At 38.7% G+C, this 72,089-nt stretch overlaps 1 protein-coding gene across 1 annotated transcript; it reads left to right on the top strand.

The window, feature by feature from the left end:
* Positions 1-26,431: 26,431 nt before the first annotated feature.
* LOC119815359 lies at positions 26,432-46,504 on the top strand. The gene is made up of 5 exons (XM_038331479.2): positions 26,432-26,927; positions 27,485-27,903; positions 28,874-29,319; positions 32,323-32,383; positions 46,442-46,504. The coding sequence occupies exons 1-5, from the start codon at positions 26,759-26,761 to the stop codon at positions 46,502-46,504; spliced, it is 1,158 nt and encodes a 385-aa protein (XP_038187407.2). The 5' UTR covers positions 26,432-26,758.
* The last annotated feature ends 25,585 nt before the right edge of the window (positions 46,505-72,089 follow it).

The following is a 72,089-nucleotide window of genomic DNA, read 5'->3' as shown; positions in this document are numbered from 1 at the left end:
CTGAATCAGATCCCAAGTATCATAACTCCAAGTATACACCACCATTCTTGGCTTGTGCCTGGGGTCTCTCTGTCTCTCTGTCTATCTGTCTCTGTCTCTCTCTCTCTCTCTCTCTCTCTCTCTATATATATATATATATATATATACACACACATATATATGTGTATATATATGATAGATAGATAGGTAGATAGATAGATAGATAGATAGATAGATAGATAGATAGATAGATAGATAGATAGATTGCTTTTATTAGACACATATTGCTTTTACAAGACAAGGTTTCTCTGTGTAGTCCTGGCTGGTCTGGATTTCACTCTGTAGACCAGATTGGCTTCAAACTCACCGAGATCTGCTTGCCTCTGCTCCTGCCCGGCCCCAGTGCTGGGATTAAATATGTGCTCCACTACTACCAAGCTTGATATATTTTTCAAACTGTGCTTTTAATTTTAATCTTACGTGACACATAATCATATAGATTTAGAAAGAACCATGTGACATTTAATACCTATATGGATTGTATAACCATCAAATCAGAATTAACTAACTTACATACACTTCACTTTAAACACTTACCGTGTTTATTGGGGAAACAGTCAATACATTTCTTTTGGGTACATTGAGTTAGCCATATATAGGCTCATGTGCAGAAGAACATGTAACCTTATGCCTTGGACAAGTCTCCCACTCTTATTATCCCTTCCCCCTTTTTTCTTTACTGCCTGCTTTATGAGCCACTTCTTTGAGATCAACTCATTTAGATTTGTTTCACATTTTAGTGGACTCATATGCCCTTTGTCTTTCATGTCTGGGTAATTTTTTGGATCATAATGTTCCCAAGGGTTCTAAATATTGACATTAAAAATATTGTTTTGTTTATATTAGCCAAAGTTCAGTTTTAAGAAGTATATTTTACTGTCTAATTTCAATAATTTTCTAAACTAAGACTTAATTTGCTGTTTGCTTTATGCTCTTTCAAGGTTGAGCAATATTTTAAGCATTACTTTGAGAAATTTTGGGGTAAATATTCCAATTCATGTCATCAACTCATTGACAAGAAAGAAATTAAACAGACTGAAGATGAACAAACTAATTTTCTAAGAGCGAGCGAGAGAGAGAGAGAGAGAGAGAGAGAGAGAGAGAGAGAGAGAGAGAAAGTGATAATACGATGATACTGGGTGAATGGGAAGTAGGGAGGATCTGGGAGATGTTGGGAAAGGGAAAGAATAAGATCAAAAGATAAAAACGTACGTGAAAATGCACTACTAAGATAGAATTCATTTTTCTTTAAATCAGAGTCCTTGTGTGTCTTCTAAGAGACAGATATAAGGTACTAAGTACTAAGTATAGATGGTTTCGACTATCCATGGTATTGAGAAGTATATTTACCTTTGCTGAATAAGCAGACAGAACACTCAAATGTAAATGCCACATACATCAATGATAGTTCATTTGGCCACTGAGTATGATGCAACTCGCGCTGATGGAAAACTCTGGGTTTTTTCTTTTTCCTGGGCCCTAACTCTCAGAATCATTTATCACCTTAATTACTGCTCTTAATTTGTTAAGCAAAATACATTTCAGTACCCAAGTAAGCAACACATGCTCTTCACTGCTGCTAATGTTTCTTGGCCACGTGGCTACAACTGTGATACCTGCTGGTCAATAACGATTATTACACCTACTCCAATTCATTGTAATAGCCATACAACAGGTAAAATCTGAAAAACTATTCTATAAGGCTTACATGATTGTCCTTATACATTCTTTCATTTGATTATAGAAATTAGCTTTATTTTCAATATTATCTCGTTAAAAATGGTTCAATACGACAGAGCGGGATAACATTAATTTGACAAAATTATCTGAAAGGATTTGTGCTGTTGAATCTAACTATTGAAATCTGTTGAAAAATTATTATTTGTCTAAGAATGAGATAGTATCTTTACTGGACAAGTTTTATACCTTGGAATTCCAGTGAGGACATTAGAACAGAACATTGGACAGGAGATTCAGACTTTTAAAAGGCAGTAGTAAGAGGAATTTACTGAAACTGATGAGCAGGGACAGAAGGTACAAGGACAGGATTAAGCCTCAGCAGTACGTGCCAGACCCTGGGATGACTTAAACAGAATTTCCCGGCATATCCGGTTATCTTCTCAAAAAGACCATAGGGCACAAAGTACCCTAAGGTAGTCAAAGGATATGTATGACAACCAATATGTATGAGCAATCTAAAAGAAATAAAAAAGAAGCAATAATTTCTTTTGGCCTACATTCACCATTTATCAGGGAAATGGTAAAAACATGGGTTTCACACACTAAGGTAATGCCATATGATTGGCTTCAATTAATCTCAGGACTCCTAGAAAATATATCTCAGCTGCTTTGGAAGTGTTATTGGAGAGAAAAAAATTTAGGGCAACAGGGGAAAGCAAAAGGATTTGAGACTTCCCAAGATCAAATTCTTGGCAAGGGTCATTACTCTGATCCTCAGGAACAGGCTTGCTACAACAAACCCACCCTGTTTCTATGTAGCAGAGCAGTTTTAAATGCTTGGGACAGAATTCAAGAACTATAAAAGGGGACTGAGTCATGTATTAGGGTTAAACGGGGCTGGAGAGAAACCTTTACTGAGTTCTTACCAAGAACGACTAAGACTGTACAATTAAGAGTGACAGACCCTGAAGTTAGGCATGTACTAATTGATTCCTTGGCTTTTGAAATGTCAAATGTCAAACAAGGCCTAGTCATTCCCAGTCACTGTGGAGAACATGTCTCACCAGGAAAAAATTAAACAATCCAGCGCCTACGATAAAAAAAAACATACTATTCTGGATGATGGAGTAGACTTGGAGGATGAGTTAAAAGCTGCAGTAGAAAAAAAGAAACATATGTTGGCAGACTTCTATAAATGACCAAAGACCAAAGCTAAGAGTACTTACAATGACATTGTAATTAAAGGATTACTAGACACTGATGCAGATGTGACTATCATTACTACACAATCTTGGCATCTAGATTGGCCTCTTCAAGAGGCAAATATTCAATTCTTAGGAATTGGTACCCTATCTCAAGTAAAACAAAACACAAGGTGGGTTGAATACATAGGACTACAATGACAGAAAGGAAGACTGAGGCCACATATACCTAATACTGCAGTAAATTTATGGGGCCATGACCTATTACAGCAATGGAATACCAAGGTTAACATTCCTGCAGTCCCCAAAACTCATGTTTCTGGGGAAGATATTATAAGATGTTATAAACAAAGGTCACCAGCTATTCAGGCAGTACAAGAACACAAAGCAACTAGCAAATATACAGAGTTACTAACAACTTTGCCTTTAAAATGATCAACTGAAAAACCCAAGTGGGTTAAACAATGGCCTTTAACAGAAGACTACCTGCAGGCTTTAGAACAGCTGGTAAGGAGCAACCAAATGATCACAATATTGAAGAATCAACCAGCCCTTTGAAGCTAGATTTCAAGGAGAAGGTTTCTTGTTCAGATTCAGGATAATTCCTGGAAAACTGTAGTGTTTTCTGCAATATGAGCTTATCTTCAAATCCTGGGAGGCAACCAGGGTGATTGTTTTACCCTACATTTTTTGGGGAGGATTCCTTAGATTACCCTGATCTATTACTCAAACTCATTCTTGATACTATGTTTTTTTATTAGACTATAATGTAGCTTTATTGGGCATTATACTTCATTCTTTATCTCTCTGTGTCTCTCTCTGTCTCTGTCTCTGTCTCTCTCTGTCTCTGTCTCTGTGTGTGTGTTTGCATGTGATTTTAGGTAGAAAAAAGTTATGATCTCCTATGGTTTTTTCTACACTCTTTGTATATAGGCTGAAGTGGGAGAGATGGCACAATAGTCTAGAGTTCAATTCTCAGGACCCACATAGTATGGCTCACAATGCGTGCAGCTCTACCACTAAACCAAGGAATCTGAAGCCAGCCCCTTTTTGTGATCTTTGAGTACAATACTCATAGACAGAATATACGCGCATAAATAAAAAATTAATGAGCAAATTTATACTTTAAGTATTACAACTGTTACCTTCCAAAATTTATTATCAAAGTGAATGTGTCACAGTTCTCTTGATGCTTGTCCTACCAGCATGTTATAATGTGAACAGTAGGCACAAAATAGGTAGATGCTTGTATATAATTTCCAGGAAAAACTAATTTTAATTACACAACAAGATAGACACACACACACACACACACACACACACTCAAACACACCCCAGATCCCAGAGGCTGAATTATGTGATCACAGCATTACTTTCAAAGTATTTTTTAAAGTGAAGTTTCAAGATTGTAAATATTTGTGCTTTGCAATAAGGTAGCACCAGTGTGTACAGTTTGCTATTTTGTAGTATAAAATTTGAATATGGATGCTATATACACATCCTTACAATGCAGAAATCCCATTTTTTTGTCCCAAGCATGCCATTTCCTTTAATATGTTACAACTTTCAAAGTCCGAAAAGAAGACTTTCTGAATTTATAATCCCAAGTTTATTCTGATAACTAGTAATAGTATGTCACATATATGAGATTAGTTATCCTGCCAAATATCTCCTTAGATGGTCACTTGTATTAAAAGCTTCTAACTTCCTTTTGGCAACTGCAAATATGCTTAAGTGAGGAAGAATCAAACTTTAACAGTTCTGAGGAGTCCATCTTTGTGTTCTGCCTTGAATTTGCTGTTAGAGGTGGGACCAAAGAACATGGAAGATTCTGTACCTTGTACAAAACATAAGTGTACACGTGAGTGAATCTCTCCACTCATGGTAAGTCTAGTAAGTCTAGAGGGCTTACTTAATGCTTGGTTCAGAAGTAACCAATGAAGTAGAATAGCATTGCTCTGTTTCAACAGGTCATGCAGTAAATAAACCAAGACTTGAACAGTTCTTGATTACTTTTTCATATACTTAGATGCCATGAATATTTATACATTCCTGTTTTATTTGGATTTTTTTTGCCTAGCATAAAATTTTGTTTTGATAGTTACAAGCTAATTTTCTGAAAAACTAATTAAGAGTGTCTAGTTGATTAAAAATATTTTAATTTTCACGAAATTTCAAATACAGGATCCAAGTTCAAATGTATTCCCTTTGTGATTGAAGTCTGAACCTCAGCATCTGAGTTGTGGGATATTTTGATCATTTGTACTCTGACACTCCCTGAGTAGAATCAGGGGCAGAGTCAGTGACCAGCTGACCAAAATTGGCCATAGGGAAGCCAGCAGTTTGTATAGAGAACACACACATGAAGGAAAAGGCAGGGACTAGAGTTTGAACTTCCTTTTGTTTCTGGGGCGAAGGGAGAGTTGCGTTTATCGAGGTGTCTCCAGCCAAAAAGCAAGGTCAGCTAGCCGCTACTCAACCTATCTTAGTATCAAGTTTTCAACCCAGCCTTTGGCTCCCAAGTCTGATTGATAAATAGAATAATAGAGACTTAATTTAAACCTTTATATTGGGACCAGAAGCCCTGCCAGGCCATGGCCTGAGTGGCTAACGAGCACTGAGTGTGGAACCATTGGACTGTAGACGATAAATAAAATATCAGCAGATTCATATGCAACTGTTAAGCAGAAAGAAAAACGTCACCTCTGAGATAATGTGTTACATTATCATAAACCCTCTGAAGTTAGCTTCCTGTAACATACCTTACAATTGGTTACATAACAGTAAATTAGAGGCTTTGTTTGTATGCATGTAACTTGTAGTTCCAAATTCTTCGCCACTGTGTTGTGACCTGGTTTAGCCTTTAAACAAACGCATTCTTGTCTTGGCAAAGTGGTGTGCTCACACAAAACCACACAAGGGACACAGATTGTTTTAACAATTATTTTCCACCAAAAGTCACACCAGCTACCCAATGTTTGCTGAGCTGGGGTATCTGTGACTCACAACAAATACACCACTATGGACGAAAAAATTTCTTTTCAAAGATTTAGAATCGTGTTGATTGACTGGTTTGAAAGTGTGGTTCTGTGTGGGTGGCTAGACAAATTGCTAAGTATTTCTGTATTTGGTAAAAATAGCCAAAGACTTACTTCTTTTTCTAGGACTTGTTCCACACCAGGCAGCGTAATTCCACTATCAAGGCTGATCAAATGTACAGAGATGGTCATTAAACTCACAGACCAAATCTGAAAACATTTGTAAGTGTTTAACTGTTCTTGAATAGCTTTCCCAGCTAGCTAAATCATTTTCCCCAAGTAGTAATTGTCTCAATGTCCCCAGACATTAAAACCTATTAAAGTCTAATGACCCTAGTCTTGTTTTCCCTACATAGGTGGAATTTTTTGATGCTCTAGTTTTTTTTCTTTATTTGAATACACCAGGTTACCAGTATACAAATGTGAAGCTATGTATGTATAGATGACACAAACCAAATAAATTCTGCATAACTGTAGACTGGGAAGGTTATATTTTTGTCATTATTGAGTTTACTAAAAATTTATTTATCAAAATACTATTTTAATATTTAAAATAATCCCTAAGTATATAGGCACTACCATTCTCCTCCCCACACTCATATCTCCTTTTTAAGGTTCAGGCTTTATATTATATTGCAGAAATGAAGATTTTAAGCATATGTTTCTTAGGCTTGTTATTTTAAATGCAGTAGAAACAAATTATAACAAATTCTATCCTTTAAAATTATTCTTTGAGAATATCTTACATGTATACAATGTATTGCTAAATATTTACCAACTATTTTCCTCATTTAATTGTTCCTGGACTTCTCAAATAACTCCCTCCCAATTTCATATGTTTTTTTTCTTTAATTACTTGCCTTAATTAGTGGTGTATGCATGTACATGGGTATGAACTCATCCCTTAGGGAATGGATAACCTAGCAGTGGCTATCTTGCCCCCCCAGAAAGCACTGTCCCTACTCCGGTCTACATCAGTTGCCACCAACTCCATAGCTACAGGTGGGCTTCATGAGTTTCTCTCCCATGCATACGTGAATTGCTGTTGGGTTGATCCTCTGTAGGTCACCACAGCTGCTATGAGCTGATGGCTGTCAGAGCCATGTCTTGTCATGTAACAAGGCATTTCATAGAATTCTACCCCATCCGTGGGCTCTTACAATCATTCTTACTTCTCTTCTGAGTTCTCTAAGCACTTGACTTTTAGGGAAAAGGAGTTGAAGATGTCCCATTTAAAACTACACATTCAGGGCTGGAGAGATGGCTCAGAGGTTAAGAGCACTGACTGTTCTTCCAGAGGTCCTGAGTTCAATTCCCAGCAACCACATGGTGGCTCACAGCCATCTTTAATGAGATCTGGTGCCCTCTTCTGGCATGCAAGCATACATGGAAGGAATGTTGTATACATAATAAATAAATAAAATATTTTAAAACTACACATTCACCATCTGTTATTCTCAACAATTTAACAGGCAATAGACTTGTTCTCTATATCATTGCTCACATTGAAAATAATCTTTTGTGATTGAGATTTAAAGCAATTGATGTCTGTAGGTAACATAGCATTTACACAGCAGTATGATAAAACAACCCTTTTCAAATTAAAATTGTAGATCCCACCTTATGGTCAATGATATTTTCATCAATATACTTCTAATCAAACTCACAGTACCAGACATGAATTCTTTCCTGTGAAAAGGACCATAAATCCAAACAGAAATGAATTATTTATTCCAATAATCTACATACCATTATTATATCAATAGGTGCATCTTGCATGGAAGTTTTGAACTGTAGCATGGTGTGCCCAGTACTGGGTAAGATCATTGATATCTTTTTGTCTTGCAAGAGCAATCACAGCAACTTCTGACAGTAATAAAGCTAAGCATCAAGAAGAAGTTTTCAGACTGATATAAGATTGATTTCTTTATGTTCTGCAGGGGAAATGTGTGACGTCTTCTGCAATAAGGTAATCCACCACTTGACTATGGTAGATAACCAAGAACAAGGACAATAGTCTGTATTGGTTTGGAGACTTCTGGGCCTATCTGACTCATAGAGATATATCACATGCTGCTCTCAATCTTAACAAAGAATCCACATGTAGATTGAAAACTGTTAAGAGTGATGATAATAAGTGATTGTTGAGTGTTCAGCCCTCATTGAGAAGTCTACATCTATCTCTCTACTCCAAGGAATACTGTAAAAGATAGAGCAATAAGAATGCAAAGGCCACATGATATGAACAAGTGTAGTGAAACTGTTATCTGGGCATATAAGCCAGTCGTATTCATGAACTCATAGAAACTAAGGTTGCCTGCCCAAGAACTAACACAAGTTTTTGTTCATCAACAACTCAGCACTGATGGAGAGACATGAAGCCTCATTATAACTGAGAATCTATTGACAGTAAATGCTTCTGGGAAATGGAGAATCATTTCTCTTCAGTGGTATAGCCACTGTTAAGTTGTCCATGAGTCAATGAGTTTTTCCATATCAATGTATGTGCAAGCAACCTGAGTTCAACTCAATGAATTATACAAGAAAAATGAGCATGAGAGAAAGAGAGAAGGATGATGAGGAGGGGCAGAGTTGGAGAAGGATGAGGAGGAAAATGATGACATGAAAATAGGAGGGCAACTGGTTGGAGAAAAGAAGAGTTACAGGGGAAGTGGGAGGAAATAAGGTGATTAATATGAGGTAAGGGGTGAATATAATTAAAATATATTATATTAATGTAAGAATTAAAGACAATGGAATCAGCTGGAGAAACAAGAGTGATAATAAAATAAGGATAATTACACAATTATTTTCTAGAAAGAGGATGAAAAGAAACAGATTTAAAATATCTTTCAAAAGATACATTTTGAATATTACCGTAGGATTTATTCATTTGATGATTAAAGTAAATTTTGAAAGATGTATTACCCTATCCCCTTCAATGAAAAAGTGAGAAACTGAACATATTAAGTTATGGAATAATGTCACTAAAGATTAGAGTAACAAAGAAAATAATCTAAGATTAAGAGCATCATCATTTCAGATAATCAATAAAATCAGCAGAAAAAGATCAGACTTCAAAAACAGGCTCAGTGATGTTTTCAATGTGAGATGCCTTGCTGCAGAAAAAAATACGTGCCGTGTGTCCCCATGTTTTTATGTGTGTATGTGATGGGTAGCAAATACGTGTAGAAATTATGTTACAGTTAAATACAATGACTAGAGAACTATTTTTATAATGTAGACTTCAAGTAGTTTCAACAACATTTCCTCTCTTTGGTGCTCTTTTTTTTTTTGTGCTCTCTTTTGGTGCTCTCTTTGGTGATTGGCAGCTTATGGAGTTGTTTCTGGGTCCTCCACCATTTTACTCTTCTGATGTGCTGTTTTGTTACCGATAGCACACAGTTTCTGCCTGTGTGTTCTGTAAGTTTGATGTCAAAGGGTACCAGTCTTCTGCCTCTGTCCTTCACTGTCAGTAATTACTCTAGGAAGAACAAAACAAAGGGAAAATACTGGTATTCTGACTATATATGCCTTCCTTTCCATGACCATGGGGCATGTATTCAATTTTGTATTTTCTCCATGAAGATATTATATAGCTTTATACACCTCCTATATTAGTCATGGTTTTCTGAAGGAATAGAGCTGATAGAATGAATATATATATATATATATATATATATATATATATATATATGCATAAATACATACACGGTCCACAGATATTAGTTCTAGTGTGTGTGAAGGAAGGATTTTCCCAGGAAAGGATAGATAAACTTGCCAGCAAGAATGAGAGCAATCAGGAAAAAGAGGGGGGAAAAGCAAGTTTCCTTTTTCCATGTTTTGTTGGCTAACCAGAAGGTTTATGCACAGTCCATGTGTGCCATTAGGCTTCAGATGATCATCATGAAACTCTCTCATAGAAATGCCCAGAAACTTGAGTTTCAGTAGATTCTACATGGAGTCAAGTTGACAACCAACTCATAAGTATTAACTTTCTGGGAACTGCAGATATAAATAATATTGTTTATAATTTGAAAATTTTCTGTTCATTACTAATAAATTGGAAATTAATAGGTTGGCATGTGAAACTTGCATCCTACAAGTCTGTTGTAGTCACTTAGCTGTAAGTTTTCTTTAATTGATTCTTTTGGATTTTTTATAGAGAGGATTATACTGGCTGAAGAAAGGTGACAATGTTTTATTTCTTCTTATTCTATTATCTCTTTTATTCTCATTTTTATGATATTGTCAATCCATGTCTTTTGATTACAAAAATACTTTAAAAGATATTGGCAGACTTGTATTATAAAAACAGGAAGGAAGATTTTAAAGTCATGTAACATCTATTTGTGTTATTAGATGTACCATATATGCAAAATTTAAAAAAAATCATAAAACCAAGTTACCAGATCAAGCAGGTATTCACCACACACCCTTTCTGTCTTTATTCTCGTTTTCTGTTGGTCTCCACACTTTTTGTCCATGAACAAATGTGTGTTTTCAGATAGAGAATGGGGGAAAACCATTGGGGTGTATCTTTCTTTAGCTTTAATTTTGCAGAGGCAACTAGTTGCCAGTGAAACGCTGTCAAATCAAAGATCACAAATACTATACAGATAGCAGACATTTCTCCCTGACAACCCCATTAGGCCTGTGGAGAAAACAGAAGTGTCCTTGAAGTTAACCCTTGACTAGTCTACCCCACCTATCTGAGCTGCAATTAAAAACTATGTTGTCACTACAGTCTTAAAAACTGTCCCTTTTGAATGCACTGCTTTCTGTTGGGAAACAGCAATTTAACAGGTAAGACTTGTAAATCCCAAAAAGAAAAAATAATGGGAATAGGGATGGAGAAGAATGTAGGTAGGGGAGGCTATGGTAGGAATGTATTGTATGAGAAAAGAATAAATAAAAAGAAATTAGAAAGAAAGGTAAAAGTGGAAAGTTTAATTCATCTTGGGGTAGGTAACTATTTCCCTATGGTCTTGTAAAAGTTGTAACAAATACTATATTTTATACTATATTAAAATTAAAATTAAATGTGTCCAGGATATGATAAAAGCAGAAGTATTCTTCCTTGTTCCACTTCATTCAATGCTAAGCAAATCCAGACCAAATAAACTGTATCACCAGTAACAAAAAGAAGATAGAAAGAAAGAAAGAAAGAAAGAAAGAAAGAAAGAAAGAAAGAAAGATAGAAAGAAGAAAGAGGGAGGGAGGAGGGAAGGAGGGAGAGAGGGAGAGAAGGAAGGAGGTAGGGAGGGAGGGAAGAAGGGAGGGAGGGAGGAAGGAAGGGAAGAAAAGAGGGAGTAATACTATCTAGAAAATGCTGTAAGCATTCATTAGTCTTCACTTCAGTCAAAAGAGTGAGTGACAGTCATTTTACATTGCTTTATTATTTGTACCCAAACAGCTGCCACAGAACTTTGGGGACTTCAATAACAAGACACAAGTAGTGGGAAAGTCAGTGGGACCAAGTCCTTCCACGTTTATTCTGTGCAGATCTATCTGGAGTTCCAGAAGCACAGATGACACTTCTGTACATCCCGAAATCAAAACCTTTCTCGCGCTATAATGGCTGAGAAGTAGAAATATCATAGAGAGGAATTGAAGAATGAAAAGCACAGGCCACTTGTTCAATGTAAATGTTCAGGTTTGGTTTCTTTCATTAGATCACATTACAGATAAAACAAGATTAACATAAACATCCCTCCACACATTCTCACTAAAATGTGAGGGTGTGGGAAGTTGTGATATAGACACACTATTAATGAAACCAAAGTGCCCAGAAGGAGCTTTTCTATAATCTTCAAAATCTATCAACAACACACTGGATGCCTTAATTTACCCACATCCCTGCTTCAAGTCAAACTCTGAGCATTTTTGTAGCAACCACATTAGATCTTAACTAAAATATTACCCCAAAATTTTTAACAGCAGTGTATTTCTAAATAATTGCCACTCCATCACTCTGGCCATTTCTTTCATAGTAGCAAGTTGTGCTTAATTCATTTATTTCTGTGAAAACAAAAATTGCACGAACACTAAACTCACCATTGATATAAGCTAATCACTGTCTTGACAAAGCACCATCTAAAATCCGAGTATATTTTACTTTGCTAATATGAACTTAATGAGGCCGACTATTTTTGTCCCTGGTTTTCATGTTTCTGTAGAAGGCTGTTTGTACCTCTCTGATCCTTTCTGTAATAGAAAGAGATGTTACAACAGCACTCTGGCCTTGTGAGGAAAGAAGCAATAGTTAACTTAAATGGAGGGAAATGTGATATTTAGAGAAAAATAGGCTGCCAAAACATTGAGGAAAGTTGGGTATTCTCATTTTGTTTCCATAAATATAGAATGGACTATCAAATGTCTATTTTGCAAGTCACAGTTTAAAAACAAAGGTCCAGTGTGATTTAATATATACCAGATGTGAGCAAGAGGCAGGGAGAAGAAAAGGGTTGTGGTGTTATGCATATCTATGAGGAAAATGAAATGGAAGCATTTTATTTTATTCTGGCAGAAACCAAAGGTAATTGTGCACTTGAAAGCCAGTCTAAGAACAAGCTAACTTTAATATCAAGCTTACAATATGATAATCATTTTCCAATGAAAGAGAAAGCACTTAGATGAATACTATTTCCAGTTCTGATTCCAGATAAATTTTTATGTTTGATATTTTCACACAGTTCCAATATCACCATTATATTGCTCTCAATGTTGAAGTATCTCGATGAACTTTACAGTTTTATTGCTTCTTTGTTTTTCTTTGTTTTTTATTATAATTCATGGGAGAAAACTAGAAACTTGAGAAATTGCTTTGCTGAATTATTATTAATTATTATATTGTTGATTATTATATTATTACTGAGGTTATCAATTATCACTTCCAGTGTTTATTGTTTACTTTAGTGTCTATGCACTGATATCTTGGCATTCTTCAACAGACAGCCAAATGACTGTAGTAGTAAAATTTCTTTGTGGTTCTCTCCTTGACATGCTTCATTAGCATTTTGTGGGACACAAATTTATTTTGAGCTGATTCCTCTTAGAATATGAAATTTATTCCTGAGAGAAACAACTCTTAAGGAAAATAATAGAGGAATTTCTCTGTTATTTTCCTTAAGATAATAAAGTAGTAATATGTTTTGAGGAAATCATATATACAATTACTTATTTATACTTTACATATCACCAGACAGTAAGAAAAGAAACTAAACATTAGGATCTCAGTTAACTATTGACAGAGGTTTCTGTCCCACCAGGTTCTACATTTGTTTTCAGAGGTTTCTGTCCCACGTGATCGCTCAGCTCTTTAATCCCAAATAAGGACACAGAGGTCTACATTAGTAATAAACTAGTTGGTCTAGTAGCTCAGGCTTCTTATTACCTCCTTCTTACATCTTACATTAATCCATTTTCTCTGAGGGAGTGCACATGTGTGTATATGTGCATAAGTGTGCTTATTTGAATGTATGCCTCTGTGTGCATGTGCCTGTGTATGTGTGTGTGTGTGCATATACATGTGTGTGGGTGTGTATGTGTGTCACTCTGTGTGCATGAGTGTAGGAGTAGGTGTGTGAATGTGTATATGCATATGATTGTGCATGTGTATATGTGAGTGCATGTGTGTAATGGCTTTTATGTTTCATTTTCTAATGTTCTCATAGCGTGCATAGATAGTAAAAACTGAAAACCAACTTAAATATTGAGCTTCTTAATATGTGCCATTTTATTTACTTGTGCTATATACTTTCTATTTTTTATATTTTTATTTATTGACCTAATTTTTTGTTTCATTTTTTTATCATGTGACATTCTGTGAAGCTAACCTTTTCTTTCTCTCCAGCACAGGCTCTAATGAATTTGACGGTGAAGAGTAACAGCAATTTGAAAATCTATCTCTTAGTGCCTACGTTTAATATATTTAAATTGTTTCATGAGTTTTAAAAAAAATAATAATTTTGCAAACTATTGTTTCAAGAATTTTGTCTAGAATGCGGTAAATTATGAGCATTGGATAAACTGTGTAAAGGATAATTAACCTTAGACAACACTCTCCAAACAAATAACTTTGATATATATATATATATATATATATATATATAAAGGCTGCCACCGAAATGGGTAGCCTGGATTTAAGATGGATATTTCCAAGTCAGAATACCTGGGTTTAGGCTACGTCTTTCCATTTTGAATCATTCAGTCAAGAACAATGCCTCACACACATACCTAGATGCTTGGCTTTTAGTTACTCCAGATGTAGTCAAGAATGGCGCTGGCAGAACGTTTGCAGAACCTTGGTGTTATGTGCTTTCTGTACATCTTTCAAAGTTTTTACTCTGTATTTTTTTAGACTTTTGTGATTTAAAAATATAAAGTCGGAAAGCTGTTTTAATACTGTTGTTTTGCTCACAGGGTCTCCCATTTGTTAGTCATTTGGAAACTGCTCTTCTTTCTATCATTGGGGTGGGGAATGCTTATTGTGCTTCTTTCTGGCTAGTGTGAGCTATAACTGTATGGCAAGTTTAATTCTTTCTATTTTATTTATTGTGTGTGCGCAAGTGCATATTCACATGTTTGTGTGGGTGTGTGCATGTATGTGTGTCACGGTGTGTATGTGGAAGGCAGAGGATAACTTGTGGGAGTTGATTCTATCTTTCCAACACATGGGTTCCTGATGTGAGATGTTCTTTTCTATATGTGTTGTTTTACTGACTAATGAATAAAGTTGTTTTAGCCAGTGGCTTAACAGAGTAAAGCCTGGCAGGAAATCCAAACAGAGATATAAAAAGAAAGTAGTCAAAGTCAAGGAGACACCATGTAGCTGCCAGAAGAAACAGACGCCAGAACTTTGCCCTGTAATTCACAGCCTTGTGGCAAAACACAGGATTATAGACATGGGTTAATTTAAGATGTAAGAAAAAGCTAGAAATACTCCTAAGCTATTGGCCAAACAGTATTGCAATTAATACAGTTTCAGTGTGATTATTTCAGGTCTGGGTGGTCAGGAAATGAACGAGCAGTCACCGACTACAGGTTCCAGCCACAGAATTAAAGAGTCATAGGACTTGATATCAAATGCCTTTAACTTTTGAGCTATTCCACCACCCAATCACATTCTGCAAAATATTTTTTATTATTGGATTATATTATTTTTTCTGTTCTTCCTTTGTAGCCTTATTATATAAGTTTTGGTAAATTATTAATGTTTCTCCTCAGATTCATCTTTCAGCTCCAATATCTTGATCCAATTGTCATTCTATTTTGTTCTTTTGAAACTTTGTTTAGTTATAGTTGTACTCTATATAAAATTAAATATTTCTAAGTTCCTGATTCTCCCTTCCACTGTTAATAAGCTGTGCATGGTGGTTCATGCATGTGATTCTAAAATTATGGAGACAGAGACAGAAATATTTAGAGTTCAAAGCCAGTCTGACTGGGTAACATAGTGGAAATATGTGATTTAGAGGCATGAGTCTCAGAAGATTAAGGTCATCTTCTATCACATAGGAGTCAGAGGTCAGTCTGTGCTGCATGATTTTATATATATAAACATATATATATATATAGTTTATATTATTTAACTTTCATTTCATGAAGTTATAATTTTTCTAGTTTAATTTTTGTGTCTCTAACTATTGCTTTCTAATTTGATTATCTGATTTATTTAACAATGATTCCTTTTGAATTACTGATTATAGTCTCAGTATTTAATTGGGAAATGCTTATTTATCCATGAAAGATAATTGATGTCTATGATATAATATTATCTTGAATTATTTGCTTGACTAATATGTCTCAATATTTACTATTAAATTAATGCTTAGTAAATCAGACACATTATGACCAAATAAACATTCCATTATAACGTAGTTTTTCAAAGGAAACTGGGTATGTAGGTCACTATATCTCCCTATATTTTAAGGATCTTTCCAATTATCTATGAAAATATTGCACTTTAACATATACTAATCCAATGAACTTGATTCTGTGATAATTTTATGTTAAATTATTATTATTGATATTTATAGAGTAAATATTCTTTTGACTTTTACATTAAAAAACATGACTAAAAGCCAAAGCTTATCAGAAAATCATAGTTATTTGACTAGAAAGTAACTTTTTAGCACATCCTGCATTTTGATACATTGCTTATTTTTTTCAAAGAACTTATGATATCACCCTAAGGGATAGCACTCTGGTGACACTAATCAAAACCTGGCTTGGGGAGCAACCTCATTATCAAACATACTCTTCGGGGGAGCAAAATATAAAATAGGAAGATGTTTTTCTAAATGTCAAGACAAATTGAATCCTTTTTTCTGCAACGTATTCACTGACAATTAGGTACTCTTCCTCCTCTCCACATACCTGGTGCCATTTCTTCCTTTTGTATTTACATCCAGAACCTCTTCTGCCTTATCCCTTCTTGGGGAGCCCTCACTACAATAAAAATCTTGGCATTTTCTATCAAATTACAGATAAATCTCCCCCAATTACTTATATTCAAAAGAAACACCATAAATACAACAATGTGCTTGAATTTGAAAAAAAAAAACTCATCATAATTCTAAGAGACTGTTTATTGTTATTTATTCCAATGTTTTTCTATTCTTCATAGTACTCATACATTAAAGGCATATTTCAGTGTATACACTGACATATATAATTATATACACATATGTGTAGATATGTGTAAGAATTGTTTGCTATAGAAGAATATGTTTTATAAAAAGCCAAAAGACTATATTTTTTAATCATGAAAGAACATCTTCATTTTACAAGCAGTAATATGATATCTTAGTATTCACTGAGTGATAGAAGATGGTTTTGAATCCAACTGTCCACTAACTGAATTGCCCTGGAATTCTTTTCCTATATCCATGCCATTTAAATATAAAATCTAATCAATAATGAAAACATCTATGAAAAAGTATAATAACATGCTCTACTAGGCTAGATACAGCAAACCTTTAATTTATTTAGAATAAAGGATGAACAAAGAGGATGATTGGAGATCCTTTTCCACATCCTACCTTCCTTAATTTCTTTAAGAAATCCTTATTTTATCAGATACAAATGATAGATTGTTCAGTGTATTCAGAAGTCATCCATAAAATAAATTTTCTTCTAAAAATTAAAGGGAGGGAGTAGAGATAAGCTTTAGGTGGCAAGCACTTGTGATGCAGGCCTGAGGACCTGAGTACAGATGCTCAGAAGCCAAACAATGGTGGACACAGCAGTGCATGTACAATTCCAGCACTCCTACAGGCAGAGAAGACCAATAGAGGAGAATAAACAGACGTTAGTGGACCACCTAGCTTGGTATGTGCAGCCACAGTCAAGAAGGGATCCTGTTCTAAGGAGGGCTGAAGGTGAAGACAGATATCTATGATTATTCTCTGACCACCACAAGTATATACATAGCAACAATGGTACACACAAACATGTGCATACATGGTATGAACAAACAAGCATTTAAAAATGTTTAAGGATGGGCTGTAGAAATGGCTGCACAAGAAAGGACACTTGCTGCTCTTTCAGAGGACTGGGGTTTGGTTTACAGTACTAAATGGAAGCTCATGACCACTGGACTCCCTAGTTCTAGGGCACTCAATACCCTCTTCTGACCCCTGGGGACATCAGGCATGCTTGTGGTACACAGAAGGACATGCAGACAAATCCTTATACTCTTTGAAAATAAAGAGAATGAAAAAAAAAAACTTAACCAGAAAAACCCACAGATGTAACACCCAATTCTGTGTTACCCCCTCGGTACAGTTCGCGCGCCACTGTACCTTACGCGAGTCGGACAAGGGCTTGGAGATTGAAAGAACACACAAAGAGACCTGGGTCACTCGAAAGGAGATCAGCTGAATGCCGTTTATTTAGCCTTGGGGAAAATCTTATATACCCCACTCCTGCCTAAGGAATTCCACCCAGGCAGGTGGGAAATTACCTTATCTAACTGCTGCACAAGGACTTCCACCTAGGCAGGTGGGAAATTACCATACCAACAATAGAGTCAACAATGCCCTACAACAAATCACCAGGCGGGGCAGAGGGAGCACAGGAACAAACAGGATGCTTAGTCGTCTGACCAGAAACTGTCCTCAAGATGAGCCCCAGGAACAAAGGCAGACCCGGGCCCTACAGGTCCCCTTTTATATAAATTATGACTAGGCCTGTCTTGGGTGGCATTGGACGTCAGGCAATACCCCTTACCCGTCATGGGAAAGCATCCAGGTCAAAACACATTTCCTGTCTTAGGTTGGGGTAGCCCCCCAAAAACCTTTCCCGTCATTGGCTCACTTGTCACCCATCACTGAGTTCAGCCAGATTTGTGCTGAAAGATTCTCTGGGACAATAGCTAAGAGGACTTGCCACGTGGCAACATTGACCTGAGTTTGCCTTTGGCTCTGGCACCATGAAACCATGAAGATGATGCTCCAGTGCATATAAGCACTCCTTAGGAGACTGTGCCTGCTTAATAAGTCTGCCCAAATTGGAGTCCTTTAAGTAAGGTCTCAGCACTGGTGAAAGGAACCCTGGTATAGTAAACGAGAATAATCTCAAGAGCCAATTAGTAAATTGTATACTCCAGGGTCCATGAAAAACAGCAATAAGCCTTTAACCTAGCAGTGGACTTTAACCACAACCAATAGCAAAATTAACTGCAATATTCATATGTATATTTAGCTCAATTTGAATGGCCAAGGCATTTGCAACCTGCCCTGAGAAGGTATCCATTGTGCAAGCAGAAGCAACTGACTGACTAATGGAACATCCAGCAGCTCTAGCTGCTCTGGCAGCCGCAGCAATGGCTGCATTATCATGGGATGGGTAGATAGGTCCTTAGCACTCGGACCACCACAGCTAGCTCCTCAGGATCCCAGCAACTCTTCAGTTGACAAGCCAGTATCTACTTGATCTCTTGGCTCTGTCCTGTCTTCAGGCTTCTGGACCGGAAAATCACAGCACGCACCAGACGCTCAGGTACCCATATTGGATTGTCAGCATCCTGTGGGAAAACACAAACAGCCCCTCTTCCCAACAGCAGTACAGGATCTGGACCATACCAGGTGCCATCTGCTAGATTCTTCCATTTAACATCAGGCATCCCGGAAGAATCTGGCCGCCAGTGCCGGTCAGCAGCGGTATGAGATTGAGCATCAACAGTCAAAAAATTTAAAATGTATAAAATAAAAGACAAATGGTCTCTGGGGGTGGAACCATATTCCTCCTTTCTTGTTTTATGCAGATAGGCTTTGAGTGTACAATGCGCTTGTTCCACTATAGCTTGTCCTTGAGGATTATAAGGTATTCCCGTTTTATGGGAAATGAAAATGTAGTAAAGCCAGAGCTGGTGTAGGCTGGCCCATTATCAGTTTTTACAGTTTTTGGAACTCCCATGTAGGCAAAGGCCTGGAGACAGTGACTTTTAACATCACGTAATTTTTCTCCTGTATGAGCTGAGGCAAAAATAAGATGAGAATATGTATCCACGGTTATGTGAACATTTGCAAACGCCCAAAAGAAGGAACATGGGTAACATCCATTTGCCATAAATGATTAGGAGCAAGCCCATGAGGATTAACTCCCAAATGGGGAACAGTTAAAAGTTCTGAACACAGAGAACATTTTTTAACAATGTCAGTGGCTTGCTCTCGAGATATCTTAAAATGAAATCTTAACGACCCAGCATTGAGATGAAAACGATTATGAGCTTTTTCTGCAGCTTCATAAGATTCTAGACTAACCGCACAAATTTGGCGGGTAAGCTGATCAGCCAATGCATTCCCCTCGCTCAAGGGACCGGGGAGGTCAGTATGAGCCCGTAAATACCCTACATAAATGGGAACAGACCGGGCCCAAAGCAAAGTTTGAATAGCCAATAACTGCGTCTGGACTCGAGATACAGAGGCAATATAAGCTGCAGTTTCCAAAGGTGCCAGAATTTTGCTTATATACTGACTATCAGTAAAAAGGTTAAATGGAATATCAGCATATTTCTCTAAGGCCATTTGTACAGCGATCAATTCAGCCACCTGAGCAGATTTAGTATCAACAGGCTGAATATCAAAATCAGGAGGGGAGGCTACCACAGCTCTCCCTGTGGAAGATCCCTCAGTAAACACATTCCGAGCCCCTGCCAGAGGCTGCAAAGAAATAATCTTAGGGAAACATACCGGATGATTTTTGAAAAAGGTGACCAACTTATCAGAAGGATAATGATTATCAAACTTGCAGGGATTAGTGCATAAAAACAAGGTCCAATCTTCAGCAAAATTTTGTAACCAAGTTATTTCTGCCTGGGTATAAGGCGTAATAACCTTATCAGGTAACATTCCAAAGGTTTGCAAACTAAGTTTATACCCTTTCTGAATAACACGTAGCACAGCTGATGGGTACGAGATAACAATTTTTACAGGTGACACGCGTTCATGTACCCATAGGATGGGTCCTCGCTGCCAAAAAACTCCAGTAGGACTATGCTGAGAGGGAAAAATTATCAATAGCAATGGCTGACTATAGTCAATATAATGAGTATGAGCAGAGGCAAGCTTTTTCTCAATTAAAGTAATACATTTCCTTGCCTGAGGTGTCAACTCACGAAAGGAGGTTGGGTCTGGATTCCCCTGCAGAATGTCAAAAAGTGGTTTTAAGTCTCCAGTAGGAATTCCCAGACTGGGCCGGACCCAATTGAGGTCTCCAAGCAATTTTTGAAAGTCATTCAAAGTTTGTAGTTTATCTAAGCGAAGAGTAACTTTCTGAGGCTTTACTCCTGTCTGCAACAGCTGATGCCCCATGTATTGATATGGAAACTGTTGTTGGACCTTTTCAGAAGCAATGATCAACCCAGCACGTGCTAGGCATTCTTGCAAATCAGCAAAAGCCTCAAGGACTATCTCTGGGTCCTGTCCAGCTAATAGGATGTCATCTATATAGTGAGTTACATACAATTGAGAATATTTATACCTTATTGGGGCAATAACCTGGGCCACAAACATTTGGCAAATGACAGGACTATTGGACATGCCCTGGGGCAAAGTTACCCATTGGTAGCGCCTATATGGTTCTTTGAAATTTATAGACGGTACGCTGAAAGCAAATTTATCAGAGTCCTTTGGATGCAAGGGAATGGTGAAAAAACAATCCTTCAGGTCAATAACTAAAAGATGGTATCCTGCAGGAATACCCACAGGCTGAGGCAACCCAGGTTGAGTTGTCCCCATAATTTCCGTACAGTCGTTTACTGCTCTAAGATCTTGCAGCAGCCTCCATTTACCAGACTTTTTCTTAATAACAAAGATAGGAGTATTCCAAGGAGAAGAGGATGGCACTATGCGTCCTGCCTGTAGCTGTTCCTGAACCACTCGGTAGACCAGGCTGGTCTTAAACTCATAGAGTTCCACTGAAGAGTCCAAGAAATAAATATGGATTCCAAAAATGAGGAATATATATATAGTTGCAAGTCTGGGAGAATGAGAACAGACCATCAGCAGCTTTTCCAGCAGATCAAGGATCATTCACTCACAGGGAGCTGTTTTCTCAGATGTTTGGGAAGCTTAGGTCATTTTACGACTGGCTGTTTCATTTACAAGACCAGAATGCCCCCCTATAAATTTAGAATGGTGTCCTGGCCAGTCCTGATAAACGACAGAGGTGAACTGAGCTAACCTTTAGGAGACAGAGATAAGGTGACCTTTGGGTCAGATACTGTCTCCGTTTATGGACAACTGGCACCAGAGCAGGGTATTTTATGGGATACATCTGGTCAAGAGACTAGCTGACCGGACTAAGATCTCAGACCTCCTTATCACAGCTGTCAAATTGATGAAGTATACCTTGTGAGTAAACCTGGGAACAGACAAATGGGACTGTCCCCAAGATGACCCAAGCCCCTACCAATAGAATTACTGTTACTAAGCCCCCCTCCCCATGTAACCTGTAAACCTATAAAAGCTGAATAAAGAGTTGGATCGGGGTGATCAGTTGGCGAGACCTGCTGATTCACCCACAGACGCCTGTGAAATTAATAAAATAACCTCATGCTAATTGCATCTGTTGGTTTGGGTCATCGAGTTAAGGGGGAAATTGCCACCCTTGAAAACGAGGGTCTTTTCATTTTGGAGGTCCCACCGAGATGCATTTTGAAGCCCCCCTACTCGATAACCCACTGAGCCAAACAGGAGGTAAGAGCCGGCCATATGTGTCTCTTTGTGTCCTTTACGTCTGTTAGTCTGTTATGTGGTTGTGACTTTTGAAGTCGTTTGTACGTACAAGCGCTCCGTAGGCTAGGTGAAGGAGGGAGCTGACGGGTTCCGTACTCCTCACTAGCCACCCTTGGCAGACGTGCCAAGGAGGTCGGGAGCCCGACTTTTCGGGGCTCGATTCGTATCTGAGAGTGAACAGGCCACTCTATTGGAGAGCAAGGGAGATGTAGTCTTGCCTCCTCAGTCTGAGAGCAAGAGAGATGTAGTCTTGTCTTCTCAGTCTGAACTTTTGCTTTGGGCCGCGCGGCTTCTGGCCTGTGTCTATGTTGTGTCATGTCTTTGTTTTTTGTATATATGTTTGTACTCGAGTCTAAATCTGGTACCATAGGGCAGTAAGTAACCACCTCTCTGACCCTAACTCTAACTTTAGAGAAAAGCTACAGACCCAGCTGTGAAAATCCGATAAGCTGGCGGTCTGCCCCCTTTCCCCACCTCTATAGGCTGTGCCTCGCCAAGGCTGTGCTACTAAATGGCCCTGCTTCCTGACCGGCTCCGTCGTCCCCGCGCCCACCACCCGGCCTGGCGACAGAGCTCGGAGCCCCGGCCTCCCCCGCCTTCGCGCCGATGGGTGCCTGAGTGAGGCGGCTCGAGCCTTTCCGTATCTGCCGAGCGCGCCCCTTGTTGGGGAGGGGACAGCGGCGGTGGCTCTGCGAACCCCTACTGCCCCACCACCTTCCTCTGCTCGCGACTATGGCGTGCGCTGTGGCTCTCTGGGACTCGCCCTGGGACTGCTGCTGGCACTGGCGCCCAGCATTCTCCGGAGCTCAAGTCTCTGGGGGAGGGAGCGGAGCCGGGGCGGAACACCTGGCCCCAGCCAGGAGCAAACTTTGCTGCCGTCGGGCGGGGGGGGGGGGGGGGGGGGGGGGGGGGGGGAACGGGGCCAAGTCGGAGGAGGGAGCGCCGCAGCCCCAGCCTCTGTGCGCAAGTTCCCCGTGCACCATGCTGTTGGGTTCTCCAGGCTCGACCCCGCACAGTGAAAAGGCAGGCACCGAGGAGGCTCACCAAGGGCGAGGAGCCTTCGTTGTCGGTGCAGGCGCGGGGATGCTCAAAGTTCTAGCATCACCGCCCGAGCCCAAGGCTCGTAATTCTCCCCTTAGCGCTGGGGCGGGCACTGAGCCTCGGACTCGCCCCACTCCACAGGGGAGCTCACTCCACAGGGAGAGCCGTCTTGGCTGTATTAAAACCAAACAAAGGCTTTGGCTGGAGCATCCAGGAGAGAGGAATGCTTGCCCCCTGAAGTCCCTGTGCTGAAAGTGACTCCCTTGCTCCAGCATGGCTCCATTCTGACCTGGAGTCCACCAACACCGTGCAGGAGGATTGGGGAAAGGAGGGCTGCCTTAGATAATCCAGAATGCTCCCTCCCCCTATAGTCAATACCAAGGTCTTCCCAGCTCCTACTGACAGGTATGTCTTCAAGGGACTTCCTCTTCTACTTCTGCCCACTGCCTATGTGAAAAAGCTAGCATTTCTCAGCGCCACCTCAGCCAGGCCTGGTGCTCCCCAATCCTTGGGCCTAGTGTGAGGACTCAAGAGATGCCTCCGTGGTGAACAATGTGATATCCCCGAGGAACTGAGTTGAGGCTTCCAGGTGGCCGACCAATCCTGACCTGACAAGTTCCCTAGAATGGATTCCTCATGGGGCCTCTCATGGTTTACTAGCTTTCCTCCGAGCCTATTGTGTGGGCTTGGACTTACTGTAGTATGTAGACACCAGCCAAGTCAGTCATTGACCATTCCCTCCCCAGTCTCTTTTTGGGGGTCTATGGGAATGTGCTAGCTAGAATGCTGGGGGTACTGAAGTAGGGTTATGGGAAGCTTATGACAGTACATCTAGGAGCTCACTGTGGATGGCTGAGGCTGGAGCCAGGTCCTGGAAGGATCCCCAGTGGGGTTCCCTGTGGGGTCTCTTTTCCAAAGAAAAGGCTTGCTCACCCTGGAAACTAAGGTGCTAGGGACTGAATGGTAGCCTCCCTTCAGCAAGTGCCGTATAAAGCCTTGTGCCAAGGATTTATTGCCCTTGCCCAGGGGAGATAGCTGGTGCTAGCACCAGGGTCATGGAACTAAGACCTCCTATGGAGACACACGTGCCAGCAAGATCCAAGCTGGTGCTAATTCCTCCCCACAAGACCCAGTATGCCTGGGAACCAGAAGTAGGTTGTTTCTCTGGGGTCGGATACCCTATTAAAAAGCAAAAGTCCCCTAAAGAGCCTGGACCTCTTCATTTTGACAGCCAGGACTGGGTATGACAGCAGATAGAGAGATTACAAGTAAGTAACCCTAAGGCGAATGTGGATTCAGGAACAGGTAGTAGGACAAGCCAACATCAGAAGGGCCTCCCAGCCCTGATAGCATCTTTCTTCTAGGGATGCTTTGTTCCAGTCATCATGTGCTATGTCCAGGATAAAGCTTCTGGTTTAAAAATTTAAAAAGTTAAGCTGAGTCACTTAAAAAAAAAAAAAAGTGCTTATAAAAAAAAAAACCTACAGATTATTGGTTTCTATAGCTCTTACTACGCAGTGTGTCCAGAGAAAAATAAATTCCCAGCTCTGTTTAGATGGATACAGAACTACACTGTCTTTAAGAACTATTGCTGTAAAAGCCCTGGCCGGAGCCAGGGCCATGTAAACAGCCTAGCTGACTTCTAAGTCAGCCCATGTTTAGATCTGAGTTTGGCACTTGACTGCTTGCAATGCTTGTGATAAGATGGGGGTTCTGAGTTGCCCCACATGGCAAAGATCAACTAGAGCCTCTCACCCCCTACAGCCACAATGATGATGTTGCTAAATGATAAAATTGAGTTAAAATGATTCTTTTGATTCTTTATGTTTATGGCTATTTAAAAACATGATGTTTCTCGTTTATTATTGATATAAAGGATGTACAATTTGGGTTGTTTTTAGGTTCTGTCTATGATGAAATAAGTTTGCTATGTAAAATAGGCTCAAAAGGGATATTGCTAAGTTTTAAGGTAATATGTTACCTAATTCTGAAAATTCACCATACTAATGTTCAAAGTATATATCATTATGTACTAATGTTCAAAGTAGCTGTATCAGTTTACATTTTTACCAGCAATGGAGGATTTTTATTCCACATTCTCTTAAATGAAAATTGTCAAACAATATTTTTAATCTTGGTCATTTTTATAAGGATAAGATAAAATCTCAAAGTTGTTTGATTTGCATTTCCTCAATAATTAAGGATATTATATTCAAGCAAATTTTAAATACCTTTTAATTATTTTAAGTTCATTTGTTGAGAGTTTACTGTCTTGGTCTGTAACATAATTTTATTAGAATATTTGTTTTTATGAGGATTAAGCTTCTAAGTTCCTTATATGATTTTAAAATATTGATAAAGATACCTTCTTGTTCTACAGGCTGATATTATGTTCTGTTAATTATACCCTTTGCTATACCAAAAAGCTTCTTAGTTCCGGAGATCTCATTTATTGATTGTTTTTCTCAATGTCTATGCCACTGAGGCTGTGCTTAAAATTGTATTTAAAATCTTTTTCTTCTATGAGGTTCAATATTGTTGGGTTTATGTTAAGGTCTTTGATTCGTTTGGATTTCAGCTTTGTGCATAGAGGTAAATATGGATCTATTTTCTTCTTCTACATGATGATGTCTAATTAATTCTTAAAGGGAAAAACTGACAGTCATAACAGCCGGGCTCATGACAAAAGAGGAGGGGCTGCAAGGCACCCCACTAATTTGGCCAAGGTAAGAGAGGTTCTCCAGGGTCCAGTTAAAAATCTGTGTTCCTTAAATGATTAATAAAAGTTTACAGACATTTTACCCAACCTCTGAAGGTCAACAGACAGCGGTAGCCATGGCCTTCATAGGACAGTTAGTATCAGATATAGATACCTTACAAAATTTGGGGAGACAGAGAAAATATTAAACTAGAGACAGAGAAAGTAAAAAAAAAAAAAAAAAAGAGGCAGGACTCAGACAGATAGGGAGACTGGGCAACAGAAGATTAAAGACAAATAAAGACGGACAGAGGCACCCCTTGGACAGAGGCCAATGTGCTTATGAAAAGAAAAGGACATCAGATACCTCTATAGATCTTCTAAGGGACACAAGAACTGAGTACTCTTAAAAAAAATGGTTAAAACAACCATTGAACAAACTGGACATCTTACGAACTATAAATTTAAAAAAAAGGACAAATAAATGACTCTTTCCTCCCTGGTCAACATGAATATATGATCAAAGCCTTTTGTTGACCAAACAAGGGAGTTCTGCTTTCCCTGCTGTCCTCAGTTTTGCAGGAGACTGCTTGTCTGCTTCTGCCACGCCCTCCTCACCTAGGATGACCACCTCCCCCTGCCATCACCATCGGAGAAATCCTCACCTAGCAACTGCCTTGGTGCCACACTTGCCCTGAAGCCGGCATGAGCCCTGGCTGCTCACCCTGCAGTCTCGCTCCCCTCACCCATGTCAGACTGTGATAGAGCGCTCACAATGCTACTACAGGTGCCTTCCTTCACCGGGCTGCTGCTCCTATGCCCTGCACATGTCGATGGACTATGGATCCTACCAGCATCTACAGAAAGGACAGGTGGCTGGCAGAGCGGCAGGCTGAGCTGTGCCAGGCAGAGCCGGAAATGATGGCGAAGCTCTCCTGGGGCACAAGGCTGGGAGTCCTAGCCGAGCAGGTATACAAAACTGAAGGTAAGCAGAAGGCGGGGGCAGCAGTGACGGGCAGGAAGCAAATGATCTGGGCCAATAGCCTCCTTGAAGGGATGTCGGCCGGCCCAGAAAGCTGAACTTATGACTTTGGTACAAGTTCTATGATGGCAGAGAAAGAAGATAGCCATCATACATTGACCAGGACTGAGACAGCCAATGTAATGGCTAAGAAGATCATAAAAATCTCCCCGAGGTTTGGGATGCCCAAGGTAATCATGTCCAATAATAAACCTGCCTCTGTTGCCCAGGTAAGTCATTGGGGATCAATTGGAAGTTGTGCTTACCAACTCCAAAGCTCAGGTCAGATAGATAGAATAAATAAAATTCTAAAAATATTTTTTTACAAATTAACATAATTGGCCCTGGAGACCGGCAAAAAATGACTGGACAGACCTCCCTCCCCCTGTCCTGTTCTGGGTTCAAAACACCCAGGACTACATGGATTAACCCCTTTTGAGATCCTGTACGGAGGTCCTCCTCCAGCCATAACTTTCTTTGATTCTGATATTGCTGATTATGCCACCTCCCCTACCCTACAGACCCTCCAGTTGGTGCAGCAAGAAATCTAAAAGCCCCCGACAGCTGCCCACCAGGACTCAGATCGGGTTCCTGTCACCCCTCACCCCTTCAAGATAGGCGACAGCGTTTGGGTCCGGAGACATCAGACAAAAACTTTGGAACCACGGTGAAAAGGTCCATGCACTGTACTCCTGACCACCCCAACTGCTCTGAAGGTGGACGGAATTGCTGCCTGGATCCACGCATCGCACGTCAAAGCAGCCCAGCTGGAGCACCTCATCGACAATCCGGATCCAGGATCACCATGAAAGCTCCAGCACACCCAAAACCCACTAAAGATAAGACTTGTCAGGGCTTAATATTGATCACAACCCTGGCCCTCCTTGCCCTAGATGCCAGGGTCGCGGGGAGCCCTCACATACCAAAAAAAACTTACTTGGCAAGTGTTCTCCCAATTGGGGGACATGGTCTAGTCTGTCACTGGCCTTCACCCTCCGGGGGCCTGGTGGCCTAGTCTTAGCCCTGATTTTTGCCAGCTGGCCGCGGCGCTTGAGACATGGGGCATAGCTGCTTTTAAATATGATCAGCTAACACTTAATATGGAACAACCTCAGGAGGCGATGGGATAGAAGGCTGTTCCAATCTTATTAGGCGACTTCTTCTTGCTCCACTTGATTTTTATGTCTTCCCCTGGGATGGGAGAAATCAGGCTACTGCCCACCGATGTGGAGGCCCTGGGGAATATTTTTGTGCTGCCTGGGGATGCGAAACCACAGGTGATGCGTATGGGAACCCATCCTCCTCCTGGGATAAGATTATAGTCCGCCGTGGATAAAAAAAGCCTCCCCACCTTGAGAAAATACTAAAAACAGGGAACTGCAGGCAAGGAACAGGTGAATGGTCCTGCACCTCGGGATACTGTTTACCCCTTAACATTTCTTTTACTCCCCAAGGAAAGCAGGATTATCAAAGCTGGATAAAGGGACCACCTCGCCTCCTAATGCCGGGGAGAGATTGTACGATCTGATAGAGGGAACATACTCGGCCATTAACTCCACTCAGCCGGAGTTAACACAAGCCTGCTGGCTCTGCCTGGCCCCTAGTCCCCCCTATTATAAAAAAAAATAGCCATAACTGAAAATATAACTTATGCTAACAGCATCCCAGAGGTCTGCAAGCATCAGAACATATACAAGTTAACCCTCCCTCAAATAGAAGGACAAGGAACATGCTTAGGAAGTGTGCCCCAAGCCTATCAGCCTTTTTATAACCACACACTGACATTCCCCAAGGAAAACTATTACCTGCTCCCCCCTCCAGGGACATTGTGGGCTTGTAATTCGGGCCTAACTCCGTGTGTGTCAACCCAGGTCTTTGACCAAATTGCAGACTATTGTATACTGGCACAGATACTGCCCCACATTATCTATTATGCCCCAGAGACTGTTATGGACTTTTATGAAGGCAGTTCCTGCTCCAAAAGGGAACCCATTACGTTGACCTTGGCTATGCTGCTGGGGGTAGGAGGGGTTGCTGCAGGAATAGGAACAGGGGCTGCTGCACTGGTACAAGGCAACAAGCTGGCCTACCTTCAGGACATCATTAGTGCAGATCTGCAGGCCCTTGAAAACTCCATCTCCCTGTTAGAAAACTCTCTTACTTCCCTGTCTGAAGTGGTTCTACAAAACAGGAGGGGACTAGATCTGCTGTTCCTTAAAGAAGGGGGCCTATGTGCGGCCCTTAAGGAAAAATGTTGTTTCTATGCAGACCATTCTGGAGTCATCCGGGATTCCATGGCTAAGCTTAGGGAGTGTCTCAAACAGAGACGCAGAGAATATAAAACACAACAGGGCTGGTTTGAAGGATGGTTTTATAGATCTCCTTGGTTGACCACTTTAATCTCCACAATTATGGGACCCCTTATAATTTTGCTCTTGATTCTGACCTTTGGACCTTGTATCCTTAATAGGCTAGTTCAGTTCATGAAAGACAGATTATCTGTAATATAGACTATGGTTCTGGCCCAGCAACTAACCCAACCAGGGAACAAGAACAATGGGTTTAAAAATCTATTCCCAAAAAAAAAAAAAAAAAAAGGGAGAAATGAAGAGTCCAAGAAATAAATATGGATTCCAAAAATGAGGAATATATATATAGTTGCAAGTCTGGGAGAATGAGAACAGACCATCAGCAGCTTTTCCAGCAGATCAAGGATCATTCACTCACAGGGAGCTGTTTTCTCAGATGTTTGGGAAGCTTAGGTCATTTTACGACTGGCTGTTTCATTTACAAGACCAGAATGCCCCCCTATAAATTTAGAATGGTGTCCTGGCCAGTCCTGATAAACGACAGAGGTGAACTGAGCTAACCTTTAGGAGACAGAGATAAGGTGACCTTTGGGTCAGATACTGTCTCCGTTTATGGACAACTGGCACCAGAGCAGGGTATTTTATGGGATACATCTGGTCAAGAGACTAGCTGACCGGACTAAGATCTCAGACCTCCTTATCACAGCTGTCAAATTGATGAAGTATACCTTGTGAGTAAACCTGGGAACAGACAAATGGGACTGTCCCCAAGATGACCCAAGCCCCTACCAATAGAATTACTGTTACTAAGCCCCCCTCCCCATGTAACCTGTAAACCTATAAAAGCTGAATAAAGAGTTGGATCGGGGTGATCAGTTGGCGAGACCTGCTGATTCACCCACAGACGCCTGTGAAATTAATAAAATAACCTCATGCTAATTGCATCTGTTGGTTTGGGTCATCGAGTTAAGGGGGAAATTGCCACCCTTGAAAACGAGGGTCTTTTCACCACCAGTCTCTGTCTCTAGTAGCTGGGTCTAGTTGCTGGGATTAAAGGCACTTGCCACTACACCTAGCTTTTTTCCTGGGCTGATTAACCATCCCTTTACCTGCAGGGCAGTTCCTTTTGTTGTGTCCTGACCTTCCATATTGAAAACAATTCCTTAACCTGGCTTCACCTTGACCTTCCTTAAGGGCAGAAACAATTACCCTACCCATCACGTGAGTGCCATCAACGTCCCAGCCTAACCGGATAAAGTCATTTAAATCTCCATCTCTATGGGGGCGTAAAACCTCTTGACAAAAATCATATGACAAGGATCATATGCAATCTGTGCTGCTAAACCAGCATACTGTCCTTCACCAGTTAACTTGTCAAGGTTATGCTGGGGGAAACCCGCCTCGGCATTTTTCCGTGCTGTCTTTTTGCAATTTTCCTGCATTTCACCTCTCCATAACAAATAATCTCCCCCTGAAAGACAAGCCCTGCAAAGCTGCATCCAGTCACTAGGTGTAAGGTTGAGTTCTGCAAAGGATTCCAAAAAAGCTATAGTGAAAGGAGCATGAGCTCCATAGTCCATAACTGCTTCTTTTAACTGCTTAATATCCTTAAAGGCCAGGGGGTTATGTTGCCTGACCCTCTGTCCTTGCGGATCAATAATTTCCACAACAGGATAAATCTGCCTCTCTCTACTTAGATTATTTAATCTGTTTTGGATCTCTCGAATTTCTGCCTCTAAGTCTATAGGGGCGGAAGCACTGGTATAAGGATTTGAAGTGTCAAGAAATGTATTTTGCAGCGGAGGTCTCATGGAGACATCTCTATTTGCTTCCTTTCTTTCCTCTTTTTCTAACTTCTTTTTTATCAGTGCAATCTTCTTTTCTAAAATTTCTTCTTCCTGTTCTATATCCCTTCTAACTCTTAACTTCCTGTTCCTCAAAACTCTTAATAGAACTCACAGATTCTCTACTTCCTGAATCTCCTCAAGGGTTTTGTTCAAATTCTCTAATTGCTCTGTTACTTTAACATCATCACTGAGAAGAGCATCTCTGACTAAGCACCATAGCAAAAATATTGCTAAGGGGAATTCTTCTGGCCCTCGCTCATTTAGAGCATTTTGAAGGTCAGCCTTTACTTGCTCCCAATCAGTAATATTAAAACCCCCTGCATGTAGAAACCAGGGACTAAACTCTAAAACCGTCTTAACGATCTCTTGTGCTGTCTCAACTTTAATACCGGTGCCTTGTTTCTCCAAAAGACTTAACAACTGGCCTGTTAACCGGCCCCTTAACACTGGAACAGAATTACTAGAACCCATAACCAATACACCCTCACCACTCAATTTCTTACCTGCTGGCCAGACTTCCGAGGGCGACCTCTCAGGAATCCCTACTTCCCGATCTCGCAGATGGGTCTCCGACTGTAGTTGATGATGATCCCGGCGGTGCCTCCAATTGTAACACCCAATTCTGTGTTACCCCCTCGGTACAGTTCGCGCGCCAATGTACCTTACACGAGTCGGACAAGGGCCTGGAGATTGAAAGAACACACAAAGAGACCTGGGTCACTCGAAAGGAGATCAGCTGAATGCCGTTTATTTAGCCTTGGGGAAAATCTTATATACCCCACTCCTGCCTAAGGAATTCCACCCAGGCAGGTGGGAAATTACCTTATCTAACTGCTGCACAAGGACTTCCACCTAGGCAGGTGGGAAATTACCATACCAACAATAGAGTCAACAATGCCCTACAACAAATCACCAGGCGGGACAGAGGGAGCACAGGAACAAACGGGATGCTTAGTCGTCTGACCAGAAACTGTCCTCAAGATGATCCCCAGGAACAAAGGCAGACCCGGGCCCTACACACAGAGTGTAAGATGTCTACTTTCTTTTCCTTTATTGTTTCTGAGGCAGGGTTTTACCACATACTCCAGGTTGGCCTCAGACTCTGAGATCCTCCCCTCTGCCACCGCAGGGCTAGGATTAAAAGCATGGACTACCTCCAGGAGATTTATACTTTCTGTTTAAAAGCTGCATATTTATCTACAGCATTGCTGTTGACTTACTGGAAGAGGGAAGGAATCAAGATGACTCAGCAGAGGTGAAAAGAGTAAGCATTAACTGCTGATGAAGTCACAGCAGGATGAAGACTTATGCAAAGTCAGTAGTCTTCTTGGGTTATCACAATAAAGTGGGAGATTGACCTTTAATGGGTGGTATTTTCTACCCTTGACATCAGACTACTTATCTGTTCCTAGCTACATGAAGTCAATTCTGTATTTATAGCTCTTCAGAGAGGTGTTCTATGTATGTCTGGAGACTTCAAAACTTATTTCTACTTTTTAAATTATCATAGAAATTTATTCTATTACTTTCAATGATAAATACTGAGAAAGGAAAACAGGAAGTTTTGGCTCTGTGTTGGAACTTAACCACATTCCTGGCCTCTAATTGTTTGCAAAAAGTCAGCATAAAATGAACAGCGCAAGAAAAACAGAATACTTTTCTTTTGTGGCCACAATGTTGGATAAAACGTTGTGGCTAGTCCATACTTTTGTATATGCTGTATTGATTTTTATCAAAGTAAGAAAAAAATACCAAATTGTTGCATATGATACATAACAGAACTAAGAAACTTTTGGAACACCTGCTACCTCACCTACAAAAGATTACTATAAAAGTTATTTTAGCAGGATTCTTTGAGGTTCAAGATTTATTGTGTGGTATTGGAAATTATGAAATGTCTGGTGTGCTTCAGATGTACTGAAAGCTTAATTTGTGAAGCATAGTGTGAATTGAACCAACTTGTAATCAAAGTCCGCTTAAACTAACCACCTGAGCTGGTCATGTTGTTGCTTGCGTACAAGCACTCACAGCCGAAAGTGAGAGAGTTACTTTCTTGGGGCAAGCCTGAGCTAAATACTGAATTCTGCAAATTCTGCATCAGTCCGAGATACAAACACTGTGGGCTAGAAATGAGGCTCAGCAGCACTGTCTTACTCACATAGCATGTTCAAGGAAGGCTCTGCATTCAGTTCTCCACAATGTTGGAAGGAGCAAGGGAGAAGAGAGAGAAAACACTAACCTTCCAAATGGATATTGATGAAGTATAATTAATCCCAGAGTAAAATACATAGTAAAATACATTATCTTGCTCTAAAACTATAAATTACTTAGAATGGTTTACCAACCACATTCTACTAATTTAATTTTGTTATTTTAAGACTGTTAATGAAGCCGGGCTGTGGTGGTGCACGCCTTTAATCCCAACACTGGGGAGGCAGAGGCAGGAGGATCTCTGAGTTCGAGGCCAGCCTGGTCTACAATAGCTAGTTCCAGGACAGGCTGTAGAAACTACAGGGAAACCCTGTCTCGAAAAAAACCAAAAAAAAAAAAAAAAAAAAGAAAGAAAGAAAGACTGTTAATGACAGATTTACAATAATGTATTGTAATAATAATCTGTTCCCAAACATTTGTGGAAAACCAGACTAGCACAAAAGAAAGTAAACATAAATAAATAGGTGCCTGATTGAAAAGTAAAGTAAAATACCGAAGCAGAATTAAATTCCAGAATTCCAGTGTGTTCATTCCCCTGCAAAAGACGACATATTTGCAACCTACTTAGATACACACACACACACACACACGCACACACACACACATTAAATATTATATAATGCAACACAATATATGCATGGCATACAATGCATGGGCAGCGCAGCTTATATATGGCATTCTGTTGAACTTGTCCAAGGTCTAAGTTTGTGAGGACAACTGACCAGGTCTCTTCCTCAAAATGGCACCAGATCTCATTAGAGATAGTTGTAAGCCCCCATGCAGTTGTTGGGTATTGAACTCAGGACCTTTGGAAGATATGACAGTGCTCTTAACTGCTGAGATATATGGCTCAGTCACTAAAGGCTAGGCTCACAACCAAACCTCACAATATACACATTATAAAATATAATGATTTTATATGTGTGGATATATATGTATTTATATATATATATATATATATATATATATATATATATATACATACATACATACAAGTATATTGATAGATCAATTTGATTGTATTGACAACTTTTTTGAGCTTTGTATGCTGACCTAAAAATGAAATATACAAACATCACACATTGTATTTGCATTTGAGTACTAACATTTCTTTAATATATATCTGATGAGCTATCATCATTTGGATATATATCTTCGAAATCTTCAAAAAGATTTTGACAAGTAAAACCAATGGTATTTTTAGCATTTTACCTAGTCTTGCTTTTAAAAGAACAATGAATTGTAAGCTGCACAAGTAGCTTGCAATAAACTTTTCATTTCAATGGGCCATAAGACAAGCCGAGAAAGAGAAGACAAAATGGACCTGGCACTCACATCTGTACTTCTGGTTTCTTGTACCATGAAGCTGAGGCTTGTTTCTCAACTGGGCATTGTACTTGTAGATAGCTTGCATTAGAACTGTATAAGAATTGCTGTCACTAGCAAGGTGTTAATTGTTACAAAGCCAATTATTTGATGTTATTGCTGATATGACAGGGGTAGTGTTGATGACAATCAATACATAAGAAAACTTATGCATGATCAAGTTCTAGACTAACTGTTCATACTTATGAAAGTTTCAGAATAATGGTATGTATAGGAACTATAGATAATTGCAGAGATAATGAGCAGTGTTAGAGATTGGAGGTTCATCACTTGAAGCCCATAGAACAGGACTCCTAGAACCTCACTTCCAAGACCTTGTCTATAACCACTGTGTTTGGCACTTCGTGATGAGTGCTTTGAGAAAGTGTCAATCAAATATCTCTTAGAAGATCTTAAAAATGAACAGAGAATTAATCCATGAATGAATGAGTGATCTTACAATGGAGATGGGAAGAAGCACACAACATCCCTTTGTGTACTTCAATCTCTCCTTCCATGTGAGGACACAGATTTTCGTTTTAGGAGGACAAATAAATGAGGCATTGCCTTGAAAATAGTTTTCTCCTGAGACAGCAGACAGAAGATATATAGTTCTTCACTTCCCAGCTTCCTTTACTGTGAAGAAAAATATCTGATTATTTGTAAATTACCTAGGCTAATGTATTTTTAATTGTAGTGAGAATAGATTATGCAGGGTTTTTTCATTTAAGCAAATAACATTAGTAAGTTTCATCATTCCATTCCTGCAAATTGTGCTGAATATATATGAAAGACAAATTCTACGCAATGTAAATGAGATAACATGTGGTACTTTCAAGAATCATGCAGGACAGTCATTCTCAAATTGCTGTCCTTGGACTGGAAACCTAACCAAACACCAATGCTTATAGAACTGCAAACTTCTGGGACTGGAGCGATGGCTCAGCCCTTAATATTAGTTATTGTTCTTTCAGATCATGTGAGTTCAGTACCTGGCCCCCGTATCAGACTGTACACAACTCCTGTGACTCCAAGTTCTCTAGTCCTTTCTTCTGGTGTTCCCTGGCATTGCCAAACATGCAGCATATACTCAGATACACACACACATACACATAAATAAAAATAAATTTTAAAGTAATTTAATGTCAGACCCATGAACACCTATTTGAGATGGAAGATAACTGATTTCTGCAATCACTATGATGTATGCTAATGTATGAGAAACACTGCTGAGCAAGCTACCTGACTTCCAAACCAGGGATTCAGAAGGACCAGGAGGGGAAATGTATACTGAAAAACTACAGGAATTTATTGAAATGTCTCATTTAAAAATATTTATAGCTTAATTCATCCCCAAATAAGTACCAACAAATATATCTTGGTAAGAATATTTCTAAGCTTATATGAAGACATTTTAATTTTAAAAAGATTTCCTTTCTTCCATTGAGGGGCATCTAGGTTGTTTCCAGGATCTGGAAATTACAAATAATGCTGCTATGAACATAGTTGAACAAATGTTTTTGTAGTATGATTGGGCATCTCTTGGGTATATTCCCAAGAGTGGTATTGCTGGATCCTGAGGTCGATTGATTGCCAATTTCCTGAGAAACCACCACAATGATTTCCAAAGTGGTTGCACAAGTTTGCATTCCCACCAGCAATGGATGAGTGTTCCTGTTACTCCACATCCTCTCCAGCATAGGCTATCATTGGTGTTTTTGATTTTAGCCATTCTGACAGGTGTCTGTCAGACAGGTGATGGTATCTCAAAGTTGTTTTGATTTGCATTTCCCTGATCGCTAGGGAGGTTGATCATATCTTATTTGGCCATTTGAACTTTGTCTGATGAGAATTCTCTGTTCAGTTCAGTACCCCATTTTTTAATTGGGTTAATTAGAATTTTAATGTCCAGATTCTTGAGTTCTTTATATATTTTGGAGATCAGACCTTAGTCTGATGAGGGGATGGTGAAGATCTTCAAAGTGTGGAATATATACACATTAGAGGACTACTCAGTGGTAAAAAAATAATGACATCTTGAATTTTGCATGCAAATGGATGGAAATAGACAACACTATCCTGAGTGAGATAACCCAGACCCAAAAAGATGAATATGGGATGTACTCACTCATTAGTGGACTCTAGCCATAAACAAAGGTCATTGAGCCTATAGTTTGCAAGCCTAGAAAAGCCAAGTAACAAGGTGAACCCAAAGAAAAACATATATAGATCCTCCTGGAAATTGGAAGCAAACAAGATCGCCAGGAAAACGTTGGGAGCATAGGGGTGAGGGGAAGGGTGGGATGAGGATAGGGGAAGGGGAGGGGGAGAGAGAAGGGAGAAAAGAGAGAGCTTGGAGAAGTGGGAGGGTGGAGATGATAGACAAAGGACAGATATAGGATCAGGGAAGAAGATATCTACATTAAGGGAGCCATTTTAAGGTTGGCAAGAAACTTGGCTCTAGAGGGGATCCCAGGTGTCCATGGGAATGTCCCCAGCTAGGTCCTTGGGCAGCAGAGGAGAGGGTGCCTGAACTGGCCTTGCCCTTCTATCACATTGATGATTATCTCGATTATCACCATAGAATCTTCGTCTGGCAACAGATGGAGATAGAGACAGAGACCCTCATCAGAGCAACAGACTGAGCTCCCAAGGTCCAGATGAAGAGCAGAAGGAGGAAGAAGATGAGCAAGGAAGTCAGTACTGCGAGGGGTGCGTCCACCCACTGAAACAGTGTGCCTGTTCTAATAGGAGCTCACCAAATCCAGCTGGAAGGAGACTGAATGAGCATGTGATCAAACTGGACTCTCTGGATGTGTCTGACAATGGGGGCTGACTGATAAGCCATTGATAAAGACACTGGGACCTGTTTCTACTGCATGTACTGGCTTTTTGGGACCCTAGTCTATTTGGATGCAAAGCTTCCTAGGCCTGGATGTAGAGGGGAGGGCCTTGGATTCTTAAGGAGGGAGGGGAAGGGAGAAGGGTGAGTGGGGGGATGGGAGGAGGGGAGGAAGTGTAATTTTTAATGGAAATAAATAAATAAATAAATAAAATAAAATAAAAAAGTAAAAAAGATTTCCTTCAGGTATGAAGTTATATTAGACAGCCATGCCACAGTAAGATCCATAAGAATGTTCTTCCAATGGTCAGAGAGTCTCTACCCTGCTTTGTAAACCTCATTCCAGAATGTGATCTAAGGCAGGCTTTAAGTGGTATATATGTAATAAAGGATTGTTGAGATCTCAAGCATTGTCTTTACAGAAACCAGTTCAAAGGCCTCCTACTGAGGAAGGTGTATATATCTCAAGAAAGAAAAAGATTTAGTATCTGTCCAGGGAGATTTGCAAAGAACATCATAGTCAAAGTCTATATGTAGGTTAGCACAGAACACACAGTATTTATTTTAGTTTATTCACAACATCAGTGGATTACATGTGGAATATACTAACCAGGAATAATGTAAGTAGCAGATTGTCAAGTTACTAGTACAATGGTAACTTGAATGAGTTGAACGTGACTTCTAGAAAATATTTTAGTAATTAACTATCATTTGGTTGTAAAGTATCTTCCACAGGTATGCATCTTAGATGCTTGGTCTGCAGGTGCTGCTTCTTTTGGAGACTATAGAACATTTAGGACATGGACCCTGGCTTATAGCAATTTTGGTCATTGGTGGGGGCCTTTGAGAATCACAGTTTCCAGCCCCATTTTGTGCTTCCTAATCCTGCAGAGCAAGCCATGATACAAGCTCCTACTGCCACTGACCAATACTCTTCTGTGGCCAAGGCTCCTTCTCTTCTAACGTGGAAGCCAAAATAAACCTCTGCCCCTTTCATTAGTGCTGAGAAAAGTAACTACTAAAAAGAGTTTTAAATTTTTCATTATTTTATGTGCCCTGGGCCTGAAAAGACCAGAAGAGGGCGTCAGAAATCCCTAGAACTGGAATACTAGACAGTTGTGAGTGAGGGTATCAAGAACTGAGCCTGAGTTTTCCGGAAGGCCAGCCAGTGCTCTGGACTCCTAAGCATCTCTGCAAATCTCTTACATGTATTTTTTAAGAGTAGAAATGATGGAACCAAATTAATCAGAGAATCATACACCAAATCAAGGCTTTAAAAGAACAGGAAACACAAGTATATCGGAAGAAAGGGGAGGGTGTTTATAAATTTGTTATGCAATGTAACCATAGTTTATATATGACAACATAAAAGTAGGGCAGAAGGAGAATAGTAACTCTTTCCACAATTTGAAATAAAGGGATAATTAAACATTAATGAAGAGCTTAAATGCATATTATCCAAATACACACAAGTAGTAGCAAAGCTAAAATTATAAGCAATAATAAAAACTAAATAAATATTTCATAATTATAAAACTTATAAAATTATAAAAATTCTTCCACAGTTTTATAGAAATAATAGTATTGGTATGATTTATTTTCAGTAAAATATAATTTTAGCAAATTTGGAAAGGATTAGGGGCCATTTTGCCATTTAGCCTTAAATACTGAAAGATCAACAAAAATAAGAAATTAGAATATTCAAAACATCACACAATAAAACCTCTTCAGAGGCAAGAATTGAACTCTAAAACCATTCCACCATCATTCCTGGAGACAGCTTCAAAGACAAGGATTAGGTAAAGAAACCCAATAGGACTGACTGGACTCTCACAGGTAAGGAGACAGTGCTGAGGGGTCAGGTAACCAGCGAACCTAGGGTTCAGAAATGAGAAACCCATAGTACTAAAAAAAGAAGTGAAAGCACACAGGGATGGGGAATTTATAACTTGTATTAACCAATACTTCTCCAGGAGTAACTATACAGATAATAGGATTGTAAACAGGGTTATCAAAATAGTCATCATAGCTGTAATCCACGTGTCCAAGAAACTGAGTGAAATGCTGACTATGTGAAGGAAAGGCAAGGAAGAGTTCTTAAAATCAAATATTGCACTTCTAGAGAACAAAAAAGACACCAAACAGGTGGAAGATTAAGAGAATATGGGACATAAAAGAAGAAAAGACCAATAAACTTAGTGACAGAAATATACACCACAACACCACATCTCAAATAAAATATGAAAACCAAAAAACTGAACACATTATAACTGAATGTATGTGGTGTGTGTGTGTGTTTATGTGTGTGAGTGTGTCTGTGTGTGTGTGTGTGTGTATGTGTGAAGTAGTCTCAAATGAAAACAACCTGAGATATAAGGACATATATTATGTTTCAGAAATAAAACATTCCTATAAGATAAAGAATTAAAAATTTGGTTCCCAGTTCTTTGTGCTTTTGACTGAACATTTGACCTTGAGGATACGAATCTCATAGGTGGACAAACCCATTTATTCATTTATCTCCTCCTAGTGAAGTATCCACTGGAAGGAGTGACTGTGTCGAGTGTATCTCACCAACAGAGCATTCCTCTTAGCTGCTGTGAAGTAAAAAAATCCCTGTTTACTTCATTTTTCCTCTTGAATGACATCCTGCTTGACTCATATTTAAAGAGTCAAATGACTTGGTACAAAATCCCTTCCTCTTTCTGGTTGATTTGCTCTTGGGTATTTTATTGCACCAATGAAAACCAAACTCAAACAGAATACTGGCAAAGTATTTGGGTCTTTGTAGCTCATAATGTGGTATAAAAGCATTAAAAATAGTTTCTAGCATCAATTTGGAAGCATTTTGAGAAGCAAGACAAAAAAATCTGAAATGGTATAAGTCAAGCCTAATGGGAATTTAATGGAAGTTCAAAAGATCAGGATTATTGGGGGCCTTGAGTACCAGCCTCAGGACCCCCTCAGGGCTGAGAATAGGATGCCAATGGCAAGTGAGGATCTGATGGTAAAAAAAAAAATTAGCCCAAGCATGTTATCTCTGCATGTTTTTTTAAATTTTCAAGCACAGAGAAGAGTGAAGTGAAGAAGAAGGAAGAATAGGGGTGATCTCCACGAGGTTTCTAGTTTTTATAGACATAGTGGAAAATTCCATAGGTGAAGACAATGATAATATGCATATCAAAATCACAAAAAGGGTAGGTAGAACCTGACAAAGCAGCCCTCCAGATAAGGTAAAACCACCAAGGAAAGAACCAAAATCCAAGGGGAAATACCTGACATTCCAAACCGTTAGATAAAGTTACTAAACACCTTTGAACCTAGACTGCACCCACACCCTGTCTGTTTGGTAAGAGCAGGACATGCTACCTTTATGCTCAGTGCCTATCTTCTATAGAAATTTCTATGTGTTCTGTTAGTAAACAATTTTGCAAAATTGATTCTATTGATTTTTTTTTTTTTTTTTTTTTTTTTTTTTTTTTTTTTTTTTTTTTTTTTTGGTTTTTCGAGACAGGGTTTCTCTGTAGCTTTGGAGCCTGTCCTGAAACTAGCTCTTGTAGACCAGGCTGGTCTCGAACTCACAGAGATCCGCCTGCCTCTGCCTCCCGAGTGCTGGGATTAAAGGCGTGCGCCACCATCGCCCGGCTGATTCTATGGAAATTTGACAGTTAGAACAGAGAGTGAATGTTATGTTCTAAGGCCTCATGGTCATTCTCTTTTTTGAAGAATCCCATTTTGAGGGGAGAATCATGGTCTCACAAGGTTTCCACAGATATGACAGCGACTTTTCCAAAAGACAAGTATTGCTGCAGCTCTGCCAAACGGGGTGCCCCATAAGCTGTACACTCATGGGTCTGCCTTTATGAATCTGTCAGCTGTGCATTTACTCTATAGTCTTGAGGGCTCTGACACCGGATGCTGATAGGAATGCAATCCAAGAGAGAAACTGTGTGGTCTTCAACCAGGAAGACCGTAGTGGCAGGAATAGCCAATCATTTCGATGTTCACATGCAGCCTCTTTGTACACTAGAATTCTTGTCAAGGAGTTTATATAGGAACTAGTGATTTGCCCTTTTGAGTTTAGAGCCTGCTTTGGTTAGTGTTTGCTTGGGATCATCATATTCCTCATTTTAAAATTAGAGTCTTTGTCCTCATCATGACATTTTGGAATTATATCGTATATTTTTTATATTTTCAAAAGATCATATTTAAGAGTTACCACACTCTCAGGAGAAACTTGAAATTTCCACTCTTACTTTAATAATGTTATATATTATATATATATATATGTTATATATATATGTGTGTGTGTGTGTGTGTGTGTGTGTATTTATATATTTCTAAGAAATAGACTAAACGTGTTGTACCATAAGATGGGCATGAACATTTGGAACATATAGGTGGGTTGCTATGATTTGTTTATGAAGTTCAAATGTTTATGAATTCATCAGGAAAGCTGAGATAGTTAATGTTTTACTCATAACTTTTGACACTGTTAACAGGTGATAGCCTACTGAGGCTGTTAACCTCATCAGTGGAGTCTGTAGTTGGATCAACCATGAGGGTCAACAGGAGGGAATGGATCATTGATGCTGTGGCCAAATGGTATGTCTTGTCTCTTAACTCTTCTTTATGGATCTCTGTGTACATGAGGTGAGAAGCAACTCCCACCATACATTCCTGAAGCCCTTCAATTAGGAAAACAATACAATACAATCAGATAACCTCTGAAAATATTAGATGAAATCAATTACTATTATTTTAAGTTTATTTTCATTGGTTTGTTGTCAAAGATGGAAAGCAAGCTACCATAAGAAAGAAAGGGAAAATGTTTTTCTAAAAACCAGCCATTTGCTTTCTGTGAAAATGTAAACACAAGAAGCTTCATTAAGAAGAAATATTAAATAACCAAGACCCAGAAAGATAAACAGAGTGTGTACTAACTCACAAATGGATGTTAGATGTAAAGTAAAGGATAACCAGCCTATAGTCCATGACTCCAGAGAAGCTAGGTAACAAGGGGAACCACAAGAGAAACAAACACAGATCCTCCTGAAAAGGGAAAATAAATAGTCACTCCTGAGAAAATTGGGAGCATGTTCGGGGGTTCAGAAGGGAGGCCAGATGGGGAGGAAGAGGAAGGAGATAACATGGGAGAACAGGATGGTCAAGATGGATAAGGACAGAGAGGGAGAGCAAGGAAATAGATATCTTGATTGAGGGAGCCATTATGGGGCTATTGAGAAACTTGGCACTATGGAAATTCCCAGAAATCAACAAGGATGACCCCAACTATGACCCTAAGCAATTGTGAAAAGGGTGTCTGAACAAGCCATCTCCTATAATCAAATTGATAACTACCTTCATCGTTATCATAGAATCTTCATCCAGCAACTGATGGAAGCAGATGTAGAGATCCACAGCTAAACACTGGGCTGAGTTTCTGGAGACCAGTCAAAAAGATGGAGGAGCAACAATATGATCAAAGGGGTCAAGACCATGATGGGGATACCCATTGAAACAGCTGACCTGAGCTAGTGGGAGCTCACTGACTCCAAGCTGACAGCAGGAGAACCTGCATAGGAGAAAATTAGGCATGAACGTTGAATGACTTGGGCAGTCTGTGGGGCCACTGGCAGTGGGACCAGGATTTATTCCTAGTGCTTTTTTGAACTGCCTTTTTGGAGCCCATTCTTTTTGGTGGGATACCTTGCTCAACCTTGATATAGGAGGGAGTGATGCGTCAGACCTTGCTGACTCCCCATGGGAAAACTTACCATCTTTAAGGAGTGGGTGGGGGAATATGAGAAGAGAGGAAGAAGGGGAGGGAGTGGGAACTGGGGTAGGTATGTAAAATGAGAGAAGATTATTTTAAAAAGAATAAAATTTTAAAAAATCTTTAACAAGAAAGAAACACCATGACAACATTAATTAATGTAACAACCAAAATGCTTACTGTGAGCGATAAATACAGAAATCAGCACCAATGAGTCTCCCCCCCGCCCCATTTTTCTAGGGAAAGGCAAGAAAACAGTGACGGGAACACCAGACTCTGGAGTGCGAAAACAAGCAAGCCTCAGCAGGTTACTTATCAGATTTCAACTGAGGATGATTTTGAGAAGATCTACCTGTCATCTTTATTGGAAAAAAACTGCTGGGAAGCTTTTCTGGACAAAAACAGTAAGAGGCAGAAACAAACACTTTCCTTTTGAATTATTTTCCCTTTCAAACACAAAACGATTTCATAAAAAGTCAGTTTGCAAAATAAGTGCATTGCCCATTTGCAGTTGTTGCAGAAGGAGAAAAATTTTATGAAAAAAATATTTTCCATGTCCCAATAATGCAATATTGTCATGATGTCCAATCAAAATGCAAGCATTCCTTAGAAGAAAGTTGCCTTGTGACCAAGATGAATACCATTTAGAATGGAAAAAATATGAATTATATAATCAAATTATCCATTCAGGCAATGTTTTTAAACACATAAGCCGTTATGGCACGTTTTTCAAAAGAATGTAGTCATTTAAAAGTAGTAGAGTAAGCTGGGATCATGGCTCTGTGGGTAATGTACTTGGCATGCAAGCTTTAGAACCAGATTCTAGGTCCCTGGCAGCCATGTAAGAAGTTGGGCATAGTTGATTACAACTGGAAGCATAGTGGGTGGCACTAATTAGGAATTCTATGGACTGTTTAGGAGGTATAGTCTTTCTGAAGGAAATTTGTTACTGGGTTGGACTTGGTAATTTTATGCCCTCTTCTACTTCCAGCTCTCTATCTCTCTGCTTCCTATGTGTGGTTGAGTTTTGATCCCTCAGTATCCAGCTCTGGACATTATGCCTGCCTGCCGCATGCTTTCCTTGTCACAATGGCCTTTCCATGTGGAACCATAAACCAAAATACATTCTTTCCTTACACTAATTGCTTTGGGTCAAGGTATTTTATCTCAACAACGAAAATAACTCATACAGAAATAGTAAATAAAATGAGTTCCGTATAACTGAGAAATTTCTGTTCAGTGAAAGTAGCAATGATCAAAATCAATAAGCAGAGAAACAATTTGGAAAAAAAAAAAACAGGAAAATTAGGCATGGTGATAAGTAGAGTCACGAAGGATCAAATGTAAATGACTCTGAAGCTTAAGACTATGCAGCCTATTATACTACTAATAAAACAAGTTAAAACCTGACCTCGCATACTCTTCTGTGTGGTTGAGAAAATGCAAAAATATAACACCGAATTATTTTGGTGACTGGAGGAAAGGTCTATCAGATATGAGTGAAAAGCACAGTAGTATAAATTCTGCAGATGATAAATTGTTTTCATCTAATAAAATTATAAGTATTCTAATAGGCTTGAGCTTCTAGAGCAGTGATCTGAAGCTATCAACTCACAAGTATGTGATTGCATATGTACAAGCCTGTTGAAACCTGTGAAACATTAGACTATTCCATGTGATACCAATAAATAACTGAACCACTATTTACAATCAGCCTACACACCTCTCTGCAAAATTTAAGAATCAATTTGATCTATTGATTAGGACATTGAGCACAGAGCTACTTGGAATCTATGACAAATTTGAGTTCCTATTCTAACCGCAAACCTTAAGATTATTTACCCTCATATGAGGGAATAAGCATACTATTCATTATTTGTTGCTTCCATGTACTGGGGAACAATTAAGCTACACATTTTTTTTTTTTTTTTTTACCTTTCAAAATGAGAGCACAAGGGAGGCGAGAATATTGGCAGCTGACAGTTTTATCTTCCTGACCCTCCTCTTTCCATTCTTTTATCCCACCATTTACCAGGCTGAATGTATCCTCTTGGGTTGTGACAGGAATAGCCTTTAGATTGTGTTTTCTTTCCGTATTCAGTGGTATGCTGTCTCTTCTCTTCCACAGACGGCATGGTTGTGCTCCTGATGAGGCTGAGTTGGGCTGCACTATTTGTTTCTAAATTTCTACCTGCATTGCGCTCACTTTGAGAAGCTTTATATTATTAATAGTATAGCTCCCATCGAGTGGGAACAGAACACTGTCATTACTTAGCATAAGAATGGCAGCACTCACAAGACAGAGGCAGGAACCAGGTTAGGGCCTATTGTTGTCTTTCCCTATCTTTCTCTCTGGGTGAGTAATCAATCCTTGATTGCTAAGGTAATAGTCTAGGACTTGCAAGTACTAGGAATGTTACCATGGTAACTCTTTCTCAAGAACAATAGAGCTGCTTCTGTTCTGAAAAACTTTCTTTCCTATGAATGTGGAGGAAATTATTGCCTGCAGTTTTATCTGAATATCCTTCTTCATTTTTGACTCCAGCTTTGAAATGTATAGTATATCAAACCCAATCCAGGCATTTAACAACAGAGTTTTTGTGTTTATGACTATCGTTGTAAAAATATAAAACTGCTTATTTTGATGAGCAGATATTAACATATTTTATAAGAATAGGTGAATATTACGTAACCTTTGAGTTTAGGTGTACTTTAGATATTTCAGAAGTGACTTAGCAAGTGCTAAAAGGTTGGTGAAAAGATGGCTTCCCTGGTATGATCTTGTAAGGGATTCTACTTCATTTTTCTAGCTGTTTAAGCAACGAACTATTAGTTAGTTAAGATCTACAATTCTGAGTAATTTTTTAAACACTCATATTATTTTCCTTGCATAAGAAATGTGTATTTGCTGTTCAGGGTACTGTATGTCCTAGTTTCCTTTCTAATCTATGAACAAACATTCTGACCAAAAGCAACTTAAGGAAGGAAGGATTTGTCTGGTCTACGTTTTCTGTTCACCATCACTGAGGGAAGGCAAGGCAAGAACTTGAGATAGGAACCTGCAGTAGACATTATGTTGATGGCTGGCTTACTTGCTCATTCATGCTTATGTAATTTTCTTATTTAAGCCAGAACTACCTGCTGAGATGAAGCCATCTACAGCAGTGGATGAGAGCTCCTACACTGAATAGCAAAACAAGACAAACACCCAACCTGCAGAAGTGTAAACAGGCCAATATGATCTGAGAACGCCCTCAAGTTGAGATTCCTTTCTCATGTGACTCCAGACTGTGTCAGTTTGACTAAGCTAACTGTGACACCTAGTCACATAGAGTGGGCTTCTCTTTCGTTAATTACTTAAACTTGTTAATGACTTTCACATGTACATCATAAGTACTGACTACGCTAATCTCCATATTCTTATGCACCCTTTTTTACCCTCCTTTTCCCTGCATATCTTTCTCAATTTCAGGTTTACTTATGTTCCTATGAGGTTAACCAGTGCTGTTTGGAGCTATCTGTTAGAGCTCAATGTAGTGGGTACAGAACAGAAAACAATGAATCCCCTTTCTCAGGTTATATTATTAGTCAATAAATCACCAGTAGAGGGTAGTGTCCCATAGTCCTTTCAACCACCCCCTGACTGATTGTTAGCAGGGCCACTTTTGCTGTGGCCAGTACAGGTAATGCAATCTCTGTATGGAGTCTTTATTATCAAAGAAGACAGAATGATGCAACTTGCCCTGTACCAGAACCTGAGAACCTGAGAAGTTCCATTTCCCTTAGGAACTTTGACTCAGGCACTGCCAGATCCTTGACTAAGTCACAGAAAAGTATAAAATAAGCCAGAATGTAACAGTGCTATTAAATTTATTAGGCATTAGTACATAGAATCATATAGGAAAATAATGGAATACTTTAAAGGAAAGAAAAGAGAAAGGTTTATAGAAAAAAATGTTGACATGAAATTACCCTTTAGAATAAGCTTTACTAGGGATGATAGCCTTATGACCATGGGCAGGAATGATAACGACTGAAGTGGGAGCATATTAGATGTGATAGACATCGTGTATGACGTGAAGAATAACATAAAGGGAAAGATAGTTCCTCTATTTCCAAAGAGTAAAGCATGTTTGTGGGGGTGTGCAGGGGGAGCGGTGGATTCTGATCATTGCCAGTTCTGAGAGGGTGTAGATGCTGCACTCTACATCACATAATCTGTCTTGGACTGGAGTGTAAGCCAAGAGGAGCAGATATAGACCCCAGATAGGACTGTGCCTCACATATGCAAAGGAGAAGGACTGTAAGGCCAAAGCACGGCACACTGTCTAACCAGCTTTCTTTCACAGCTACAGAGCTGCAAGGTCCCTGGGAGTGAGGCCTGATTTATAAGAAATAGAGACAGGTAGTTAAAGAGTTTCTAAGTGCATAATGTTAAAACGTGGATATGGGTGTCTCAAAAGAATTACTTTTCGGTGTCTTTTTAATGACTGTTTATTTATGTTCTTATAGCTGGTAAGTTACACTACTCAGAGAGTCTAATTTATAAAAAGATGTAAAGATTAAGCAAAGCTTAAATTTATAGTAGTTTTAAAATTAAGGTAAAATATGTGAGCTGATTACTTATTTTTTAAAAAGAATTTCTTCCTGGAAATTACATTGTAAGGTGTTTCTAGAGGTGCAAAGATAAGAGAGGAACACTAATACATTAAACTCAAGATTGCAAATGTTCCGGTCGTTAAGTAAGCATAGTTTGTTTTTAACATCTTCAAGATGACTTTAGGTAGATATGAGCTATAACCCATTGGCAGCTTTGGGATTTATCAAGTGGACTAAAGTTTCTCAGCTCTTGGTTTGTGGGGAAAACAATGTATCTCTGAGGGTGAGTACCTTGTTCTAGCACCTCAGCTTTCCCTATGCCAGTTTATCCTCCCTGACTCACTATTAGTAATTAATCTGACATGGTGTTTACACCATATTAAATGATTGCATCTTCAGTAGATTTAGTCACAGGGAACAATGCACAAAGAAAGACTGTTTATTCCAGCCAGAGAAGAAGATGGATGGCTTGCTCAGCCATCATGAGAGGAGCTTCCTCCTGCAGCAGATGGGAACAAATACAGAGACCCACAGTCAGACATTACAAAGAGTAAGAATCTTGCAGAACTTAACCCTAAATGTCTCCATCAAAGCTGTCCCCTCATGCATGTTGGGTTCAGAGAACCCAGAGGAAAAGGAGGCAGAAAGATTGTTAAGAGCCAGAGGGAATGGAAGACACCAAGAAAACACAAAGCCCTATAAATCAAAATGATCATTGAAGAGAGGCTGTTACAGAGCTGTGGATGGGACAAGGGGATTGGACTTGGAGGAACGGAGAGAGCAATTCTTCATCCTGAGATTTGTGAAAGGAAAACCAGTTCCACAAATTTGAAGCAAGCTTTAATTAATTAAATACTGACCAGGATGGACTCTGGGCAAGACCACTCTCTTGAATCTCAGCAAGTGGAGATGAGAGACTCGTGTTGTATGAACAAAATCTTTGGGCCGCCATATCCCCATGTGGCTTTGTTATTTTCCAAAAACTACAACTTCCAGCATTCAAATCCCACCAGCATACAAATCGCACGATTAAAAAGAAAGGCCAAATGATGTATCAAAGCCATAATTATGGTTCTAGATTAACAGGATTAAACAACAAACCTGACAAGACATAGTAAAAGAATGGAAGACTCTGCACCACAGGTGAAAGAGGACACAGTTATTGAAGAGGTACTGATAGAGGGCTGTTCACAGACAGGATAACCCTCAGCTGCTGTCTTGATTTTGAAAGATAATCCAACATTCTTAAGACACCCGAGAGAAATAACAAGTAATTTACACATGCTAAAAATTAAGCTCTGCTTAGGCTTATACAAAACATCATGTATTGATGAAAACTTACAGAATCACATCCGAAAGTGCTAAAAGTAAGGTGTCATTCTGGAATCTCATTTGTAACCAAGTTCTTATTCAAGTGTAAAAATAACTGGCAGGCATTTTAAAATGTGTCCTATCATTTTATTCATATATATTGTCATATATATATGTGTGTGTGTGTGTGTGTGTTACAAATACCTTCTTGACAGAAGCCAATTAACTCTGTAATAGAGTTACATCAAATGTGAGTGGGAACATCATGCGAAAAGATCAGGTAATCTTCAGTGTCAGAAGACAGCTGACAGCTGAGACCTGGAGTAAAATTGTGATGAGGTGGCAAGTGGCTAATTCGATTCTACCATTTCCTAGGAATAAACCTCTGCCTGCAGGGCACTGAAGCATAGTCTAGAAGTAGCAACCCTGCCCTTCTTCCATCTGCCCTTCTCCCTAGGGACTGCACTAACTCTAGCTTCTCATTCTCACCATGACACTTCTCATTTCTGTGCTTCCGCTCCTACTCTTTGACACAGTCCTTAAACACACTTAAATGTCGGGACTCAGTTATTGCATTTAGTACAATGTATAATTGATTACATAACTTAAAGTTTTCTAGGTCAGAGATTTTGAAGTACACATCTTTAAAAAAAACTAGGTCTAATTTGGTGTTAGACACCAATTGTTCTTTCAAACTTAGGAGTCATACAAAAATAATCAGAAAATTAAAAAAAAAACTGACAGAATTCTCCATAATATAGTAGCTATGAACTTTAACACTACACCCTAAATACTAGATTCAGACAACCAAGAAATGATTTTCAAAAGTCTGTAATGGCACACTCTTGTAATCTCAAAAGTTAGGGAAGGGAAGTAGGATGATCACTGATCCCACTACAAAACAGGTCAACATAGTAGATCTCTGCCTCAAAATAATAAATAAATAAACAAATACACCCTTATGGTAAAAGAAAAGAGGTAAAATGCTGAAGTACTGAATTAACCAAGTATGGAAATTACGATTAGGGAGGAGAATGAATTTATATTAATTTTATTATATTTTCATAAGTGCACAAAATAATGTTTTATGGCTTTTCCATACATGTATGTCATTGCACTTTTACTCATACTTATCCTTCAGGACTCTCTCTTGTCCTTCCTCCTACTTATCTCCTCTATGTTGATTTTCTTTTAGTGTTATTATTTTTAAACACCAGAGCCAAAAGCAACTCGGGAGAAATGGGTTTGTTGGCTTACATGTCTTGATCACAATCCATCACCGAGGAAAGTCAGACAGGAACTTGAGGCAGGAACTAGGATGTTGGGCATCATGAAGCCCCGGGTGCGAGGCCCAGTGTAACTTCCTAGGCCTAACTCAAGTTTGGTGACCTGTCTTTGGCCATGACTTCCACATATGAGGGATTCAGCACAGCCCGACCTAAACCTGCCTCTTCCCAGCCACCGCAAATGTGGCAGGATATTATTGGCCTTTATTCCTTACTCCACCTCACCCCATCTCAAGCCTCCCACCCTCTATCACAACCCTATTTAAGTTCCTGCCTAATACAATTAAACAAGATCCTGCTTCTACAAGACTCCCAACTCAGTGTGTTTCTCTTCGGTCTGGATCATTGACACTCAACATCCCCCTCAGCCCCAGTGAGAGTGGTGGGGCAGTCTCTTCCACTGCCCTATCTGCTGGAGATCCCTACACCAGGAGGCAGGAACTGAAGTAGTGGCCACACAGGCATGCTGACATGCTCAGCCTGCTCTGGTTCACCACCCAGTTCCCATGGTGGCCAAGGTTGCAGCAACCACTGTCAACTCAGCTGTCCCACATCAATCAATCATTTATCAAAAAAAAAAATTCCTCCACAGACTTTTCTACAGGCATGGAGGCATAGTCTTAATTGAGGTTCCACTTTCAGGATGATCTTTGTGTATGCCAAACTGACAAAAGCTTACTAAGATACCTTATTTCCTCCAATATTCCCCATTCTCTCTCTCTCTCTCTCTCTCTCTCTCTCTCTCTCTCTCTCTCCTCTCTCTCCTCCTCTCTCTCTCTCTCTCTCACACACACACACACACACACACCAGACTCTGCATATGTGATTAAGCATAGAATATTTATATATTTAAATCTGGTTTGTTTAGCTTATTCCAAAGATACCAGTTCAAGCCATCTTCATTCAAATGCTATAATTTTGTGCTTCACAGCTGAACACACTCCATTGTACACACAATGTGGAAACATGTGTGTATCACAGAAAAGGCAGTTTTAAAATATTTCACGAAGTAGAAATAGTGCCAGAAAGTAGGAAATACAGGGAAATGCATAAAATATTTTAGCTTCTTCACCTTTAATGTCAGGATTTAATTGTTACTGCTTAAAAATGAAGCTCAAAATTATACTAATCTCAGTATAATCCACCATTATTCGTAATGATAGTATATCATGTATTAATAAACTTTCCTTTATGAAATGCTTAAAGTTCAACAGCACTGTTAAATTCATTCCAACTTCATTTTTGCTGAATAATTAGGTCTTACATTTTATTAGTTAAATAATTATAATATGATTTCACTTCCCCAAAATAACTATTTGTTACTCCATAATACATTCTTCATATGTACATATGTGTTAACACATTTATCAAAGTTTGACATGTATAAAAACTATATTTTATGTACTATTGTAATTCTTATTTTTGATTAATATAACTTAGCCACCATTTATTCTTCAGTTTTCTTGTAGGTACAGGCATTTTTTGATGCCATTCAACCTGTACGGAAAATGGTCAGAATGAGTAGCAAACCTTGAAACATTTTTATACCATTTTTTAGATATTTAAATTTCAGCTTTATCTGTCATAAATTATGTAAGAACTCCAATTAATGTTCATTGTAAAATAAAATGATTTAATCTGCCCCAAACTTTTTTTTTTTTTTTTTTTTGGTTTTTCGAGACAGGGTTTCTTTGTGGCTTTGGAGCCTGTCCTGGATCTAGCTCTTGTAGACCAGGCTGGTCCCGAACTCACAGATATCCGCCTGCCTCTGCCTCCCGAGTGCTGGGATTAAAGGCGTGCGCCACCACTGCCCGGCTTCTGCCCCAAACTTTTATGTAGTGAATTTAGTATTTCTTAAGCACTTCTGTTCTGAGATAACTTTATTTAAGGGCAAGCTGTCACGTTTCACAAAGTTTCTAATTTATTAAGGGGATTGTTTCCACAAACACTCTCATATGACTTTCTTATTAACCAAATATGAACTAATTAATTTATAATTTTGCGAACATCAACAAACACAAGAATTCATTTAATATTTTTACTGACACACCACTACATGTACTATGGAAAGTTGTGATATGTTGTGGTACATAATTATATAACTCAGGACTGTTTGCTAGAATAATCTGTCCTAAAAATGGTAGTAGAGGCCTGAATGAGTAACTCTTAAGGTGGAGAGAAGCATTTTTATCACAGAATGAAAGGAACATGTAAAATGATATTTTAGAATAGTATTAAAGGGAGATGGACCATACTTAATGGAAGCAGCACATGGCACAAATTCTCCTAAATACATAGCTCTAGTTATGAAATTAAAATTGTGCTGCATCAATAAAATATTGTCTTTTCCAGATATTTTTTAAAAATGAAAAAAATCATGAAGAAATAAGATGTCTAGCAATATGTAACTTCTGTAAGTGAAAAATGCATGATCTACCAGTTTAAAACAATATTTTATTGATTCTTTGAAATTTCCACACATTTGCATAATATATAATATTCTTTACCCAATTCTACCCAATGTCTGCTGTCACATACATATCAATTCTTCCAACAACCTGCCTTCAATTTTTTTGTTATTCTTGATAACCCTTTTACTCAATTACTACTGCCTATATGTGCTTGGAAGTGGAGCTATCCAGTGAAGCATGGACAATGTAGAAGTCTTCAAAGGGGAGTGACTCCCTAAGTTGATACATAGGTTAGTATAAAAAACAATAGTAAAAATTTGTACATATAAAGAATAAAGATGGAAACAATCATAGACATTGAAAGATTTTCATGACTATTCAATAAAATTATCACAAAATTTACTAATTATAAAGAAAAATAAATTCAGGATGGTGGGAGAAAAGATGGGTCCATGATTTAAAACAATTCAGCTCTTGTAGAGAACCTGTGTTTTGTTTCTATCTCCCACATGGCAGCTGTCAATTCTCTGCAACTCCAGTTCTAAAGGATCTAAACCCTAGTTCATGGGTGATGGAAAAACACCCATATACATAAATTTTAACAATTTTTAGAATATAAAGAAATTTTGATAACCTAAAGTACATTGAGATTTTCCTTGGCTTTCACTATATTATAATTTTATTGTGTATTTAACTTTTATTAGGGGAAGAAGCAATGCATTTCATTTTATATTAGAACATGCTCACCTAGCACATCTTAGTTTACATTCATATGTACTGATTCATTTCTCTTCACAACAGTAAAGACAAGTCATAACTCATAAAGAAGGATAAGGGAGGTCTCAGCCTCTTAAAAAGCTTCCTAGGCATGTGACTAGTGGTCACAGAAAGTCTTCCTACTGAATTACCTGCCGTGATGTGGAGGAGGGGGTTTTGCCTTGAACTGAAAGTGGTTTTCTGTTAAGAATGCTTTCCTGTAGTATAGTGTGTGAGCTTGCTAGAGTCATTACTTAGCAGCTTACTGTAATGGTGAAAATTCTGGCTTAATTAAATAGCCCTTGAGTTTTTAAAATTGTTTTGACTTTTACCATTCTCAAAGAGCTGAATGTATTTGGGTCAAAGGCACTGACCAAAGGAGTTCTTGCTTGGTGCCAGCTCTCATGAGGAGCTTAAAAACAAAAACAAAAAGACACAAAAACAAGCAAACAAAAACTTCAAACCCTACAATAACCAGCAGTTTGTATGAATTCTGTCTGTTCACGGGAAATGGCACAGATTTAGTGTGAAGCTAAAGATGGGGAAGAAAGATAGAAAAATCAAAGGACATCTGTGAATTTTCATTCTTTCTTCTTATTTACCTGGCTTTTACCTATGAAAACAGTAAGAGGATAGAATATTAAATCAGAGAATCATATGATGCAGAGCAGGAGGGATAAGCAGCAATGTCCCCAACTTTTCCTCCAGGCCTCTTATTAATGTCCCACCATGACTGGGGCTTGGACTGGATTTACAAATATAAGTCAAAGTGGTTTCAGATTCTAGGCTTAGAAGAAAAATTGTAATGATCAAGCTTGGTACTTAACTGGAGGTTGGCAAAAGGTTGAACTCTTCACCAGGTTCTTCATCTTTAAACTGTGGCAGTCTTATGGAGGTGAGAATTAAATTATAATAATCTAGATGGTTCTGAAGCTCAGTTAAATGTGATTTACCAGAGAACTCCAATGACTGCTCATGTGAAAGATGGATATAAAACTTACAAACTCAATTTAAATTAAAATGCCAGTTTGGCATTGAGAATTTCTTAAAACCTAATCTTACCACATTTGAAAATAGCTCATTTAGTTTTAACCTTTACTCTATTTTATTTTTCCCATTCCTAGCACATTTTGATGTTGAAAGTAGTTGTATTGGATTTTCCTTGTTCACTTTCATTAGCCCAAAATTACAATTCCTGTTTGCTCTTTTCTTTTTCTTCATTTCCTTTTCATTTTTTTTTTAGAAACAGATTCTTCACTCATACAATAAACCCCAACCACAGTTTCACATCCCTGTTTGGCTCGTTCACTCTTAGAAAAGAATTGTTTTTTGAGTATCTTGAGAACTCACATTGCTCTGCTCTGAAGAGCTTCTATCCATTATTGAAATGTGTTTGGGAATGGGTACACTCAGAAATTAAACACAGGGAAGTATGCCAGCTTTCTGGTGATGGTTATCTTTTTCTCTCTGTGTTGGAAAACATCTTCTCTCTATATAGTCATGAGAGGGTACTTAACATTTCATTGTATCCCATTACAGGAAGTTAAGTTGCTTCATGGGAGTTCATAGAATGAAAGAAGTCGAGTTTTATAGTTAAAAAATAAATGAAATCTATAATCATAAAAGAAAGCAATTCCATTAGATGTTTTGAAAATATAATTGTTTTAAGACTATGACACCCAGGCTGTACTGGAACTACCATGTAGAGCAGGCTGGCCTGAAATTCAAAAAGATCCACATATCTGTGCCTCTCTAGTGCTAGGCTCAGAAGAGCCACTGCTGTGCCCTTGACAAATGTAAAACCTTTATCAGAAGCATTAGTGAAAGATGCTGGGTGCCTAATTTCAAATTTTAGAATAAGTAATTTTATTATATTATTTTCTAAAATTACTATATTATGTATTTATAAAACTTAATATCTATGTACCAATAATAAAGCAATTATCTTAGTATGTTAACAAAAATAAGTTGTTACATCAAAAAGTTAATGCATTGGTTTTAATAGACTTGACACAGTATAGAATCAATTGGAAAAACTGCCTCAGTGATGAATTGTCTAGAATCAAGTTTGCCTGTTGATGTGTCAGTTAGGAATTACCTTTATTAAGTTGTGGTGGGAAGACGTATTCAATGTAGGTATCATCATTTCCTAGATAGGCAATTCTGAATTGTTTATTTTTCCATTTTAGTGCCCATCTGACTTTTCCATGGAAGAAGTCATTATCCCCTCATTGACCTTAAAATCAGAAGAACATAAACTATTTCTTCTCTGCTTCATAGGAATGCGCAAATGCTCCATTACTTTATGAATAGTTTCCTCTTTGTTGGACCAACAACTAAGTTGTTTGTCTATTATCTTTATCAGTGGGATAAAATATTTATATTTGGGAGTCATTGAATATCTGTTGAAGATTTTTATATAAAATTGAGAACAACCTGTGCTTTTGGTCCATATTCCATCTTGATTTCTTTCATTTAGATTTAAAACCTTGATAGAAATATATTGTATTATTGAGCATATCACATCTTCAATGACATGTTTATAGACTCATGTTACAATTTTAATTTGCTTTTAGAAAGATGACCTTCAAGCTAAACATAAGAATCTCATTTAAAGGTTTTGTAAAACATTTCGCTCATACACATATGACAATCTGTAAGGCACTTAAATATACTTACTTAACAAAATTAATATCTCAACTTTGAAGTAAAAATCTTTTTAGCATATCTTCAATAGACATCTGCAAATGACTTACTACAGACTTCATATCTACTCAGACAAAATACTTTTCTATTAAACTTTTAACCTCCATGTTGTAGGAGGCTGCTTGTTTGTTCCCGGCTGCTCAGCCCCAAAATAACTATGCAGAAACTGTATTACTTAAATCACTGCTTGGCCCATTAGCTCTAGCTTCTTATTGGCTAAGTCTTACATCTTAATTTAACCCATTTCTATTAATCTGTGTACTGCCACGTGGCTGTGGCTTACTAGCAAGGTTCTGGCTCATTTGTTCCTGGCAGTAGCTACATGGCGTCTCTTTGACTCTGACTTCTTTCTCCCAGCATTCAGTTTAGTTTTCCATGCCTAGCTCTGTTCTGCCTTGTGCAGGCCCAAGACAGTTTCTTTATTCATTAACCAATAAAAGCAACACATATACAGAAGGATTTCCTACATCACCTCTATGTTAAAAAGCTAGCTTAGAAAGCACAAAGTCTCTGAATTGACACAGGTAATGGTCTTGTTTCATATACTGTTCCTCGTTTCATTTGTTTTCCTTCTGTGTCACCAGCTTTCCCCATATATAGATATGGTATTTGTGTATGCATGTTTATCGAGTAGAGTGATGGTTTTATATATGTATCAACATCTAATGATAAAATAAAAGTAATTAGTACTACTACCTTCTATTTTGTAGAAAAATGTAAAGATTCCCAGGACATAAAAATAATAAATGATGGAAGAGCTAGAAGCTATAAAGTGATTGAGGTAACTGAATGATATTCCTGCTGTTAGCATTTAAACACCAATATCATATTTGACATAAAATACTAGGACTTATTGTAGCTTAATAGTTTTAATAAGGTCAGTGAAGTTTAATGACCCATCAAAGGATTTAAATCCCGGCAGACCAAACCATGTTCAATGAGAACCAGAGCTAAGACTCTTCCCAAACAGGTGAACCAAAACCCATTTTCCCAAAAACTTTGTGTGTAATATTAGTCCATGATGCCACTGTTGCACCTGATAAAATTCCATTCAGTTTCCTCTAAGGAATAGCATCCTCTCACTGAGCCGCCACTTGTCTGCTCCTGATGGTTCTGTCCTTGGAATACTGAGAATCTGTCATCGTTACGTTCTTATCTGACTAAGAACTTCCTCCTCTCCTCAATACCTTATCCATGAGAGAATGCTAAAACTTCTTCTCTTAATATACAAATATATAATGTTTAATGAACTTCTTTATTTAGAATACAAATTTATATCTCAGCACAGTGCTTTGTTAATGTAAGGAGAGTCTTATCTATTTACACTACAATTAGGGATTTCATTTGTAATTAGACTTGTAGACAGCACAGCGGAAACCTGCTTTTCAATGAGCTGGAGGTGTATAGAGTTTCCAATGAACTTCAGCTGTAATCATGTGGTAAATGATGCTGAATAGTCATTTCGTCAGATTCTAAATATCAGTGTCAGGGGCCTTCCATACCTTGGTGATGGAATATAGGACTGTTTCCCTTGAGTAGGACTCCTAAAAAATAGAGCACAAAAATTAGCATAGTCGGGCTGGAGAGATGGCTCAGAGGTTAAGAGCATTGCCTGCTCTTCCAAAGGTCCTGAGTTCAATTCCCAGCAACCACATGGTGGCTCACAACCATCTGTAATGAGGTCTGATGCCCTCTTCTGGCCAGAAGGCATACACACAGACAGAATATTGTATACATAATAAATAAATAAATATTTTTAAAAAATTAGCATAGTCTTTGAAGTCCTTTGCCGTGCACCGAGGCCCCCGTCTGAGCTCTATGCACTAGAACGCAGTTCGCGAGCTTCGGGCAAGGGGCTGGAGTTTGAGAAAACACACGCAGAGACAGACCAACATACAAACTTTCCAACACTGGTACCAAAAAGTCCTTCTTTAATAGCACCATGGAGGCTTAAATAACCTGCAGTCAATGGCCAACAGGTGAAAATCCTATCCTCTGATCCTCTAGGTAAAGCACAGCTTTTAGTAACTTCAATTAGAAAGCTCTAGACATTGAAGAGCAGCTGAAGGCCAGGACTTAATTAGTCCCAACAGTGCTTCTCCTGACCTTTTTGGCCAAGGACAATGTACATTTCAAATAGAGAAGGACATAGAATAAACCCATTTGTTGGTTCTTGGATATCTGGCATTCATACACTTACCACTTCATGTGATTCCTCCTTCTAGGTCTAAGTTATGTTCTCATCCATTTTGCTTACCCCAGTACTTATTCTTGAAGCATAATTTAGTCACTGACAGTGCTTGGGAAAATGTTGGGGTAACCTCACAATCCACTCCACTACTCTTTCCTCCACCTCGACCAGGGCTCCTCTGAAATTGATCTGATATATGGCCTGAGCCCAGAAACTTTTTAACCTCTGCAAATGATTCTAAAATATATTAGAGATGACCAGTATGTTGCTTAAGATTTTTCTTCTAATGGAGTAAAGCCTGCTTTAGGAACAATCACACTAGGCACAGTACAAAAACAGCATAAAGAATCATTTATTTCAACACTGGGGAGGATTTGGATAATATAATGACGGCGCAATTAAGACAATGATAGGACCTTTGTGGAAATGGACTACTGTGTACAGGTGGAATGCCAGGGTGCTAGCCTGGCACCCACTGATAATCTTTAATGCTTTTACCTCCTATGTGTTATTTTCTTTTGTATAATTTCCTTGAACCTCCTGTGGGTTATTTTCTTGCGTATAATTTCCTGTCTTTCTACTCAGTGTTATTAGTACAATTGCTGATACTTAAGATATCATTTTCCCACACTTACCTCCTGCTTTGGTTAGTGAAGGCTCTATTAGGACCATCCTTAATTGACAGACTACCTCTTCAGCTAACTTTTCTTCTTATTTTTTAAAATAACATTGTCCTCTTAATGTTTTGCCGATAGTTCTATGATTAGTATATTTTAAATTAGGTATGGATAAATTTCAGAGAAAGCCAATTCTTAGACTTGGCTTTACTATAACATTTTTTAACAGAGAAAAATTTGTTTAAAGTTAAATTTTCCATTCCTTAGTATAATCTTTATAAAAACAGCTTTATTACAAAACAACTGTAAAGTAAAAAAGAACCACAATTCAAAAAGTTAAAGAAAATTCTAAAGCCTTTGTTTCACAAGGAATGGTATTCCTAAAGCAAATGATATCTTAGAATAAAGAAAATTGGAGTATACACACACACACACACACGCATGCATGCCTGTGACTTTCTAGATTCATTTCTCCCTGATAATCATGTCCTTTGCAATGATAGATTTATTTTCTGCCTATAATTTTAGAAACTTTAAAACAGGACCACACACACCATGAGATTCATCTTAGGAAGTACCATTAAGACCTACAGAAACATAGTCCACAGTCATCATTCCACACTTAGAGATGAAAGCATATTGGACACTTGGACTGAGACTGCAACTGAATTGTAGGGCCGAGCTTTCCTGTTGCCTCAGAAAAGATGGAGCTGTCAGCACCTTGGGCAGCCCCTGCGCGTTGACCTTGCAGTGTGTGAAGGATTTATAACACCAGGAGTAAGGAAGAAGCCAAGATCGCAGTGATGGAGTGCCGGTGTCAAATGAAGTGGGGGAAACGCTGCTGGGAGGACCTAGAGAGACTTTCATCCTCACTAGGCTGGAGCTGAAGTTTATATGACAAGCGAATGTGAAATCTCCTGTGGGAATTCAGCTGCCTGGGGCACAACAACAGAGGGAAGAAAAAATAAATCCCACTATAGAACAGTGAGGCTAATATGTTACTGTGGTTCTTTGGTCTGGCCACACCCTTTATGATATAATTTGCTAAAATATCTCTTTCATGTGTTTTTAAACATGTTCTCCTTATAATTCAAAACTTAGCTCAACTCCAAATGCCCAAGGAAAGGCTTCCTGATGAAATTGATGTCTTTCTTTTCCTCTTCTGGAGTATTTATTCCTACTCTTAATTTTTAATTAAGATACAGAACTAGATAAACAAGCCTAAAGCCTATACAGCCTAATGAGCTTCTATCACTTTAGAAATGGCTTTGAAAGCGAGCTGTAGAACTTCCCACTAAATTTTTCACTTCTAACTATTTGTTTTGGTTAATTTTGGTGTGGAATTATTTTAAATAGAAAAAGAAATAAATATGTGACAGATATTGTTGATAAATTTCTACTATGTAAGTTAGAATTATGAACTGTACAATGGTGGCTTAATATGTATAATATTCATATCTACTAGAATATAAAAATCATTGGACAAGTCATTGCAGGTTTCATTATCCTAATAACTGTATGGAGTACTACGAACCTGCCACTCAATATCCAGTACAACTAATGGGGAGGATAGGTTTACTTAAAGAAGCATATTTCAATTTCCATGAAACATTGGTAAAACTAATATTTTTGAACCAGGATTGAAGGTTTGTTAAAACACCCATGTGTGGTGGTTTGAATAAGAATAGCCTTCAGACACTCATATATTTGAAAGCTTAGTCTTCAGGGAGTGGCGCTATTTGAAAAGGAGAAATTGAAACCAAGGAGTTACTGTCTTGTTGGAGTAGGTGTGGCTTTGTTGGAGGAAGTTTGTCACTGGGGATAGGCTTTGAGATTTCAAAAGTCCATGCCAGATCCAGTCTCTTTCCCTCCCCTGTCTCTCTGCATGTATTAGGAAGTACCTCTCAGCCATAGATCTGGAGACTGCATGTCTACCTCCAGGCTCCCCACACTAATGCTAATGCACTAACACCGAAACTGCAAGCCAGCCCCCAACTAAGTGCTTTCTTCCATAAAAGCTTGCTTTGGTCATGTGTCTCTTCATAGCACTGGAACAGAACAATGACTAAGACAACTTAAAACAACTTAAAACTAAGACAACTTAAAAGGATTGATAAGTAGCAAGAAAGAAATAAAGAGAAACTAGGAACACAGAAACCATGACACTTTGGAAGCAAACAGAAATCAAGAGCTTGTGCTCCAAATCCCAAAGATTATTTTTCCTCCTAATATAACAGACATGTGCTTTTAAGATCTGTACAGACATATAACATCATAGAATGTGTTTCTTGAAAATGGGAGAGAGATATTGAAGTGGGAATTATAAACTACCAGGCAGCACAATAAAATAATTTTACCAAGCTACACACTGACCTTGTGATAAACTTTATTCCCCCACAGTAAAGTCAAGGACAGGAAGCAATCCAGTTTTTCCTTGTATTTACTGTAATGAATTAAATGAGTTCTAATTTAAAAAAAAACACCATTTCCAGGTTTCAAAGAAAAAATAAAACTACAACATTTTTGCTTTTTTTGTTTTTCTTTTGTTTTGTGTTGAAACAAGGTCTTGAAATGTAGTCCTTACATTCTAAATCCTTTTGCTTCTGAGCTCCAGCATGCTGTGATTTCAGGCTTGTCCCAACATGCCACACTCCTTTTTAAGACATTTTCAATCAACTCTGTCTTTCCCATGTATTTAAACATAGTATGAAGCAATCCAAGCAACTTTTCTTACACTTTAAATTTATAATATTCTCTAATCTATTCCAAAGATCAGAGTTATCTTTTACAATCATTTTTCCCTCAAGTTTAGTATACAGAGCTATCTTTTATAATAATTTTTACACACAAACCCCATAAATCAATTTTTAAGAACAGGCATATGACAACCTATTTGGGGTCTGGTAGCTTGCTTATGTGGCTTTAAGGACACAAGGCCAAAACAAGTCGCCTGGGTAGATTGCCATGTCCCAGGCAATGTATTGACACTTAATGGTTAAAGTGCCCAAGAAAATTCCTCAGGCCAAAGCTGTTGCAGTTATTATTCAAATTATGGCATATAATGTTTGTAATTTATATCTTTATGGAACTTGTTTATGTGTCTAATCTTGGCATTCTCTAGTTCCTTGGTCATATGACACCACAGTGGCCCTGAACAAGCTGACATTTCTAAGAAGCAGGGGTCCTGACACCTCATTCTTTTGTCATCTTTATATACCATGTTTCGTCCATCAATGTAAGTCCCTGTGTAGGGGCGTGGTAACTCCAGCTAATCTGTGTTGCTGTATATGCCATGCAATGACCTGAAATAGGAAGAGGAAGGCCAACTCCTGTAGCTCACTGATGCTTGTTGATTTTTTTTAAGTTGACTTTGTTATGTTTATCTTCTTCTCAGTAAGTACAGGGGCAGGCAGATGGTTTAAGAATGTCTCATAGCTTCAAAAAGAGACCCCTGGCTTCTTTATTTGTGTCAGGTGTCCCAACCTCCAAAGCCTAAGGAAGACCTTCAAGTAGATGAGGTTGTTTCTCTGAAAGAGGGAGGAGTCTTTTGCTCAGGTCTTTCCTAGAGAAGCTTGGAAGCGGTACTACTAGGAGAAGACATACATGATTCATAAGAAATTTTCCACCAATCAAGTATCCTCAAATTGTACAAATATTGAAATTTCCTCAAGTATGCAACAGAGATCAAAACCAAAAGTGTCATGGCAGCCATCATGTGACTCAGCTCTACTAGATCTTTGTCAAGTAGCTGTGCTGGGCATTTGATTTTTTTTCTTTTCCATCAGATATGGCTGTGCTAGACTGTCGCTGTGAAAAATGATCAGGATATGTCAATAATTCCATCATGCATCTATATAAAAGGACATATACTCAAATACTTACAATGCAAACTACTTAGAATCAATAGACTTTTACTTAAAGTAAACATGATTTCAGTTGCCTGATTAGAGAGTTCTCCATCAAAAAATTAGAAATTGGTCTTTAAAAAATTGTTTGCCTTCCTCAGTTAAGACAAGCACCTGATGTTCTTTTAGAGGACCCAAGTTCAGTTTCCAGAACTATATATATCTAGTGGCTCACAAATATGTATAGTTCAAAGTTCAGGGCATCTGTTGCCCTCCTCTGGCGTGTACACATGCAGATATATAAACATCCCTATAAATAAAAATGAAAATCAATCTCTTACGTGGCATTATATATTTACCAAAAATTATATGCAGATATAAATAAACTATATATATATATATATATATATATGTGTGTGTGTGTGTGTGTGTGTGTGTGTATGTATGTGTGTGTCTGTCCACAGTACATGTATGTATACATATTTAAATAAAATTATGCTTAAGCTGACAATGATCCCTACAACAGCCATAGAGTAACAAAATCCTCAATAGTGTGCATGAGAAATTGCAACTCAAGTTATTGGCCAGGGTATTCCAAGTAACCCCCCAAACAATTTAGGCTATGGATGTTGCCCATGGTTGCCTCTGAGAAGTTGAAGGCAAGTCCCTATTGCTTATGAAACTATACACTTCAGACACAAGAACCAGAAATTTTGATCTTTATCTAGCCTGAATGTCTCTTTCCTGTGGTCTAGGTTTCATTGCACTAGAAAGTACTGTGCAAGCTGCCATGGGAGAGAAGCAATTGATAGTGTTATCCAGCTATGATACCCATGAAGCACAACAACCACAACAAACCACTAACTCTGCAATAGTGACCTTCATATCTTGGTGATGACCAGCAGCTGTCCAGCTGAACTCAAGGCCTACTCAGCAGGCAGGAGTATGCCCGGTAATAGAAATGTAGCTAAATATTTAGGGCTGGAGCGGTCATAGATTTTATATAGGAACCTACTACTGCCTCTTCATTAGATCAGCATAATTCCCAATTACATTTATTAAATTAATTAATTAATTTTTAAAATAAAAAATTATCTTTTCTCATTTTACATACCAATCCCAGTTTCAACTCACTCCCCTCCTCCTCCTCCTGCTTTCTCTGCCTTCCCTCCCACCCCATCTCCCATTCACTCCACAGAGAGGGCAATCCTTCCAATGGGAAGTCACCAAAGTCTAGCACATTGCTTAGAGGCAGGACCAAAGCCCAGCCTACTATATCTAGACGGAGCAAGGTATCCCTCCAAAAAGAGTGGGTTCCAGAAAGCCAGTACAAGCAGTCTCACTGCCAGTGGCCCCACTGTCTGCTCCAGCCATACAACTGTCACCTGCATTCAGAGGGCCTAGTTTGGTCCTATGCTGATTCCCCTCCTGTCAGGCTGGAGTTGGTGAGCTCCCATTAGCTCAGGTAAGCTGTTTTAGTGGATATCCCCAACATGGTCTGACCTTAGCCCACTGTTCTTCTGTGGATCTCTGCCTCTGTTTCCATCAGTTCCTGGTTGAAGGTCCTATGATGACATTTAAGATAGTCATCAATCTGACCGCAGAGCAAGGCCAGTTCAGGCACCCTTTCCGCTATTGCTTAGGGTCTTAGCTGGGATCATCCCTGTGGATTCCTGGGAATTTCTCTACTGCCAGGTTTCTTGCTAGCCCCATAATGGCTCCCTCAATTAAGATATCTCTTTACTTTCCTGTTCCCTGTCCCTACACCATCTGGACCATCCCATTCCCTCAAGTTTTTCTCACCCTCTTTTTTCCCCCTCTTTTTTCCATTCTGTCCTCTGTTTTCCATACAACCCCATGCTCCCAATTTTCTCCAGGATATCTTGACAGTTGTGGTGGCACACGCCAGTAGGATTTGCTGAAGAAGGCAGGAGGATCATGAGTTCAAGGACAGCCTGGGCCAACTACAAGTTTTAAAACTTGTCTTAATACTGGACTCAGCCCTCATCAAAGAAGATTTTTATTGCAGCATGCAGACAACTGTAGCTAGTCATAATGCAGAAATTAGCAGACGATGGGGAGAAAAAGCCCCAGTGAATACATGTACAACTCAATTCCTATACCCAAACCTCAGAGAATATCACAGAATTGAGGATAAAAGTAAGAGCAAAAGGAGAAGGAGATTTGTTTTGAGATTGTGTGTCCTAGAAATAATAGGGAATTTGCACATACGATAGCTCAACAATATAGCTGCCTAAATAAGACCACAATATCAATGGATACACTAATTTCGAAAGGGGAATTCTCATAGGGCCTACCCCTAGATAAAGAACTTCAGGAAATGAATGACTTCTGAGAGATGGAGAATTAGTCTCTAAGATAAGCTCCTGAATAGGCAATGCCATACAGAGTGATCAGCCCTGAAATCACGCGCACACAGAAATGCTAAACAGACTCAGCAAAATGTATTTAATATTTATGCATGTGCAAGTGTGTGTGTGCGTGTGTTAATAATGACGGAAAGTAACTGTCAATTTGAGAAAGAATGAGGAAATGATATGGAAGGAGGTGAAAGGAAAGAATATTTAAGGATTTAGAAAAAAGAAAGGGAAGAGGGAAGTGATATATTGCATTTTTATTATGAATAAATTTATTTATATAATTACATATACTTATATAATGATTACTTTATTATAGTACTACATAATATATTATAAATGTACTATATCTGTTTAAAAATAAATTAATTGCTTTATTTATTTTTACAGAGATATCCTCCTGCCATTCTCTTTATACCTTCTACTAGGTTTTAAAGTTATTTATATCATGAGAGAATAAAAATACGACTTTATATGTGTCAATACAATAGCTTTGTGACCTTGAAACATTGTTCATGGCAATACAACCACCCAGGGTTTAGTGGTTAAACAGAGCATGCATTGCTATAGAGCACACAGAACACTGAATCCAGGTTGTTTGCCTCTTTTCTCTTTTCAAGTTACCCATCCTCAAACTGCTCAAGTTATCTGGAACACACAAAATCATTCTGGAGGTGTCAGGTCAATTTATCACCTCATTCTCTGTTCAGTGAGCATTACTGCTTGTTATTTGATCTTCAGAGTTACTTTAAAAGATGTACAGTGCAGAATCTACTGACATTCTAACACAAAATAGAGGGGTGGCCTCTATGAAAGATACATATATAAATACAACAGAGAGATGGAGCCACCTGATCTGATGAGTGGATTTTTTTAAACAGTACTCTCTAAGTACACTGAGATGTTGTTCAACCTTAAAATGAAGAAGATTCTGATACATGCTACCATGTGTGAACCTTGATGTAGGGGTCAGGAGGCATTTGCCTTGTACAGATTACAACTCCTGATATGAATTACCAAGGCTGAAGCAGACTGCATTTGAACTGTCTAACCTCATCCATTCAAATAGTAAATATAGCAACTAATTGATAGATCTGTAGCTAATAATGGCCAAACAAAAACCATATGACAACTGAGATAAACCTAAATAAACCCAAGCTGGATTTGCTGATGAAATTAGGATATACATGAGTCTATGTAAACATACTCATCTAAACAATTTGTCATTAAAACCATTGCAAGGGCTGTAAACAAAGCTTAAATCACTGTGAGCAAAAACTCTATGCTTCTTAAAGAAAAATCATAAAACATGGAATCTTAGAAATACAAAAAAGAAACCAGAAAGTGTGGAGCACACCTGTAATCCCAGCTCTTGGAAGTCTGATAAGGAGTTTGGAGGTCAGGTAAAGACTAGCATGAGCTATATAGTGAGGCCTTGTCTCAAATCTAACAAAAAACAAACAAGAAATACAGTGAATATATGCCATTAGAATTGTTATTAGATTAATAATAACTTAGCAGATGGCTCAAAGAGCAAATGTTTCAGCAAACAGTTTTTATTTTACCATACATAGCATTATATCCAATATGTGTGTATCATATATATGCTATCATATATATACCATATATAAACACATATTATATATTGCATATAGAAGAGCACATGCTATATATGTATCGTGTGTGTGTTTACGTATGTGTGCATAGCATATAAATAGAATAAAATTCAGAAAAGAAAATAAGAACAGTTTTATTCGAGAACTCATTTGAATGCAAATGTGAAATATAAAATACAAATACAAAGCCTGGCTAAAATCCTGTTATTAAATTCAGAAAGTCAATACATATCTCATATGGTGAGGTATTTCTGAAGAAGTCAAGGGGTCTCAAGTAGACTATGGAACAGAGCCAGAAAAATGTTACTGAACAAAATACTACATTTATATTTAGTGACTGGATACTTAAAACCTCAGATATTCTGACTCAAATGTAGCAGATATTATATAATATTACTGCAGCGTTTCATCTCAGAAGCGAAAATTGCCTTAGAGACCAAAAATTGCTTTAGAGTAACATTTTTTGTCAAATATACCATTAGACAAGAAATCAATGAAAACAGTAAGAACTGAGAAGTGTTGGAGGGAGACCACAGGATGGTGGAACTCAGGGAGGCAGCTGTCCTTGCAGTCAACTGCAAGTCTCCATGACCTGTGCACATAATGCAAGCCACACTAGTGCTGGCCATGACCGGTGTGATGTTCCATATGAGATAGAGTAAAAAAAAGGATCAAAATATAAAGCAAATCACATTACCCCCCTTTAAATCAATGTATTTACATTCATAGATAATTTTGAAATTTTTGTATTACTTTTCAATTCATAGTAACATGGTTTATGAGAATGTGGCAGAGCTGATTTGAGTTGCCTGCTCTACATATTTTTGCATTGCTGGACCAATGACTTAGAAAAATTAACACCAAGTACAACAAACTTTAAGTAGGAGCACAAACTGATCTAGTCTTCTTAACCTAGTTATGGAAAAGAACACTCTTTAACCCTAGCCAGAGTCCCAGCACTGGCTGCAGGATTGTAGGTTTATATACCTGTGTGGATTCAACCACATGAATTTCAATGGTTGTGGCAGGATGTAAAGAAAACTCACTTTCAAATAACAAAGCCTAGGATAAAACAAAATTCTATATGTATCTTGTGCATAATGTTTGCAAAACCTCTCTCTCTCTCTCTCTCTCTCTCTCTCTCTGATTTTGGTTTTCTTTTCTTTTCTTTCTTTCTTTCTTTCTTTCTTATTATTATTATTACAAATTTTTACTTCCTCCCCTCCTCCCATTTCCCTCCCCTCCCCCCATACCCCTTCCCCTCCTTCTCCAGTTCAAAGAGCAGTCAGGGTTCCCTGCCCTTTGGGAAGTCCAAGGTCCTCCCCCCTCCATCCAGGTCTAGGAAGGTGAGGATCCAAACAGACTAGGTTCCCACAAAGCCAGTACATGCAGTAGAATCAAAACCCAGTGCCATTGTCCTTGGCTTCTTAGTCAGCTCTCCATGTAGGCCACGTTCAAAGTCTGGTTTGATCACATGCTCCATCAGACCCAGTCCAGCTGGTGAGTTCCCATTAGATTGGCCCCACAGTCACAGTGGGTGGGCACACCCCTCACGGACCTGACTTCCTTGCTCATGTTCTCTCTCTCTCTCTCTTTCTGCACCTCATTTGGACCTTGGGTGCTCAGTCCAGTGCTACAATGTGGGTCTCTGTCTCTATCTCCATTCATTGCTAGATGAAGGTTCTATGGTGGTATGCAAGATATTCATCAGAGTGGCTATAGTATAGGGCCAGTTCAGGCGCCCTCTCCTCAGCTGCTCAAGGAACAAGCTGGGGACATCTCCTTGGACACCTGGGAACCCCTCTAGAGTCCAGTCTCTTGCCAACCCTCAAATGTCTCCCTTAACTAAGATATATCCACTCTTACTCCATCCCAACTGTCCCATTCCCCTGATTTTGGTTTTCTTAAGAAAGAATTTCTTGGTGTAGCTTTCATGCCTGTCCTGGAACTAGTTCTTATAGACCATGCTGGCCTTGAACTCACAAAGATCCACCTGCTTCTGCCTCCCGAGTACTGGGATTAAAGGCATGCACCACCTCTGTCTGGCTACAAAATCTCTTAAATCTTCTGAATATCACACTTCACTTATGTTTGAAAATATGAGCAATAAAACTCTGAGGTTTATTTTAAAGTGAAATGCTTGATCTCTTGCCTTTTCTATTAATTTGAATCATGTGATAGGTCATTCTCCTTTCCTTGGTCTCTCAGTGGGGAAAACACTCTCCAACCTTCTCCTATGCAGGTACCACTATGTGCCAAGTTCTTGCATAGCTTTGGGGTTTAGATGAAGGAATGAAGAAAGGACAAACATAAGAACATTGAAAAGCTGGATTAAGCTGGTATGGGTAGACTGAGTTCTATGATGGAGATGCCTCAGTACCCCAGAATTTCAGTGTTTTAACTATAGAACTGAACAGAGAGACAACATTATTACATATAGGCAAATACAGAGGCAGGGTTATTACAAAACAAAGAGGCAGAGTATATGGTATATATCTGAACACTAAGATAGGATTCATAGTGCAAGGCTGGATGTAGAGATTGAATGAATCTTTGCAGGCGCGATCAACTGTAGGGAACAGTCTTTGGATTGTAAAAACAGAAAATGGAGAAAGCTATGTTAGACAATTCCTGCGCACACTATTAAGATACACTCACTGACCAGAGGAAGGCTCTGACATTGCTCTGAGCCTCACACTTAGGAGATATAGAAGGCTTACTATTTTCCCATGAGTCTGAGGCTATGGTCCTTGTCATGGCCAGTTCTTGACAACAATACACATTCACCTGCAATTTAGCACATTCAGGGCTTCCTCTGCTCCCAACAACTGTTAATTAGCTATATGATCTCCAAACATGTGACCATGCCAAAGGATCACAACTTCTATACATTTTCTTCTTTTGGAGGAAAATTATTTCATGTATGTTTCATTCTATAACAGTCTTCTGAGAGGTAAACTGTGGGCATTCTAAAGTTTGTCTTATGTTTTGTTCATCCTTTGTTCCATGTTGAGATTACTAACTACAGACAGTTTGCATTTGCATTAACTTTTAAGCCAGAGCACATTGTTTTCAGACTTGCCATTGACAAGATTCAAGTCGCCATGAATTGGAATAAATAGCAAAGAAATTTCTGTTTGTAAAGGAAAGTATTTCTCTTTCAGGGCTTTTTTTCCCCTGGACATACATCTCCTTTCTAAAAATTGTTCAGTTTTAGTTCAATTAACCTCTGTTCCTCCAGTCATAGTAAATTTCCAGCTCAACACAAAATACCTAGTCAATCAACCTTACATCAGGTTAAGTTGATTTTGCAGCTCTAGGTGAGTCATTGACCTGTTAGGAAGCATTCACTACCACCATTAAAATCATGAGAGCTCACGCAGAAACCAACAGAAGCTCCTTGGATCGCAGGAGTGTTAAATTTCCAGGACTTTGTGAGAGTCATTGCATTGTCAGTTGAGCATAGGTGAGAATAATGTATGATGAATTTTGAAAATCTGAAAGAAAGGGATTTAAATGTTTTTATCAAGAGGAAACAATTGCTTGAAGACAAATTTGACATCCGTGCATGATTTAAACATCACACAATGTATGCACTTTCTGTGGTATTCAAGAGAAGTGTACAACTCTTTGTATGCTGCAAAATTATAGTTAGTCTTTGCCTGAAAGCTAGATAATTATGATAAATTAAACAATTTCAGGACCAAAACTTTTGCGAACTATTAGCAGAAAATACAATTCAAAATCAAGGAGGAGGAGAGAGAAGGGAAAAGGGAAAGACTGGAGAGTGCTTGGGGGAGTGGGAGGGTGGAGATGGACGAAGGACAGATATAGGAGCAGGGAAGAAGATATCTACATTAAGGGAGCCATTTTAGGGTTGGCAAGAGACTTGGCTCTAGAGGGGATCCCAGGTGTCCACGGGGATGTCCGTAGCTAGGTCCTTGGGCCCTGAACTGGCTTTGTCCCACTATCACACTGATGATTACCTCAAATATCACCATAGAGTCTTTGTCTGGTGACAGATGGAGATAGAGACAAAGTCCCTCATCAGAGCAATGGACTAAGCCCCCAAGGTCCAGTTGAAGAACAGAAGGAGGGAGAAGATAAGCAAGGAAGTCTGGACCGTGAGGGGTCTCAGTCCCCAGACTGACAGGATTAGAGGTATGAGGTACCACCACATCAGGTATTATGTAATTTGTCTGTCTTTCTTTACTAACTCTAAAGTATTACTGCCTTAGTTCTTTTGTTTACTTATTCATTTTAAGTATTTACAAAAATGATAACATTCTGCTTAGGTTGCCTTGGTTGATCTCTAATTCCTGGGTTCAAATAATCTTCCTTTCTCTGTTTCTCAAGTCTTGGAACTCAAAGGAATGTTAACCTGTCGACTTTAACATGTCTATTATAAACACATATAAAATCTGTTAATAAATGCTGACCTGATGCAGGGTGTTGCCTCAAGTTCTCTATAATTCTTAGTCAAGATCAGCATCTCCAAAAGTACCCACTGGCTATTTTTGGCTCTCTGATTTCAGTACTCCCATTTATACATATTTTTGGAAAACTTTGATGATCTAGCTAGTTTGCTATGAGATAACTAGAGGTAAATGTTTTCACCTAAAGATTCATAAAATGGTGTAGTTTTCCTCTTTTTTAGGATCTGCTTATTATTCACCCCCAAATAACTGCTCAGCAAGGTGACCAAAAGTCCAATTGAACAATCTATTCTTAGAAATAAAAGAATAAGGCAAATTCTTTTTAACCCATTCCCTTTGTTTTCGGATATTCTCTTAGACAAGCTATCCAACGAGTTCAACAACATACCTATTTTCAAATATATTTTCTACAGAGCTGACAAAGCTGAAAAAACAAAGACAATAAAAATCTAAGAACAAAAGAGACAAATTGGGAAAGTAGAACAAGAAGAAAAAAATGAAGACAGAGCCTTTGCCTGTGCCCACAGCCACAGGAGGGAAATTATCCTCAGCGTATATATTCACAATGATTAAGTCACTCTCATGCCCATTGCTTGTTGTTATGTATAGAAAATGGCCATGTTT

The sequence above is a fragment of the Arvicola amphibius genome, chromosome 5, assembly GCF_903992535.2.
Source record: "Arvicola amphibius chromosome 5, mArvAmp1.2, whole genome shotgun sequence".
Classification (NCBI taxonomy): domain Eukaryota; kingdom Metazoa; phylum Chordata; class Mammalia; order Rodentia; family Cricetidae; genus Arvicola; species Arvicola amphibius.
This window is presented reverse-complemented; position numbering and strand designations above follow the sequence as displayed.

Excerpts from the sequence above, each read along its gene's own strand:
- LOC119815359 (XM_038331479.2), top strand. The coding sequence starts at position 26,759 with ATGCCCTGCACATGTCGATGGACTATGGATCCTACCAGCATCTACAGA. Across the intron at positions 27,904-28,873 it reads TACCAAAAAAAACTTACTTG|ATACTGCCCCACATTATCTA; the intron begins GCAAGTGTTCTC and ends ATACTGGCACAG. Across the intron at positions 29,320-32,322 it reads TATAAAACACAACAGGGCTG|CATTGCTGTTGACTTACTGG; the intron begins GTTTGAAGGATG and ends ATTTATCTACAG.